The following is a 72,089-nucleotide window of genomic DNA, read 5'->3' as shown; positions in this document are numbered from 1 at the left end:
GCCCATAGGAGTGGGAGTTTTTTTCTAACTGTAGTGTACATCAAGGCAAATTAAAACAAACCAAGTGCATAAAGATGGATGATGAACATAACTCTATAAGTTGGTCTTCTATTTTCATTAAAACACCAAGAAATAAAAGATCACTAAAATACTGTCTTTCTTCTGTCATTCAAAAATTCTATACTGTTAAAAATTATAATATGTTATTAAACACTCAATTTTATTTTTTGCTTCATATCGTATGAATTCTAGGCTATTAAGAAACATGTGATTTGAGATTAAACAATATAAATTATTTTGCTTCATTAAAAAGTGATCATGTAGTACTCTGACATGGAAAAGGCTATTAAAGTGAAGTCAGGTGAAAGAAAAAAAAAATTTAAACAAATTTAGAAATTGAGAAACAATAAAAACTAATAAGATCATAAAAATGTGTTTAGATTCTGTTCATGATATTAATTTCAACTAAATTTATTCCAAATAATGAATGTACAAGCAGTTTAAAACTAAGAAATGGTTATATTTTGCCCAAACTTTGAGATAAATTTATTTGCAGTTTAGGAAGATATTTTTAGAAATTATCAACTTCAAAATCGAGCAGTATAGCGGACACTACTTGGGACTTACTTAATATCCCATTCTTCCCTGGTCCCCCTTTCTAAGTTTGCAGAAACTTGATATTACTCTGGTGTCAGTCACAGTTGAGCTTAAAAAAGATAATATTTTCCCCAGCCTCAGGGAGGAAATCACAATTAGTCTAAGACAATCATTGCAACAATGTATCCTTTGGAATGGTTGTCTGACTAATCCTCTATTTTCATGTAATGCTAAGTCTGTTGGAGAACAAGAGTTACTTGAGCTTCATTTGATCAAAATAACCATAAAGAAATATTAAATGAGCTTGCTGAGCTAGACACATTATCTACCACCTCTCAGGTTCAGTCTCTTGCTTCTTACTTCCTTCAATTGCAATTTATCCGGTTTCCCTGTACCTTCCTTATTCCAGTTAAATTCATCTTTACAGTTTTCAGAGTGAAATATTAAAAATGCAAACTTGACCACATTAATCTCCTTCTTAAATTCATTCAGTCACTACCCAATTATCTACAAGACCCAATCTTCATCTTTCAACAGCAAATCCTTCCATACCCTATCTCCTTTTCCCCAGAATGGTTAAAATATTCAGTTTTCATTATAAACATTGGTGTATGCAACTTCTCAGGACAATGTGAGTTTCTTGACTACAGTGGTAATTAATTTATTTTCCTATTACAGTGATAATTTATTTATTTACACAGGATGGTACATATAAAAGAAGCATTATAAATACTTGCCAAATAGTGGGACTAATAGGGTAGTTACAGTTATTTAAAAGGAACTATTAACTTTAGTTATTAAGGTTTAAGTAGATCTCCAATCAACAAAGAAAATAGATTTTGGGGACACATCATTTGTCACAGCATGCAGTATCATCCATGTCTGTGATATGGTACTTTAAAACCATTTCACAATCAATTGTGGAGGCAATTTGAGTATTATGCAACCTGATGCAAAACTCTGAGAGGAGATTTCAAGTTTCAGAAATTTTAACTCCCCTTAGGACATGGGAATCAGAAAGGAGATGGCTATATTGTATTATACTCTTCTAAACTCTCTTTGCTAATACAAATGTCTCATATATAAGCTTCTAAATACATTTTTAGTCAACATGTTTTGCATCTTTGAGCTATTTATACAGTACTTTATTCCATCTTGTGCACCTTAGCTGGAAATATATCTTCAATTCCAAACAATTTATAGCATCTGTACTATTCTCTCTCGCATCTCACAAGGAAAAAAAAAAAAATGATCTTCCAGTTCTAACAGCCATAGATTGAATAGACACCATTGAAAACAGAAGTGGAAAAATGCTGAAACATAGCCAGTCACTGTTTTCAGATGATATGGCTGAAGGAAAAAAGTAATCAGCTATGCTAAGAAGATTTACTTATTAAATCGCATTGACATATTCATCTTTTAGTGCCAGGTCATTACTTTTTCATGCAGTGTCACTAACTTTTTTTTTCAAGATTGCCTTCTTTTCCTTTAGTAAAATTTAATGACATTTTACTTGAATTATAAGTGCAAATTTCAGTGACTTTTAACAAAGTAAATATACTAATGAAACTGCCAATCTGGTAATATATTTTAATGTCTGCATCCTTCTAGAAGTTGCTTTTGTATATGCCATACAGAAATACTCTTTGGGCTTTTATCACCATGAATTAGTTCCCTAGTTTTTGAATTCTAAGTAAATAGAATCCTACATTATGTCATATTTTATGGCTGATTTCAATTGCATAACATTATCTTTTTAAGATTTCTACAGATAACTGAAGGTAGTGATATGTTTTCTTCTCATTTCTATATTAAACATTGTTCGATGACAACTTAATTTGTTTATTTATTTTATTTTGAATGGCTATTTCAGCTGTAACCAGACTGAGGCTAATGCGTGCGTGCTCAGTCATGTCCAATTCTCTGCAACCCCATGAACTATAGCCTGCCAGGCTCCTCTGTCCATGAAATTCTCCAAGCAAGAATACTGGAATGGGTTGCTATATCCTTCTGTTAGGGGAAGCACACTGATTGAAACCGCCCACCCTGGCCAGGCACCATGGTAACCATTTGCATGAGTTGTTTTATGACAGGAGATCCTGATAAGGAATATGGAAATAATAAGCCACCACCAACGGGAAGAGTTCGGGAAAGGTCTAAAGGAGACACTGCGTGTCCGTCCACTTTCCGGAATCCCTCTCGATAGCATTCATCTTGGCTGAGCGATGCATGTGCCACCAGGAAAGACTCTGAATTAGAATGATTGGCCAAAGACCACCTGGAAACTAATCCCATCACCATAAAACCTGAGACTGTGAGCCACACAGCAGAGCAGTTCTCCTGGGTTCCCTTACCCTACTGCTCTCCATCCGGGTGCCCTATCCCAATAAAATCTCTTGCTTTGTCAGCACATGTGTCTCCTCTGACAATTCATTTCTGAGTGTTAGACAAGAGCCCCGTTTTGGGCCCTGGAAGGGATCCCCCTTCCTGCAACACTTCTCCAAGTTAATGGGGCTAATGAAGATATCACAAGTACAACATGTACTAGAGCATGTGTGCTGGTACACAAATATATGCATTTTATTTGTATATAGAGAAGGCAATGGCACCCCACTTCAGTACTCTTGCCTGGAAAATCCCATGGGGAGAGGACCCTGGTAAGCTGCAGTCCATGGGGTCACTAAGAGTCGGACACGACTGAGCGACTTCACTTTGACTTTTCACTTTCATGTATTGGAGAAGGAAATAGCAACCTACTCCAGTATTCTTGCCTAGAGAATCCCAGGGATGGGGGAGCCTGGTGGGCTGGCGTCTATGGGGTCGCACAGAGTCAGACACGATTGAAGCGACTTAGCAAAGTTCAAATATATGCATATACATATGTTTTAAGGTTCAAATTATTGGCTCACATAAAATTCATAAATCTACTTTAACAGAAAAAAAAGGGAAGCAGTTTTCCGAAGTGATTTGTATTGATTTTAACTTATACCTGAAGTATGTAAATGTTCCATGAATTACATAGTATTGCTAAAAGTGGCAAAAATCTTCCTTTTTATATTATAGCCATTCCTTAAAAATTACAACACAAAAATGATTTAATTTGCTTTTTCTTGGTAAAGCATAAGGTTAAACACAATCAGATCAGATCAGATCAGTGGCTCAGTCGTGTCCGACAATACCACATGTTTATTGGCTATTTAAATATCATCTTTTGAAATATGAAGTGGCTATTCAACCTTTGCCCATTTTAATTAGGCTCCATTGCTTTTTCATGTTAATACATAGGGGTTTCTTATATTTCCTGTATTTGAATCATTTGTCAGATATTTATTTTGGAAATTGTTTCTGTGACTTCTTTGACTTGCATTTTCACACTTAGTGATGTGTTCTGATAAATGTAATTTTTTCTATAAATATATTTTAGTTTATAGATTTTTAATGGTCAATATAGTTTTTTCTGTTTATAAAATCTTTTCCTTTTCAAGGACATAAAGATATCCTCTTATGTTAAATTAGTAGCTTTTTTATCCTTCCCACTTTATGAATACTTTATGTTTAATATATATGTATTTATCATGTGTACTGTATGACAGTGCTGCATGATATGATAGCCACAGGCACTATGCTTATTCAAATTAAAGCTTAGAATTTAGTTTCTTTCTCTGTTACATTATTCACAAATCAAATTCTCAACAACCACATGTAGCTAATGGCTACCACATCCAGGAGATGCAGAACATTTTCATCATACAGAAATTTTTTGACTGTGCTGGTCTAGAGTCACTTTTTTCTCCCCTATATATATATATAGAGAGAGAGATAGATAGATAGATAGATAGATAGTTAATTGGCCTAAACCATTTCTGTTCTTCCCAGATCTATTTACAAAGAATATTTGTCATAAAATAACTGTCCATATATGTGTAAAGAAAAAAAAAAAAATGCTGCCTCCCATTCCAGTTCTACAAAGATCAAGCCATTAGCCGCTGCAGTCATCAAAACAACTGAGAGTGCACCCTGAAGGAAACTCAGGATGGAGAAAAACAGAAATATATCAGTGTCTATATAGTGAAGATACACATTTAAGCAAAAATTCTATGACTCTAGACTCTTTCATTTTTCCATTTACAGAAAAGCACTAAAAATCATTAACTTAAGATGTCTATTTTTTTGTGATTAGCAGTAATCTTTTTTATGCTGGACTACTCATTTCTCCCAGCAAAAAGACATTGTATATACCTTTCCCTCATCAGAGCATTTCCTCAGAGCTTTGTTGCAAACTGTCTCTCAGGTCATAGTCCTCAGTAAGGTTCCAAATAAAACTTAACTCATAAATTTTATGTTGTGGTTTTATTTTACTTCAGTTCACATATGTGTAGCATTGTCTGCATTCTCTATGCTTGCCACTGAATTAGTGTCTGCTCTGGTAACTAAACCATATTTGATGTGTTCTGCATCTTATTTTTTTTGCATTATTTCAAAGAATTCGAAATCTAAGACAGTGTTGAATATATATGTCAGTAGTAAAAATACTTTTCTTATTCCTGATCTTGAAAAAATTTTATTGTTTTTTCAACATTAAGCATTCTAATCCACAGTCCTCACCTTCACATTGTGGTCCATAAGAATCCCTACATCCAACATCTGCATCATTAATGAAAGGAGATTTTTCCCCTTGAAAATTGCCGACTAACCATTTGGCAGGATTGGAAAGGCTGGGTAATTAACACTGCAAATAAACAGTCTTTAACTACTTACTGGATCATCAGATCAGATCAGATCAGTGGCTCAATCGTGTCTGACTCTTTGCAACCCCATGAATCACAGCACGCCAGGCCTCCCTGTCCATCACAAACTCCCAGAGTTCACTCAGACTCATGTCCATCGAGTCAGTGATGCCATCCAGCCATCTCATTCTCTGTCATCCCCTTCTTCTCTTGCCTCCAATCCCTCCCAGCATCAGAGTCTTTTCCAACGAGCCAACTCTTTGCATGAGGTGGCCAAAGTACTGGAGTTTCAGCTTCAGCATCATTCCTTCCAAAGAAATCCCAGGGCTGATCTCCTTCAGAATGGACTGGTTGGATCGCCTTGCAGTCCAAGGGACTCTCAAGAGTCTTCTCCAACACCACAGTTCAAAAGCATCAATTCTTTGGCACTCAGCCTTCTTCACAGTTCAACTCTCACATCCATACATGACCACAGGAAAAACCATAGCCTTGACTAGACGAACCTTTGTTGGCAAAGTAATGTCTCTGCGTTTGGATATGCTATCTAGGTCGATCATAACTTTCCTTCCAAGGAGTAAGCGTCTTTTAATTTCATGGCTGCAGTCACCATCTGCAGTGATTTTGGAGCCCAAAAAAATAAAGTCTGACATTGTTTCCACTGTTTTCCCATCTATTTCCCATGAAGTGCTGGGACAGGATGCCATGATTTTCGTTTTCTGAATGTTGAGCTTTAAGCCAACTTTTTTACTCTCCACTTTCACCTTCATCAAGAGGCTTTTTAGTTCCTCTTCACTTTCTGCCATAAGGATGGTGTCATCTGCATATCTGAAGTTATTGGTATTCCTCCCGGCAATCTTGATTCCAGCTTGTGTTTCTTCCAGTCCAGCGTTTCTCATGATGTACTCTGCATATAAGTTAAATAAGCAGGGTGGCAATATACAGCCTTGACGTACTGCTTTTCCTATTTGGAACAAGTCTGTTGTTCCATGTCCAGTTCTAACTGTTGCTTCCTGACCTGCATACAAAATTTCTCAAGAGGCAGATCAGGTGGTCTGATATTCCCGTCTCTTTCAGAATTTTCCACAGTTTAGTGTGATCCACACAGTCAAAGGCTTTGGCATAGTCAATAAAGCAGAAGTAGATGTTTTTCTGGAACTCTCTTGCTTTTTCCATGATCCAGTGGATGTTGGCAATTTGATCTCTGGTTCCTTTGCCTTCTCTAAAACCAGCTTGAACATCAGGAAGTTCACGGTTCACATATTGCTGAAGCCTGGCTTGAAGAATTTTAAGCATTACTTTACTAGTGTGTGAGATGAGTGCAATTGTGCAGTAGTTTGAGCATTCTTTGGCATTGCCTTTCTTTGGGATTGGAATGAAAACTGACCTTTTCCAGTCCTGAGGCCACTGCTGAGTTTTCCAAATTTGCTGGCGTATTGAGTTCAGCACTTTCACAGCATCATCTTTCAGAATTTGGAATAGCTCAACTGGAATTCTATCACCTCCACTAGCTTTGTTCGTAGTAATTCTTTCTAAGGCCCACTTGACTTCACATTCCAGGATGTCTGGCTCTAGGTCAGTGATCACACCATCGTGATCATCTGTGGTATGTAAATATTCCTTTCCTTAGAAGCATGTGTTTTGAAGCATTTCCCAGAGTTTCCCCATTGAGTTAAGCTTCAATTACCTATTATGTAGCCAGCTCAAAACTTCTCTCTTTATGGATTTCCTTCTCTATATCAATTTGCCTTATTCCTACTGGTGTACCCTACAACACCCAAATAAACTATTTCCTATTTTCTCTTGGATCCTTGTCTCTGCCTTTCCTTTGGAAGGAATGAAAACTAATGGAAGTATGATTTTTTTTTTCTGCTACCTTTTGTCAGATTAAATAATTTCTTTTCCATTTTTACTTGTTAAAGTGTGTTTTTTTTTTCTTTCCCATGAATGAGTGTTAAATTTAAATATGTATTTTTCTTCTTTACTCTGTGAATGTGGTAAATTATATTGGTTGGTTTTCAAGTAAATAAGCAAATTTGCATTTTTGGAATAAATAAATTTGCTGCTGCTGCTGCTGCTGCTGTTGCTAAGTTGCTTCATTCATGTCCCACTCTGTGAGACCCCATAAAGCTGGCTATCACTTATTACTTAATAGATCAAAAATTTGTTTGCTAATAATTTCTCCAGAATTTTTGCATCAATGTTTAAAAGAGATCCATCTGTAACTTTATTTTCTTGCAATGTTTATGCTATCATCAAAGAAATATTGTACCAGAGTAAAAAATGCAAGGGAGACTTTGTTCAAGATTATTGCAAAAGGGGAAAGAGATTGAACTGATCTCCACTAAAATAAAAGGTATGAGTCTTTAATTACTGAGTGAACTAGTAGATAAGTACTGGAGGACCCTAGGGAGAGGCTGGTCAATGGTCATTAAGCCGCCTTGTTTGTTAATTAGTTCTTATTAACAAAGAGGAGACTTAAGAAATGCAAGTTCAATCCCTGGGTTAGGAAGATCCCCTGGAGAAGGGGATGGCAACCCACTCCAGTATTTTTGCCTGGATAATCCCATGGCCAGAGGACCCTGGTGGGCTACAGTTCATAGGGTTGCAAAGAGTAGGACATGACTGAAGCTAACACAGTAAAGAGACCATACTATTAACACTTTTCTCCATGATTCCATTTCAAAGAGATGCTCTTAGGTCCTTAGGAGAGAAATTCTTGGGCTGCAGACTGGCTAGAGGTTGGAGAAAATTAGCACCTCAAAGGTGAGGCAGGAGATAGGTAGTCCCTAGGATAAGCAGCTGTGGCTCATACCCTATGGACAGACACTCCAAAATAGCAGGCAAGAGAGCATAGCTAAGACCTAACCCAGGTAAAAGACCACATATTCCTCAAAGTCAAGGAGACCTTCCTGACTACATATGCCCAGAAAGTCTCCTTTGAGGGCAAAATAGAGGGGGTATCACCTCACAGTAAGTAATGTCAACCTACATATAGACCTCTTTGCTAGAATCCATCTTGGCTAAGAGATGCATGTACATACAAGGGAGGATCCTGACGTATACCAAATATGAATTCAGAACCTGGCAAAGCAAGATTGACCAAGGGAAGCCTGGAAGAAACACCCTGTATAAGTGATTCAAACTACCATGAGGATGTGATTCTCTCTGAGCCCACCTCTATGTCTATATACATGTACTCCTTTTCCTCCTAATAAACACTTAACTTGTTTCACTATTTCTCTCTGTGGAAATTCATTTCTACACAGCTGATGGGCCAGGGTCTTGTCACTGGCCACTGTCTCTGGTGGTCTAGTGGCTAGGATTCAGCACTGTATCTGCCATGGCTTGACTTCAATCTCTGACCAGGAACCAAAACCCTGCTTTAAGTTGCTGCAAGCCAAAGTCACTGGAGATCAAAGGGATGGAGCAAAGATTGATAATTACACGTTTTTAAATTAAATCCTGTTAGGAAGGTCAGAGCTAAAGACAAGAAGAATATTATTTAATATTTAGTCAAAGTGAGGGGACAATGCAAACTTTGTTTGGAAGCCTCCCAGATTCTGCCCTGTGCATCTCTTATTTCGATTGGCTCTCATTTGTATCCTTTTGCTACAATAAAACTATAATTATAACTGTAACACTTTCATCAGTTTTGTGTCGTTCTAGTCAATTACCAAATCTGATAATATCAAATCTGAGGGTAGATTTTGTCTCTCAAAGTTGCAGACTATGACAGAAGTCTTAGGTAGACTTGATAATCTAGAGAGGACTGTTGCTTAACATTGAGTTTGGCTAATTTGAGCGACTGATCTGCTCTGAATTATAAATATTCAGATTAATCAAGTACTCTTATTCCACCTACCCTTATTACTATATTCAGGTTCATTCTTTTGCTTTTCTTTTGCTATTTATCCTAGACTTTCCATGAGGTCGCAAAGAGTTGGACACGACTGAGCAACTTTCACTTTCACTTTATAATGTGCATGACTGATGCACTATCCTTTTATTTTAGGTCTGTTAACTATAGCTGTTAACAGTTATAATGATATAACTGTTTTATCTGCCTGAATTACTTCATTTTTGCTTCACATTTGAAGGATATTATCAAAGTCTTTCCCAGTGGCTCAGTGGTTAAGAATGTGTCTACAATGCAGGAGCTGTAGGTTCAATCCCTGGTTCAGGAAGATTCCCCCAGAGAAGGCATGACAACCCACTCCAGTAATCTTGCCTGGAGAGTCCCATGGACAGAGGAGCCTGGCAGGATACAGTCCATAGGATCCTATGCAGAGAGTTGGAAACAATTGAAGCAATTTAGCAAGCACTCATGAATCAGAGTGTAAAAATGTAGGTTGATCTTATTTTCTTTCAGTATTTGAAACATAGTTATACACATTGTCATTTGAATTACTTTTATTTTCCTATTGAAAAATCAGTTGTATTGTGATTATTGCTTATTTGACTGTAATGAGTTTTTATTTCTGGCTTCATTTAAATGTTTCTCTTTGTCTTTCACATTCATTGTTTTACTATGATATGTCTCAATATTATTTTCTTGTAATTTTATTGCTTGAATTTGTGTTCTTTTTTGAATCTGTAGATTGAGATGTTTATCTTCTTTGAAATATACTCAGTTTTCATATCTCCAAACACTGTTACTGACTCATTTTTCTACTGTTCTCATTCTAGAACCCCCAAATATACAAACATTCAACTTTCCTCAAATTCTGATATAGTCCTTACATTGTTTTTGATGTTTCCAATGCATTTAACCCTCTCTGATGAAATATGGAATTTTCACCTATTTTTTTTCAATCCATTGCTTTTTTTTCTGTTAAAAAGCAAAATCCATAGCCAACTAAAGAGATGGATTTAATCAAGCTCTGAGATAGAGAGACCATTCATTAATAAGAACCATCTCAAAGAAAATGAGGGAAAACAAGAGATTTAGAGACAGACTAACAGAGTCATCTATGAGTCTTGTACTTGGCATGAAGAAGGATAGAGGTGAGCCTTAACTTTGTCCATGATGAAAGATGAAATTGAGCCTTGAACTAGGAGATATGAAAATACAATGCATTTTTGTCTTTTTCATAGTGAGATTTTCAACTCTCCCTGCTTTCTGAGAACATTGGGCATAAGCAAAGTTCAACACTGTCATCTCTAGCTGTGCTTAATCTATTTGATAAACTCACACATTCTGTTGTTAATTTCATTGATTTTGTTTCAGAGTCCCAAAGCATCTATTTGCTTTTTAAAATAGATTCCACTTTTCTAGTTAAACACAAATTTTCATTTATTTCCTTGAACATTTTAATCACAGTACTTTCAAAATATCTATAGTATAATGCCTCCCATAGCTTTGTTATTTATTGCTACATTTCTTTTTCCCCCCCCAATAGTATTCTTTCTTGGTGTAGTTGCTAGTTTTTTATTGATTTTAGGTAAAGTTAAAAAGACCTTTCAAGATATTGTCATTCCTAGATTAAATTCTGTATCCTCTGTCAGGCAGCTAGTGTAGAAACACCTTTATCCCATCAGTGATGCCTACTTTGGTTATATAGTCTTAGAAGACTCAGTATAACCTTGTTTTACTTTATTATTTTAAAATGTCCCAAGCAGAAATTCATTGTTTTTAGTATGGCCCCTCTTCCTGGACCCCCTGGTCTCCTATTTTTGTCTCTTCAAAATCACAAGTTTCCTTTAATTTTTTTTCCTGTTTTTAATATACTTTTTTCTATGGTTTTAATCTCTTCTCTTTCACAGATTCTCTATTCCTGTCTTCTTTGAGCCTCCTTCTTGAAAGAAACCCACTCCTAAAGTATTGGCTGCTTTTCCATTTTTATGATTCCTTTACACCAAATCTAAGTTAATTTTTATGGTTTTTCTAGTTGTTCTTGTCAGAAGCAATGCCTATGACAAGCTACTCCATCATGGGTAGAACAGGAAATCTGCTTCCACTAATTATTTTTTTTTTTGATACTTGTCTTAAATTGAAACAAAATAGCTTTTAAAATAGTTCAGAGATATGTTGACCTATGATTTGCTTTTATTGCAGTGGCAAGTAACTCTGTTTCTTGATGATTGTGCTGAAACATATTTGTTAAACTTTCAAGTTTCATTCACTCTTAAGAAATAAACTGCAGAACCATCATAAGATTATTTTTTTTAAAGCAAACCAACTGGACTGAAAACAACAGCCAATGTCTTTTTATAGTGTATAGTTGTTTTCCTTGGGTTATTAATGCTTCCATCCATGAGTAGAACTATTATGTGCTTTGAATAATTAAAAAAAAAGATCTGTTGCTTGTTGATTTTGGATTTGTTTGCCTGAAATATTGAATTAAATATTCAGTTAGTGAATGACATACGGCATTTCTTCACCAAAACATGGCCAATATGCCTTTTTCTTAGTGCACAGACCTTGTTTTCAACCAATTTTATAAGCTGTGCAGAATAAGTGAACTCAAGAATAGATCATTCAAGATTTATACATCACATACATTCAATGATTGTCTTCTGCCACAAAGTAAATCCAGAATCATGGCTAATAAATATTTATGAAGATAAAAACCTTTTCAGAATTCTAAATTTAGAAATCATATACTGGCTAACTGCCTCATAATAACTTTCTTTTGTCTTTGCAAGTTTGTCCTGTGCTGTGCTTAGTCACTCAGTCATGTCCAACACTTTGTGACCCCATGGACTGTAGCCCACCAGGCTCCTCTGTCCAAGGGGATTCTCCAGGCAAGAATACTAGAGTGGGTTGCCATGACCTCCTCCAGGGTATCTTCTCAACCGAGGGATTGAACCTAGGTCTCCTGCATTGCAGGCAGGTTTTTAACCATCTGAGCCACCAGGGAAGCCCTTTGCTAGTTTGATATTATCTAATTCACAACATTTGTTATGGTTCCACACTAGATCAATTTTGTTTATTGCTATCAGTACAATTTGGCATATAAAATGCATACCACTGTGATATTAAATAAATTATTAACTAATCAAATTGTGTTTCTATCATATCTACATGTTCAGTGAACAAGATTTTGTGTTCTATTACTATTTTTAGAGGATTTAGCGTGACATTTTGTTATGTATCATTTGGATATTTCCCCATATAGAAGTACCTAAATAAAAATTAAAACGTAGAAGAAAAATCAATGGAATAATATTAAATATCATTTTGTATAACCATGCTAAACCTGGTTAAGACTGATAATAAATAAATTTTTTTTCTGAATTTCTTGGTATAAGTATACTAGATCATCATGATAGGCAATGCAAGAGTATAAGAATAATCTTGGATATGGATCATTGATGACATTTTAAGTTCTTTGAAGGTAAGGATACTAAGGATACTGGTCTACAGAACTTGGTCATGTAGTTTCCTTGTAACCCTATGCTTTGTGCATGTGTGTTAATGTGTTAAGTCACCCCAGTCATGTCCGACTCTTTGTGACCCCATGGACTGTAGCCTCCCAGGCTCTTCTGTTCGTGGGATTCTCCAGGCAAGAACACTGGAGTGGGTTGCCATTTCCTCCTCCAGGGAGTATGCTTTGTGCATACTAGAGCTCAAATATATGTTTTATATTTATGAAATAATATTTCATGAAATTTCCTTAAAATTTAGCTGCAACTGAGAGGCAATAAAGATAAATGGCTTTCTGGTACTCTTGATTAGAAGGAAACAATTTTGGTTACTTACTTGGTTTCTATTCTCCTCATTTACTCATGGGAGCCTTACTCCCAATGTGGTGATTTGTATGGTGTCTATTTTGCTATACTACATTTCTTAGCTTTCCCCTTCTCACAGGGTTGTGGGTAAAGTTACCATAAAGGAAATTTGAGTGATATTTGGAAACCTGATGTGAATAGAAGAATTTTTTTTTTTTTAACATTCTAAAGGTTGGAGTAGTGCTAAAACTTTTTCAGCTTACTCAGTTTTTCATCCAACTGCTCCTCTTGTTGGGGTAGAGAAGCAGCCAGGCCCTTGGGTTTTGAGACTCTTGATATATCTGTGTTTCAGTTTCTGAATGTATCAATCCACACACAAGTACAGCTTTGTCATAAAGGGTGCACAGATTATATTAATAACAGGTTACTCCCATCAATGTTGGAGGCAATGAATCACCAATGTGGGTTCTACTTTGCTCTTATTAATTCCATTTTGTCCTCATGAGGTCCTAGTTGTCTCATAGGTTCCTATTTATTCTCATGGATTCCAGTTTTCCTTTAATCTTCTCAAATTTAAATCCACTATTTCTTCTCATATCCTTGCCCTGATTTCAATTCCTACATCAGAGGCAGAAGCAAAACTGCTTAAGCAGCTGTGGTACTTATGAAAGGTCTAATATCTATAACAAATCCTCATCTATTATGACTCATTGTGGTTCTTGTTCTCTAATTAAAGCTTAAATTACACAAAATTTGGCACCACAAGTGATTTTAGGGGATCAGAACCTTAACAACAAATTTTCTGAATTGGTTTTACAGAACTATTTCTCTGGTCTAATTAGTTTTAAAGATGTTAATGACTCTGCTTCTAGTAGCAAGTGGATCAGTAGAAGTTCATGCTATAAAATGACAGAAGAAATATTTAAATTATCATCTAGAGATATCTGTAATCAGGTGTTATAGAAGGTAAGTTTTTGGATAACTATGTACTAATAGTTGCAGCCATAAAACATAGTAAAAATATGGAGTACTACGAGGTTGGTTTGGTTATTTCTAAATATGCTATTAACTTGGGAAAGAAACTGATGACTTTAGTACTTTAAAGTCTTAAGTCTGGGTCAGGTAAGGGACAAGAATGCTTCTATGACCTCCTGAAATGAAACCCTTGTATCCTCTACCCATGGAACTCAAATTTAAATATAAAACCTTATTCCACAAGTGAATGACTTATAATGCACATTTCTTCTTTTTTTAATTTTATTTTATTTTTAAACTTTACATAATTGTATTGGTTTTGCCAAATATCAAAATGAATCCGCCATAGGTATACATGTGTTCCCCACCATGAACCCTCCTCCCTCCTCCCTCCCCATACCATCCCTCTGGGTCATCCCAGTGCACTAGCCCCAAGCATCCAGTATCATGCATCGAACCTGGACTGGCAACTCGTTTCATACATGATATTTTACATGTTTCAATGCCATTCCCCCAAAGCTTCCCACCCTCTCCCTCTCCCACAGAGTCCATAAGACTGTTCTATACATCAGTGTCTCTTTTGCTGTCTCGTACACAGGGTTATTGTTACCATCTTTCTAAATTCCATATATATGTGTTAGTATACTGTATTGGTGTTTTTCTTTCTGGCTTACTTCACTCTGTATAATAGGGTCCAGTTTCATCCACCTCATTAGAACTGATTCAAATGTATTCTTTTTAATGGCTGAGTAATACTCCATTGTGTATATGTACCACTGCTTTCTTATCAATTCATCTGCTGATGGACATCTAGGTTGCTTCCATGTCCTGGCTATTATAAACAGTGCTGCAATGAACATTGGGGTACAAGTGTCTCTTTCCCTTCTGGTTTCCTCAGTGTGTATGCCCAGCAGTGGGATTGCTGGATCATAAGGCGGTTCTATTTCCAGTTTTAGACATTTCTCCAAAGAAGACGTACAGATGGCTAACAAATACATGAAAAGATGCTCAACATCACTCATTATCAGAGAAATGCAAATCAAAACCACTATAAGGTACCATTTCACACCAGTCAGAATGGCTGCGATCCAAAAGTCTACAAGTAATAAATGCTGGAGAGGGTGTGGAGAAAAGGGAACCCTCTTACACTGTTGGTGGGAATGCAAACTAGTACAGCCACTATGGAGAGCAGTGTGGAGATTCCTTATAATGCACATTTCATTTCTGACATCATGGTGGTCCTTTGATTAACTTAGAACATTGATCTAGAATAGGGATTCTCAAAATTGGTAAGAATCCTTAAGGAATATTAAGATGAAGCTGGGATTAAAATCCTATACATAACCCTGAGATGCATTTACCATTATAAGTAGGTATTCTTCCCTTAAGAAGAGGTTGGTCTCATTTTTCTTGAATAACCTATAATGGCCTTTCTGAAGCATTTGACTTACATGGAACTATTTATATTCCTTAATAACTACCCCCTTCATGTCTCATTGCTTCTGAACTCATAATCAGATTCAAATTCTGGGAGGCCACAAAGGGTAAATCTAAAAGTGTGAGACACGAGAAAGTGCAATAAGCCTCACAAAAAACGTAAGATCCAAGCTTCAGGAGTTGGTGATGGTCAGGGAAGCCTGGTGTGCTATAGTTCCTGGTGTCACAAAGAGTTGGACACTACTGAGCAACTGAACTAAACTGAATGCTAATTTGTTTTCAGCAGAAAATTTGAGAACACATTAGGAGCATCTTCTAACACTACTGGAACATAGCAGAAATATGGGTTGAATTATTTTTCATAAGTGCGCTAGTCAGAGATTCTGGATTCAATGTACTACCAAGAAGTAAAGGGCAGAGAATTATTTTAGCATTGTGCTTAGGAGACTAAAACATAGATCCAAAGATAGCCTACACCAGCAGAGTTGAAGGATGTTTTAAAGGCTAGAATGAATTTATCATCTAAGGCTTACTCATAAACACTCCAAGTCCATATTAACCACATCTACCTAGTACAAATGATGCTCCCTTCACCAAGACTGTAAGAAACACATATTGAGAGAAGCTTCAGAATTCTTAGGAGCCCTTCAGTTCCTATGCCCTGTAAGTAGAAGCTAGAGGAGCTGCAGGGTCTGCTCAGAGGATTGTGCAGAGCCAGGTGCTGCTGCACTGAACACACGTCACCCATGCTCTGTTGGCTCCCTTGTTGCCACAGAGCAGCAGCCACATTCTGGTGTGGCTATACAAGCTATGTGACCCAGATATGACTCCTGCAGTTCCTCCAGCTTCCACTGGATCATCTCATTCAATTTCTCCAAATCCTGAGCCAGGTATATATGTTACTCCATGGTGATGCATTTCCTGCAGATAGCTCATGTTATTGAGATCTGAGTTCGTCAGAGACAGGTGGAGTTTTCAGTTAGGAGGTTTTACCCTTAAGAGGTCCATATTTTTTCCTGATCTCCCTCACTTTATCTTTTCTTTCCAATTGCCAGCTTGTCTACTTCAGGCATCGTATCAGCTGCAAAAGCAACTATCTTACATAGAGCATGAAACTAGCTTCCACAACTTTGTAAGATCTAATTCCTATTAGAGATGTCTTATTTTGCATCATTCATAGGCTCTGATTCACTGATAAACTTTAGCTGATACATCTATCTATAACACTGGAATACAGGGATTATACAATTGGTTCTCTTCAACACTGTTATAACATTAAAATTTAATATTATGTAGTTATTATGCTTAAAATAATTCAATGCTTTATCTGTAGCTCTGTGAATGTGGTCTGTTAGCAAACTCCCTGTCTGCAAGTATGATAGGAGAACATGGCTGGGAAGAAACCAAAATGAGAAATATAAATGGGAGGAATTGTGCTTATTAAAGAGCAATTAATAATAATAAAATAAATAATAATACAAATAATAATAAAAGTCTTGGTCACTTTCAACTTTATGGGCAGTGACACTGAGGAGTCATCTTGAGAGATACTGTTCACATTATGGGTCAATAAATATGTCTGAGAAGTGTCATTTTTGGAAGAGCAATTTCTTAAGGATAAAGATAACATTTCTATTCTGCAAAGTCTGATGAAAGAACAGTCAAAGATATAACTAGGAGTATATTTTAATGTAGAACAATTGATTATTATGGCCCATCTTCTACCCATGTTCATGTCCCAAATGATAGCAGGCTCTAAAGTTCTTACAACTCCTGGAACTGTGAGGGTGAAAGAGGAGAGTGATAGAATGAGGATTGGAGGGCAAGGTTGGTTGGGGAAATTGCAGGAAACCTTTTATCAGGAAGCAAGGAAATGAAGTGTGGAATACTGCTTCTCAAGTATTCACCTAGTCAATTCTCCTTAGGATATACTAATAAAGTTAATGCCAACTACTTAGGAATTTCAAGAATTTGTTTCTACCATTTAGAATTTCTAATTATTCACAGGACCAAAACTGCCCCCACTAATATGAAAGCCTGATTAGGTAACTACCATTTGGTATTGTCAAAACACAACCAGGACCAGGATAGATTATTCCCCTACTCAGCTTTCAGCAAACCACCTTCATAGACTCATCCAGGTTAATTAATTAAGCTCCAATGATTTGACCCCATGTTTCTTAAATATATATTTTGCACTATGCCAATGTTTCTTTGCATTTGATTGATTTCTTCTCTTAAGCATAATAGCTGTAATACTAGGTAACCAAAGTGTTTGATCCATTAATACTTTCAGTTAATAGAAGAAAGAAAAAAAAGAGTAGATGCTGAAAGCTTTCTCTCATCCCATTTCACTCCTTTCACCAGAAGAAAAAAGAATGATATTTCCATTCATAAAAGTGAAATTGGTCTTGATTCTAAGGTATCATCATTTACTGAATAATAATAGCAATAAGTAGTTACTGAAACTTCTTCAGGTTTCCTGACCATAGAAGACCTCAGCTGTGGAGGTAAAAGGGGTTAACATTAAGTAATGTTAAACTTAAAAATCATCACAAAAGACTGAACATTTGAAATGACTGAACTGAGATAAGTTCAATTTAAAAAGCCTATAAGATTATCTTTTCCTTTAAACTTACCAGATAATCATGGACACTTACTGAGATCTTAGCTAAGAGCAGGGAAAAAATAATTTCACTGAATGAATAGTTTATAATATCCCACAACCCATGCTTACTAAAAGCTGTGCTTAAATGTTAAATACAAACAAAACTATTTTTATTAACTATGGATGAAGGTTCATGACATTGTACAGGAGACAGGAATCAAGACCATCCCCAAGACAAAGAAATGCAAAAAAAGCAAAATGGCTGTCTGAGGAGGCCCTACAAATAGCTTGGAAAAAAAGGAAAGCAAAAAGCAAAGAAGAAAAGGAAAGATATACTCATTTGAATGCAGAGTTCCAAAGAATAGCAAGGAGAGACAAGAAAGCCTTCCTCAGCAATCAATGCAAAAATAGAGTAAAACAACAGAATGGAAAAGACTAGAGATTTCTTCAAGAAAATTAGAGAAATCAAGGGAACATTTTATGCAAAGATAGGCTTAATAAAGGACAGAAATGGTAGGGACCTAACAGAAGCAGAAGGTATTAAGAAGAGGAGGCAAGAGTACACAGGAGAACAGTACAAAACAGAGCTTCATGACCAAGATAACCATGATGGCGTGATCACTCACCTAGAGCCAGACATCATGGACTGTGAGGTCAGGTGGGCCTTAGGAAGCATCACTATGAACAAAGCTAGTGGAGGTGATAGAATTCCAGCTGAGCTATTTCAAACCCTGAAAGATGATGCTGTGAAAGTGCTGCACTCAATATGCCAGCAAATTTGGAAAACTCAGCAGTGGCCACAGGATTGGAAATGGTCAGTTTTCATTCCAATCCCAAAGGAAGGCAATGCCAAAGAACACTCAAACTACCCCACAATTGCAATCCTCTCACATGCTAGTAAAGTAATGCTCAAAATTCTTCAACCCAGGCTTCAGCAACATGTGAACCGTGAACTTCCAAATGTTCAAGCTGGATTTAGAAAAGGCAGAGGAACCAGAGATCAAATTTCCAACAGCTGCTGGATCATCAAAAAATTAAGAGATTTCCAGAACAACATCCATTTCTGCTTTATTGACTCTGCCAAAGACTTTGACTGTGTGGATCACAATAAACTGTGGAAAATTCTGAGAGAGATAGGAATACCAGACCACCTGATCTGCCTCTTGAGAAATCTGTATGCAGGTCAGGAAGCAACAGTTAGAATTGGACATGGAACAACAGACTGGTTCCAAATAGGAAAAGGAGTACGTCAAGGCTGTATATTGTCACCCTACTTATTTAACTTATATGCAGAGTACATCATGAGAAATGCTGGGCTGGAAGAAGCACAAGCTAAAATCAAGATTGCCAGGAGAATTATCAATAACCTCAGATACGCAGATGATACCACCCTTATGGCAGAAAGTGAAGAGGAACTAAAAAGCCTCTTGATGAAAGTGAAAGAGGAGAGTGAAAAAGTTGGCTTAAAGCTCAACATTCAGAAAACTAAGATCATGGCATCCAGTCCCATTACTTCATGGCAAATAGATGGGGAAACAGTGGAAACAGTGGCTGACTTTATTTTTCTGGGCTCCAAAATCACTGCAGATGGTAATTACAGCCATGAAATTAAAAGTCACTTACTCCTTGGAAGAAAAGTTATGACCAACCTAGGCAGCATATTAAAAAACAGATACTTTGCCAACAAAGGTCTATCTAGTCAAGGCTATGGTTTTTCCAGTGGTCATGCATGGATGTGAGAGTTGGACTATAAAGAAGACTGAGTGCAGAAGAATTGATGCTTTTTTTTCTGTTTTTAAATTTATTTATTTTTAATTGAAGGATAATTGCTTTAAATATTGTGTTGGTTTTTGCCATACATCAACATGAATCAGCCATAGGTATACATACGTCCCCTCCCTCTTGAACCTCCCTCCCACCCCACCCCACCCCTCTAGATTGTGACAGAGCCCCAGTTTGAGTTCCCTGAGTCATACAGTAAATTCCCACTGGTTATCTATTTTACATATGGCAGTGTGTATGTTTCCATGCTACTCTCTCCATTCGCCCCATCCTCTCCATTTTGCACACCATGTACATCAGTCTAGTATATAGAGTCTCTGTGTCTAGTCTGCAGAGTCTTGATTGCCTTTGGCTCAAAGTAGTCCACAGGCCAAAGTGGCACACCTTGAGGAGGCTTGTTCCAAACACCTTCAGTTCTGTCTTTGAAAATTCTCCAACAAGTCCACAGCCCAGAAGCTGAGGGAGATCTCTCTGTCTCATTGAGTGAGTCTCTTAGTCTTGAGAATAGTTCAGTTTAGTCAAACAGTTGTGTCTCATTTCAAGAGGTGGTGATGCAGGCAGGTTCCCCAAATTAGGACCATAGTGCAAGCAATCAGGTATTTAATAAGAGGCATTTCTGTGGAAAACACTAATGATTGCAGCAACTTGTAGTCTCACTTTCTGAGTTCTGAAGGCAGTCAGTAGAGAAGATTTCTAGATGTCCAGTTCAAAGCATCTTCAGATGGAATGAGGCAGGCAGTGACATTGATAGTGAGAGGGAAACAGGTAGGAAGGCTAGGGGTCCTCAAGTGGCAGGAGGAAATAAACTGCAACTGGCAGACTTCTTTTTTTTTTTTCCCCCCTATACAAAACTAAAGGAGGCTTCTTTTACATTCTGTGTTGTCATGACAACACCTGGTTCTGCCTGGCCTGAACTTAACATTTCTCAAACCTTGAGCTAACCAATGAGTTTTTCTTATGGAAGTGTTTTTCTTAAGCTATGTTAATGAAACTACGTATTTGCTTGGAGATCTGCCTTTCTTCAAGATTCTTGTCAATTGTTTTATGGCTGGGGATAACTCACCTTGTGCCAGTGCTGTCTCAAAATGCATGCTATGTTAGGGGGGCCTGGTGCAACTCTCTCAGTTTTGAGGTGATTCTTTATCTGATTAGCAAACAGATATATAACTCCTTGCTAAAAACTAGCAAGGAGATATCATTCTGCTCCCTTCTGACCTCTAAGTCAGAAGCTTTCACTATCTCTTTTATTCTTTTTTTTTTTATTTTTAAACTTTACAATATTGTATTGGTTTTGTCAAATATCGAAATGAATCCGCCACAGGTACACATGTGTTCCCCATCCTGAACCCTCCTCCCTCCTCCCTCCCCATACCATCCCTCTGGGTCATCCCAGTGCACAAGCCCCAAGCATCCAGTATTGTGCATCAAACCTGGTCTGGTGACTCGTTCCATATATGATATTATATGTATTTCAATGCCATTCTCCCAAATCATCCCACCCTCTCCCTCTCTCACAGAGTCCAAAAGACTGTTCTATACATCAGTGTCTCTTTTGCTGTCTCGTATACACAGTTATTGTTACCATCTTTCTAAATTCCATATATATGTGTTAGTATACTGTATTGGTGTTTTTCTTTCTGGCTTACTTCACTCTGTATAATAGGCTCCAGTTTCATCCACCTCATTAAAACTGATTCAAATGTATTCTTTTTAATGGCTGAGTAATACTCCATTGTGTATATGTACCATAGCTTTCTTATCAATTCATCTGCTGATGGACATCTAGGTTGCTTCCATGTCCTGGCTATTATAAACAGTGCTGCGATGAACATTGGGGTACACGTGTCTCTTTCAATTCTGGTTTTCTCAGTGTGTATGCCCAGCAGTGGGATTGCTGGATCATAAGGCAGTTCTATTTCCAGTTTTTTAAGGAATCTCCACACTGTTCTCCATAGTGGCTGTACAAGTTTGCATTCCCACCAACAGTATAAGAGGGTTCCCTTTTCTCCATACCCTCTCCAGCATTTATTGCTTGTAGACTTTTGGATCGCAGCCATTCTGACTGGCGTGAAATGGTACCTCATAGTGGTTTTGATTTGCATTTCTCTGATAATGAGTGATGTTGAGCATCTTTTCACGTGTTTGTTAGCTTTCTGTATGTCTTCTTTGGAGAAATGTCTATTTAGTTTTTTGGCCCATTTTTTGATTGGGTCATTTATTTTTCTGGAATTGAGCTGTAGGAGTTGCTTGTATATTTTTGAGATTAGTTGTTTGTCAGTTGCTTCATTTGCTATTATTTTCTCCCATGCTGAAGGCTGTCTTTTCACCTTGCTTATAGTTTCCTGTGTTGTGCAGAAGCTTTTAAGTTTAATTAGGTCCCATTTGTTTATTTTTGCTTTTATTTCCAATATTCTGGGAGGTGGGTCATAGAGGATCCTGCTGTGATGTATGTCAGAGAGTGTTTTGCCTATGTTCTCCTCTAGGAGTTTTATAGTTTCTGGTCTTACGTTGAGATCTTTAATCCATTTTGAGTTTATTTTTGTGTATGGTGTTAGAAAGTGTTCTAGTTTCATTCTTTTACAAGTGGTTGACCAGTTTTCCCAGCACCACTTTTTAAAGAGATTGTCTTTAATCCATTGTATATTCTTGCCTCCTTTGTCAAAGATAAGGTGTCCATATGTGCATGGATTTATCTCTGGGCTTTCTATTTTGTTCCATTGATCTATATTCCTGTCTTTGTGCCAGTACCATACTGTCTTGATAACTGTGGCTTTGTAGTAGAGCCTGAAGTCAGGCAGGTTGATTCCTCCAGTTCCATTCTTCTTTCTCAAGATAGCTTTGGCTATTTGAGGTTTTTTGTATTTCCATACAAATTGTGAAATTATTTGTTCTAGCTCTGTGAAGAATACCATTGGTAGCTTGATAGGGATTGCATTGAATCTATAGATTGCTTTGGGTAGTATACTCATTTTCACTATATTGATTCTTCCAATCCATGAACATGGCATATTTCTCCATCTATTAGTGTCCTTTTTGATTTCTTTCACCAGTGTTTTATAGCTTTCTATATATAGGTCTTTAGTTTCTTTAGGTAGATATATTCCTAAGTATTTTATTCTTTCCGTTGCAATGGTGAATGGAATTGTTTCCTTAATTTCTCTTTCTGTTTTCTCATTATTCGTGTATAGGAATGCAAGGGATTTCTGTGTGTTGATTTTATATCCTGCAACTTTACTATAGTCATTGATTAGTTCTAGTAATTTTCTGGTGGAGTCTTTAGGGTTTTCTATGTAGAGGATCATGTCATCTGCAAACAGTGAGAGTTTTACTTCTTCTTTTCCAATCTGGATTCCTTTTATTTCTTTTTCTGCTCTGATTGCTGTGGCCAAAACTTCCAAAACTATGTTGAATAGTAATGGTGAAAGTGGGCACCCTTGTCTTGCTCCTGACTTTAGAGGAAATGCTTTCAATTTTTCACCATTGAGGATAATGTTTGCTGTGGGTTTGTCATATATAGCTTTTATTATGTTGAGGTATGTTCCTTCTATTCCTGCTTTCTGGAGAGTTTTGATCATAAATGGATGTTGAATTTTGTCAAAGGCTTTCTCTGCATCTATTGAGATAATCATATGGTTTTTATCTTTCAATTTGTTAATGTGGTGTATTACATTGATTGATTTGCGGATATTGAAGAATCCTTGCATCCCTGGGATAAAGCCCACTTGGTCACGGTGTATGATCTTTTTAATGTGTTGTTGGATTCTGATTGCTAAAATTTTGTTAAGGATTTTTGCATGTATGTTCATCAGTGATATTGGCCTGTAGTTTTCTTTTTTTGTGGGATCTTTGTCAGGTTTTGGTATTAGGGTGATGGTGGCCTCATAGAATGAGTTTGGAAGTTTACCTTCCTCTGCAATTTTCTGGAAGAGTTAGAGTAGGATAGGTGTTAGCTCTTCTCTAAATTTTTGGTAGAATTCAGCTGTGAAGCTGTCTGGACCTGGGCTTTTGTTTGCTGGAAGATTTTTCATTACAGTTTCAATTTCTGTGCTTGTGATGGGTCTGTTAAGATTTTCTATTTCTTCCTGGTCCATTTTTGGAAAGTTGTAGTTTTCTAAGAATTTGTCCATTTCTTCTACGTTGTCCATTTTATTGGCATATAATTGTTGATAGTAGTCTCTTATGATCCTTTGTATTTCTGTGTTGTCTGTTGTGATCTCTCCATTTTCGTTTCTAATTTTATTGATTTGATTTTTCTCCCTTTGTTTCTTGATGAGTCTGGCTAATGGTTTGTCAATTTTATTTATCCTTTCAAAGAACCAGCTTTTGGCTTTGTTGATTTTTGCTATGGTCTCTTTTGTTTCTTTTGCATTTATTTCTGCCCTAATTTTTAAGATTTCTTTCCTTCTACTAACCCTGGGGTTCTTCATTTCTTCCTTTTCTAGTTGCTTTAGGTGTAGAGTTAGGTTATTTATTTGCCTTTTCTTGTTTCTTGAGGTGTGCCTGTATTGCTATGAACTTTCCCCTTAGGACTGCTTTTACCGTGTCCCACAGGTTTTGGGTTGTTGTGTTTTCATTTTCATTCGTTTCTATGCAAATTTTTGTTTCATTTTTGATTTCTTCTGTGATTTGTTGGTATTGGAGAGGATTCTTGAGATCCCTTGGACTGCAAGGAGATCCAACCAGTCCATCCTAAAAGAGATCAGTCCTGGGTGTTCTTTGGAAGGACTGATGTTGAAGTTGAAATTCCAATACTTTGGCTACCTGATGTGAAGAGCTGACTGATTGGAAAAGACCCTGATGCTGGGAAATAATGATGGCAGGAGAAGAAGGGGACGACAGAGGATGAGATGGTTGGATGGCATCACCAACTCAATGGACATGGGTTTGGGTGGACTCCGGGAGTTGGTGATGGACAGGGAGGTCTGGCGTGCTGTGGTTCATGGGGTCACAAAGAGTCGAACATGACTGAGCAACTGAACTGAGCTAAACGGACAGTTATTAAAAAATATGTGCTAATATAAAAAGTATATATTTATATATCCATATGTATGATATAAAATTTATGTAAATTTATAAATATATATATTATTAATATAATAGCCATTATAGCTATGTCTGGATATAGATTAAAAAATATATGTGCTTCCCTGATGGCTCAGATGGTCAATAATCTGCCTGCAGTGTGGGAGATCTGAGTTTGATCCCTGGTTTGAGATGATCCCCTAGAGGAGGGCATGGCAACCCACTCCAATATTCTTACCTGGAGTTTCCCCATGGACAGAGGATCACGGTGGGCTACAGTCCATGAGGTTGCAAAGAGTAGGAGAGACTAAGCGACTAAGCACAGCACAGATATAGGTAGAAAATATATCTATATCTAGGTATATATCATGTATTAATATATAATATATATCTATATTCTGTATATATATACATCTCTACACATATTGATACCTGTATCTAGATATAGGCATATCTGTAATCTATATATGTGTGTGTGTATAATTATATAAACACATTTGTAAATAAAAAATAGATTTGCTTTTAACCAGGACTTTGCATAAGTGTGACTTGGGATATGCTAAAATATTTACCCAGGGAAAACATTTTTTCCCTATTCTTGGTTATAATCTCAGGAGTTGTCCAGGTTTATCTGGTGATTTTAAAGGAAAAGAAAGTCTTACAGCCATTTTAAGTTGAAAATACTACCTCAATTCAATTTAAAATGGGTAATCATATGTAATAGATATGTCATACCTATCTATATTATATATAATATCTATACATAAAATCTTTTAAATACAATATATCTATAAGACTATTTATACCTATATATATATATATAGCAATATAGAGATATATTGTATAGAGATATATAGATAGATCTAAATATTTATATCAATATTGATATAGATATACAAACAAATAGGTCTAGATATATATATTCTCAGTTAAATACTGGTAATAACTGGAATGAATAAAAATGAGTATTTAAAATATCCCTTAAAACTTTTTTTTAATGTATCTAAAATAGCACAGAGTTAAAAGCACAGATTCTAGAAATAGAAACGCTGAGTTTGAACCCTAAGTTTACAATATGAAATTTCTCCATGTCTCAGTTTATTTATCTCCATACTGAAGATTATAACAGTGAATGTTCCATAAGGTCATTTTGAAGTCTTCAGGAGTTCATAATAATCTTAATAATTTAACACATGTATATCTGTGGGGGATTCATTTTGATATATGGCAAAACCAATACAATATTGTAAAGTTTAAAAATAAAATTAAATAAAATAAATAAAATTAAATTAAAAAAAGATCTTAATAATTTAAGATCTGAGAGTAGTATTTAGCACATACATATTACATTCTATATGCATAACTTATTTGATCTTAACTTCAGTATTTTTCTTTCTCCTCAAAAATAACATTAGTTCATGTTTTTTAAATTAGGGGATATAGATTTAGCTCTGGAGAAGGAAATAGCAACCCACTACGGCATTCTTGCCTGAAAAAAATCCCATGGGCAGAGGAGCCTGGTTGGCTAAGGTTCATAATGTTACAAACAGTCAGACACAACTGAGCAAATAAGCACATGAATTTAGCTCTCAGAAGAATAATGCAGTGTAACTTCCTTACATGGTCTCATTTTCTCTGTATGTCTATTGCTAAATTGGCAAAAAGAAACAAAAACTCTTCTTAAAAATGTGTAGTCTCTATGTAACACTCCATTTTCCAAAATTGGCTATGATAATTATTAAATTAACCAATTATTTTTTTTTCCAGCAGACATGATGTTGAAACCAAATGTCATTTTAAAAGGAATTTGATTTTCCCCACTGATGTATATAGATGGTTATTTTGACATTGCACAAATAACCGAAGCAGAAGATATTAAGAAGAGGTGGCAAAATACAAAGGAGAACTGTACAAAACAGCTTCACGACCAAGATAATCATGATGGTGTGATCACTCACCTAGAGCCAGACATTCTGGAATGTGAAGTCAAGTGGGCCTTAGAAAGCATCACTATGAACAAAGCTAGTGGAGGTGATGGAATTCCAGCTGAGCTATTTAAAATCCTGAAATATGATGCTGTGGAAGTGCTGCACTCAATATGCCAGCAAATTTGGAAAACTCAGCAGTAGCCACAGGACTGGAAAAGGTCAGTTTTCATTCCAATCCCTAAGAAAGGCAATGCCAAAGAATGCTCAAGCTACCACACAATTGCACTCATCTCACATGCTAGTAAAGTAATGCTCAAAATTCTCCAAGCCAGGCTTCAGCAATACATGAACCATGAACTTCCAGATGTTCAAGCTGGTTTTAGAAAAGGCAGAGGAACCAAGGATCAAATTGCCAACATCTGCTGGATCATGGAAAAAGCAAGAGAGTTCCAGAAAAACATCTATTTCTGCTTTATTGACTGTGTGGATCATGATAAACTGTGGAAAATTCTGAAAGAGATGGCAAAACTAATACAGTTATGTAAAGTTTAAAAATAAAATAAAAAAAAAAAAAAAAAGAGAGATGGGAATACCAGACCACCTAACTGGCCTCTTGAGAAACCTCTATGCAGATCAGGAAGCAAGTTAGAACTGGACATGGAACAACAGACTGGTTCCAAATAGGAAAAGGAGTTCGTCAAGGCTGTATATTGTCACCCTGTTTATTTAACTTATATGCAGAGTACATCATGAGAAACGCTGGGCTGGAGGAAGCACAAGCTGGAATCAAGATTGCTGTGAGAAATATCAGTAACTTCAGATATGCAGATGACACCACCCTTATGGCAGAAAGTGAAGAGGAACCAAAAAGCCTCTTGAAAAAAGTGAAAACAGAGAGTGAAAAAGTTGGGTTAAAGCTCAACATTTTGAAAACGAAGATCATGGCATCAGTTCCAACACTTCATGGGAAATAGATGGGGAAACAGTGGAAACAGTGTCAGACTTTATTTTTTTGGGCTCCAAAGTCACTGCAAATGGTGATTGCAACCATGAAATTAAGATGCTTACTCCTTGGAAGGAAAGTTATGACCAACCTAGATAGCATACTGAAAAGCAGAGACATTACTTTGCCAGTAAAGTTCTGTCTTGTCAAGGCTATGCTTTTGCCAGTGGTCATGTATGGATGTGAGAGTTGGACTGTGAAGAAGGCTGAGCGCTGAAGAATTGATGCTTTTGAACTGTGGTGTTGGAGAAGACTCTTGAGAGTCCCTTGGACTGCAAGGAGATCCAGCCAGTCCATTCTAAGAGAGATCAGTCCTGGGTGTTCTTTGGAAGGACTGATGCTGAAGCTGAAACTGCAGTACTTTGGCCACCTCATGTGAAGAGTTGTCTCATTGGAAAAGACTCTGATGCTGGGAGGGATTGGGGGCAGGAGGAGAAGGGGACGGCAGAGGATGAGATGGCTGGATGGCATCACCTACTCAATGGACGTGAGTTTGAGTGAACTCCAGGGATTGGTGATGGACATGGAGGCCTGGCATGCTGCAATTCATGGGTTTGCAAAGAGTCGGACACGATTGAGCGACTAAACTGAACTGAAATTACAAGTGAGACAATTATATAACTCAAAAGACTAGGTGGGAAGATTTGGGAGAATGGCATTGAAACATGTAAAATATCATGTATGAAACGAGTTGCCAGTCCAGGTTCGATGCACGATACTGGATGCTTGGGGCTGGTGCACTGGGACGACCCAGAGGGATGGAATGGGGAGGGAGGAGGGAGGAGGGTTCAGGATGGGGAACACATGTATACCTGTGGCGGATTCATTTTGATATTTGGCAAAACTAATACAGTTATGTAAAGTTTAAAAATAAAATAAAATTAAGAAAAAGAAAAAAAAAAAAAAAACAAATTGCATGTGGATAAAAGAAAGCAGCTTGAAAGTTGTTTTACCCCTTGATGTATTTAACAATTAAAGGCTATTTTGCAAAGGAAAGATACATATTTTAGTTCCATTTTAATTCTTTTTACCAAGTCACATAAAATAAGATGGAAAAACAAGTGGAAAGATGTAGAAGAAACTTGTTTTTTGTTTCTTGTATCTTTGAAATTAATTACTCTTCTACCTGCTTTAATATGGGTTATCATTAGAAATAAATATGCTCCAAGAACAAAAATATGATAAGTTCAAAATATAGAGTGATAAGCATAGTTATTTTACACTTGCATATTTTTGGGTATTGTTACAGCTCTTCCTGTATAGTCAAGTAACTGAAATCCTTAAAACCACATTACAAAGTTTGATGCAGTTTATTAGAAATTCATATACACATGTAAATATATCTAATGAATCTCTATTTTATGTATATAATTAAGTTATGTCCTAAGAAAGAATGAAAAAAAATGAAGTCTTTGATATACAAGAATATTAGGGATTTTTTCCAGAATAAATATTAGAATCATGTTCTCATGTGTGTGTGTCTATTTTAGCTGCATAATCCTATACATGTCAGTTAACATTTTGTTTATGCTCCCTGTCCATAAAATAAAAAGTACACTCTCCCATCTCAAATGCAATGGGAAATCGTATTTATTTATTGGAAGGAGAAAATGTATAACAAACAGTATATCCATCAGCTGGGTGGCTCTCATTGGAAGAAGGAGTAAGTCATCTTTTCCATATGCCAGGAAAAATTAGTGTTAAACTCTTCACCCTCCAAATTATTTTTCTTAGAAAATACGATTAACAGAATTTACTCATGTTTCTGAGGAAAAGATATTTTAAATGAGATTAAAATAGCAAACCAAAATATTACAAAAAATAGTACACAAATTCTCACTGCTTAATTATGTAACACAAGGAGAACAGAAGTCAATTAAATTAAATCACAGTTTTTCTTTAAGATTAAATGAGTTCCTGACATTAATCTTTATTACCATGGCTGGTGGTAAATTACCAATTCCAAGGACTCTTTTCATTGGACATAATTATTCAGATTTATCAGGTGTCTCTAAAGAAGATGTTATCAAATAAATAACTTATTCAACTTCAGTGTTGTAAATAATTGGGACAGGATGGTTTCCAGCCAAGGTAGTTTAAAAAATAAATAGAGCATGCAGAAATGTCTGACAAGGTAATATGTCCACAGAATCTATCAGCTTTCCTGGGGCACTGAAAAATTTCTATTGTCAGCATGATATTCTGTATCATATCTATATCCGGGCATAACATTTCTTTAAGAATGAATACTTTGAAATATATCTAGGGTATGCTTTCTTAAGAGTGGAATTAGAGCTAACAGAACTGAAATATTTTTGAAAGTAGATAATCTTCAAGTGGACAACTCAATAAAAGGAGAACAGAAAAAGTGGATTATTTCCCCTTCTCTTGGTAAAAAAAAAAAAGATATTTCAACTTTTTGAAAAATTTATCTTTCAAATAAAGTTTATAGTTGAAAAGAGTTTTGCTAACAACTTGTCCTCCTGTATCTATGTGTCTCCCACAGCATAAGAAAGAATGGACCTGACTTTTTCCTACATCTACAGAAATATCACAGTTTTTAAAATAAAAACATGTACATGCAATATGAAAATTTGTTGCAAATGAAAACAAACTGACCTGAGAAAAGTTAATAGCTTGATCCAAATAATCAAATAAAAATAATTTTGAGAAGGTTAATTTTAAAGATTAGATGTTACAAAGTGCATTTTAAGAAAGTTCTGTTGATCCTCAAATCAGCCATAATGTATTGTTAACCTGCACATTTGGTAGACAAATAACTATTCAAAGTTTCCATCAGGACCCCTGTGAGATTCTGTTTTTTTAGTAAACTGGACCTCATCACTGGTTAGCCTTAATTTCTATGTCCTTTGAATTCCCTAAACACTACTTATCTCTTCCATTCACTTGTAAATTAATCATGGATAGCAGGATGACATTTATTTAAATCATGCCATACTAATTAATTTTCTTGTGTGTTTTGTTTTACCTGTAAGGTATTAGACTTCCAGATGGCAATGAGTTTTCTCTCCTTTTTTCTATTAGAGTACCATGCCACATATTTTATTGCTCTTAATATCTCTCTAGCTTATCCTTGTACATGCACATAAGCATTTTACTGCTTTTCTTCAAAGAGTAGCATAATGTAAAATGTGTAATTAAGTACTATATCACTAATATCAATAAATACTAGTTTATCTTACTCTCAATTTCATTTGAAAAAAATTCTGTCAAATGCATAATATGTATGAAAATTGTTAATTACCTCATTTATTAATTTTTTAATTGCTGTGCAGCATGTGGGATCTTATTTCCCTAACCAGGGGCAAATATGTGTCCCCTGCATTGGGAGCACAGAGTCCTAGTCACTGGACTACCAAGGAATTCCAAGTGCCTCATTTTAAAAAGGGCTTCCCCGGTGGCTCAGCTGATGAAGAACAAGCCTGCCTTTGCAGGAGATGTAAAAGATGCATGTTCAATCTTTGATTCAGGAAGATCTCATGGAGAAGGATATAGCAACTTGCTCCAGTATTCTTGCCTGGAAAATTGCATGAACAGAGGAGTCTGATAGGCTACACAGTCTGTAGTGTTGCAAAGAGTCAGACATGACAGAGTGCACACACATTTTTAAAGATAAATTGCTCATGACATTTTTCTCTCTCTCTATTTAGCATCTCCTCTGAAAGCCTATACATTTGGGAAAAGCAGATCAGATGTCACCTCCTGCAGGAAGACTGTACTAGTCCTCACTCGTTTCCCCCGTGTTCTCAGATATACTCCTATAGTTGCTGCATATCTCATTGTTCAGTCTACTCAGTCATGTTCGACTCTTTGTGACCTCATGGACTGCAGCATACCAGGCTTCCCTGTCCTTCACCATCTCCTGGAGCTTGCTCAAACTCATGTCCATTGAGTCGGTGAAGCCATCCAACCATATCGTCCTCTGTTGTCCCTTTCTTTTTCTGCTTTCAATCTTTCCCAGAATCAGGGTCTTTTCTAATGAGTTGGCTCTTTGCATCAGGTGACCAAAGTATTGTAGCTTCAGCTCCATATCTCATAGCACAAGTCATTTTGTAATATACAACCTCTTCCATGTGTTTCCACTAAGCTATCACTACTTTAAGGCAAGATTTCCACTTCACTTCATACCTGGTATGACACCCAATATCTGGAACATTAGGCACTAAGCTACCTCCAACTAAAATGTGATATGATGCAATTAATTTGTTCATCCAGGAGTCTAGCCGTATATACCTACATATGGCACTATGACTATAAAATATCATCAAATGCACATTTTTGTGTTATAATTATTTTTATATATTTCTGAACAATCCATTCTGAACTGATAGATATTTGAGGAGGTCCTGTAAATAGAACTATAAAATATAAGACAAAGGGTTAAAACTGGTTTGAAAAGCAACGATACTGCTGAGGATGCTGAAATACTGGAGAAAGGACTTATTCTGTCAGTAAATGCTACCTTGTACAAGCTATTGCAGTTAGTAGTAGGTTCATGGGACCACAGGAACTGCTAGACCAGTGAAGGCTTCTGCTGTGTGTGTGTAGCTAGGTGGGGCAGTTAAGGGTTATCTAGAAAGTAGAAATGTTTTGCTCTCTGCAGACAGACTGGCTCTACAGAGAGAAAAAGAGGAGGGAGGGAGGCAGGAAAGGGACCACATTATTCTCCCCAAATTACCAATCTGGCATAATTTTCCAACTCCTCTGATGCAGAATGAGTGACAGCATAAAGACCGATCATGCTTATTTAACTTTTTGCATATGGAAATAACAAGAGCAGAGAAGGTACGCTGAAAGACTAGAACAAGTAAACAAATGTATTTTTGTCAGATTCCTGTGTCAGGAATATTGCCACGTAATTTCACCATCTTTTCTTTTTCTCCCAAGTGAGTGATCAGTGGTGATTGAAAACAGGAAAAGACAAAAGTCGCAAAATATGTAAGTTCAGATCTGATTATAGCAAATATCAGAAAGTGAGAAAACATACTATAACCTAGACTCATGTTTCATATCTAATGGACAATGGCTATAATACAGTCAACACTTTTCGATATGGCTCCTGCCAGTAAGTATGACTGTTAAAGACATTGAACATTTTCCAGATGTAACTCACAGTTTGTAAACCATAAATTCATTCTCAGTCAGCCTCTTCTTTCCTTATATTTTCCTGCTGTCTCTTGACTCTTTTCTACTTCTATAGTTACCACATTCTGTCTTTCCATCTAGTCCCAAATCAGTTATGTTTTGACCCTCAATATTCTTTTTGAAACTATATAACTCTACCAAGTGTCTTTCTTGAAATCCCTGTTTTATCTTGAGGAAGCTGTGCATATGCCTATGTAACATATTTGGACTAAGCTTCCTTAATAGTATGTTTTTTCTTGCAGTTCACTAACATTATACTGCTCTATTTTACAGAAAGCAGAAAATTTTATGAGTTCAATTTAGTTTGCATTACAAAGCAGTAACTGAAATCATGAATTTGCTTACAAATAAGCAATTTATGGCTTGAATGAACTCTTGGTGTTTATAGGCTTCAGCAGGAAGACATGATATTTAATATCTTAAAAATAACATGCCTCCAGTAAATTTAGGGACCTATATGATGAATAATATGAGAGTAGTCTTGTTGAAAGGGCCAAAATATGTTTGCATCACATGAGAAAATTTACTATATAAAAAAAATAGTGGTGATATTATTGTGGCAATGTCCTGTCTCACCCAGATTGCTCCCTGAAATAATAAGTTCATATTTTATCTGATTGATAGGAAGTCTAAAGCATGCAATGATGATGTGAGTAAACTATATTTTGAGCTGTCTGTGAAGAAAACATTATGTAAATGAAGTATCTCAATATAATGTTCAAAAAGAGATTAACTTCTTACTTGCTTTTTGAATATAGTAACTAGTCCAGTTTTTACTTTCTGATCATTATGAGATCTGTGATTTTGGTGAACCATCAGTTCAGTTCAGTTCAGTTCAGTAGCTCAGTCGTGTCCGACTCTTTGTGACCCCATGAATTGCAGCACGCCAGGCCTCCCTGTCCATCACAAACTTCCAGAGTTCACTCAGACTCACGTCCATAGAGTCAGTGATGCCATCCAGCCATCTCATCCTCTGTCGTCCCCTTCTCCTCCTGACCCCAATCCCTCCCAGCATCAGAGTCTTTTCCAATGATACAACTCTTCACATGAGGTGGCCAAAGTACTGGAGTTTCAGCTTCAGCATCATTCCCTCCAAAGAAATCCCAGGGCTGATCTCCTTCAGAATGAACTGGTTGGATCTCCTTGCAGTCCAAAGGACTCTCAAGAGTCTTCTCCAACACCACAGTTCAAAAGCATCAGTTCTTCGGCACTCAGCCTTCTTCACAGTCCAACTCTCACATCCATACATGACCACTGGAAAAACCATTGCATAGACTAGACGGACCTTTGTTGGCAAAGTAATGTCTCTGCTTTTCAGTATGCTATCTAGGTTGGACATAACTTTCCTTCCAAGGAGTAAGCATCTTTTAATTTCATGGCTACAGTCACCATCTGCAGTGATTTTGGAGTCCAAAAAAATAAAGTCTGACACTGTTTCCACTGTATCCCCATCTACTTCCCATGAAGTGATGGGACCATATGCCATGATCTTCGTTTTCTGAATGTTGAGCTTTAAGCCAACTTTTTCACTCTCCACTTTCACTTTCATCAAGAGGCTTTAGAGTTCCTCTTCACTTTCTGCCATAAGGGTGATGCCATCTGCATATCTGAGGTTATTGATATTTCTCCTGGCAATCTTGATTCCAGCTTGTGTTTCTTCCAGTCCAGCGTTTCTCATGATGTACTCTGCATATGAGTTAAATAAGCAGGGTGACAATATTCAACCTTGACATACTACTTTTCCTATTTGAACAAGTCTGTTGTTCCATATCCAGTTCTAACTGTTGCTTCCTGACATGCATACAATTTTCTCAAGAGGCCAGTTAGTTGGTCTGGTATTCCCATCTCTTTCAGAATTTTCCACAGTTTACTGTGATCCACACAGTCAAAGGCTTTGGCATAGTCAATAAACCAGAAATAGATGTTTTTCTGGAACTTTCTTGCTTTTTCCATGATCCAAAGGATGTTGGCAATTTGAACTCTAGTTCCTCTGCCTTTTCTAAATCCAGCTTGAACATCAGGAAGTTCACGGTTCATGTATTGCTGAAGCCTGGCTTGAAGAATTTTGAGCATTACTTTACTAGCATGTGAGATGAGTGCAATTGTGTGGTAGTTTGAGCATTCTTTGGCATTGCCTTTCTTTGGGATTGGAATGGTGAACCATAGCTTGATGTAAGTTACATCTAGATGTATGAGTTTAAAAAGAAACAAATAATCCACCTCATTCATATTTTTTAACTTTAGTTTGTTTCTTTTTTTTTTTCCCTAATTACAAGTAAGTAACAAATTTAGCCTCTAAGTATGAAGTTAAAATCTTTTTAGGGAACATATTTGTTTCGCCACTAATTTAAAATATATTATACTGCTTTCTGAAATCTTGGTTCTACAAACTTCTGTTGCTGCAACATAAATTAAATAAAGTGGATAAAGTGCTTCAGAATGTATCTTAAAATGTTTAGTAATTTCAATTTAGTGTAGGATTTTAAAAGCCTCAGCATTACTATTTTATAAATTATCAAAAAAGAAGTGCAATGATCAATTGAGATTCTATAATTGAATCCCCATTAACTGGATTATTTAAAATTAAATTTAATAAATGATATGTTACTTTTATCAGTTAAATTAATTTTAATTGGGATTTAGCTGATATAATGGTGATCATAAGAATTGCCTAATACATGGGTTTTTAATTTATTTGTTAGATGTGGCCATGTCATCAGATGTCTAATAACTCAGTATATGGTATTGATTTACAGATATGGATTGATTCAATTTCCCATTTTCACCAGTCTGAGTACTTAAATGATTTTTTTTCCTATGCTATAATTCTAAAGCAATGATTTGTGAATCTGAGGTATTAGTCAAATTATTTAATTGCAAGATAATAAAGACTTTCTCATATTCCTGGAACATAATTTATTTATCCAGTCTGCCAAGTATTTATGGCTACTGATAATAGAACATTACCACTTTTTATTTAATCATGAGCATATGAAATCTAGAAATATGTTAGAGTTAAACTCAACTGCCAATTATTAACTTGAATGGCTTTACTGTCCTCAAGCAGCAACAGACGTTCACAGAACATAGGCAATTCAGCTACCTACATTTGTCACCAATAAGTTTTGCTCAACACTCAGATAGTTCACAAGACATTCCTCCTGCCAGAATATTAAACAAGATTCTCTCAAGTTAATCCTTTCCCAATATAGCATCCATTACATTTAATGGGATAGCAGAATGGGGTGAATATAAGGAGAGACTGGATAAAGCTAGTTTTCAGATGCTTTTCTCTTTTTTTCAGTCTTAAGAGAGTCTCTTATTTTATTTCCATCAGCTTTCTTAGCATTTACAATCTTAGCATTAGCAGATAAGAACTCAAGACTCTGACAAGTTGGTTCCTCTTACTAGGTCAGAAGAATGCGAGAACAGAGAGGCAAGGAAAAAGATAAACAATATTGCAAGTCAAGCGGCATTTATCATGGAGAAAGTGTGAGTTATTTGAGGAAAATTCGTTTGGAGACCATAAAATAGAATGAACAGGAATCAAAACATTGTATTTCTTGATCCCAGTTGTTTTTGTGAAACTCAAGAATGTTAATCGAATTTGAGTAAAACCACCCTGAAATTTCTTCAACTTCAAAAAACTCAAACAATAATGTGACTGACCACTCTTTTTTAGACAACTGGGAAATTAAATAACAATAATATTTGATAGAAGTTCTCAAGGAACTATTGCTTACAATTATATAAACAGAGATTAGAGATTGGTTCAAGATAGCAGAGTAGAAAGATGTGTGTTCATCTTCTCCTGCAAGAACACCAAAATTGAAACTAGCTGTTGAACAACTTTTGACCAAAGGATGCTGGAATCCACCTCCAAAAAAAAAAAAAAAAAAAAAAAATACCCCATGTCCAAGGACAAACAAGAAGCCACAACAAGACGGTAGGAGGGGTGCAACCACAATCAAATCAAATCACACACCTGCCAGGTGGGAGACTCACAAACTGGAGAACAATAAAAACAAATAATTTCTCACACTGTTATGAAGGTTCTAGACCCTACACCAGGTTTCCCAGCCTGAGGATCTTGCAGAGGGACTGGGAATCCCCAGGGAATCCTAGGCCAGTGGGATTTGACTACAGAACTTCCACAGGACAGGGGAAACAGAGAATCTACTCTTGGAGGGCACAAACAAAACCTTGATCCAGGGAAAAGGATCAGTAACCCCACAGAGACTGAGCCAGACTGCCTGTGAGTGTTTGAGGGTCTCCTGTGGAGACATGGATCAGCAGTGTCCTGCCACAGGGACAGGGGCACTGGCAGAAGCAGTCCTGGGAGGTTTTTTTAGGGTAAGTCCTCTTTGAGGTTGCCATTAGCCCTACCATTGAGCTTAGACTTCAAGACTGGGTAGCCTCAGGACAAACAACTAACAGGGAGGGAGCGCAGTTCCAATCATCAGCAGACAATTGGATTAAAGATTTACTGAACATGGCCCTACTCACTAGAGAAAGACCCAATTTTCCCCACAGCCAGTCCCTCCCATTAGGAAGCCTGCACAAACCTCTTATCCTCATCCACCAGAGGGCAGACAGAAGGAGCAAAAACTACAATCCCACAGACTCTAGAACAAAAACCACAATCACAGAAAGTTAATGAAAATGAAAAGAAATAGGATTATGTCCCAGATGAAGGAACAAGTTAACCCCTCAGAAAAACAACTAAATGAAATAGAAACAGGCAACATTCCAGAAAAATAATTCAGAATAATGATAGTGAAGATGATCCAGGATCTCAGAAAAAGAATGGAGGCAAAGACTGAGAAAATGCAAGAAATGTTTACCAAAGACCTGGAAGAACTAAAGAACAAAAAAACAGAGATGAACAGTACACTAGAAAAAATTAATAGCAGAATGATAGAGGCAGAAGAATGGATAAGTGATCTGGAAGACAGAATGTGACCTGGAAGACAAAATCACTGCCTCAAAACAGAACATAGGAAAAAGAATGAAAAGCAATGACAACAGCCTGAGAGACCTCTGGGGCAATGTTAAAAACATGAACATTCACATTATAGGGGTCCCAGAAGGAAAAGAGAGACAGAAAGGGCTTGAGAAAGCATCTAAAGACATAATAGCTGGAAACTTCCTGAACATGGAAAAGGAAATAGTCAAACAAGTTGAGGAAGCACAGAGGTTCCTAAGCAGGACAAACCCAAGAAGGAATACAGCAAGACACATAGTAATCAAACTGACAAAAAATAAAGACAAAGACAATATATTAACAGATTAAAAATGGGGGAGAAAGACAAATTAACATACAAAGGAAATCTGCTAAGGTTATCAGCTGATTTCTCAACAGAACTCTAAAAGCCAGAAGGGGACAGCATAAAATATTCCAAATGATGAAAAGGAATAAACTACAACCAAGAGTATGCTACCCAGCAAGACTCTTGATCAGATTTAGTGCAGAAAACAAAGGTTTACAGACAAGCAAGAGTTAAGATAACTAAATCAGTTTTACAACAAATGCTAAAGAAACTTCTCTAGGTAGAAAATATAAGAAAAGGAAAAGATCTGCAAAAAAAAAAAAAAAAAAAAAAAAAAATAAATAAATAAAATAAACCCAAAACATTGAATAAAAAGATAATAGGGTCTTGCATATCAATAATTACCATAAATGTAAATGGATTAAAGGGCCCAACCGAAAGACATAGACTGGCTAAGTGGATACAAAAACAAAACCCAGACATATGTTTCTACAGAAGACCCACCTCAGACATAGGGACACTTATAGACTGAAAGTAAGGGGATGGGAGAAACTTTTCCAGGAAAATAAAATTCATAAGAAAGCTGGAGTAGCAGTACTCGTATCAGGCAAAATAGACTTTAAAACAAAGACTGTTTTAAGAGACAAAGAAGTTCACTACATAATGATCAAGGGTTCAATTCAATAAGAAAATATAGCAATTACAAATATATATGCACCCAACATAGGAGCATCTCAATATGTAAGGCAAATACAAATATAAAGGGAGACATTGATAGCAACATCATAATAGTGGGGGACTTTAATACTCTACTCTCCATCAATGGACAGATCATTGGGACAGAAAATTAATAAGGAAGCACAGGCACTAACTGACACTTTAGATGAGCTGAACTTGATATTTATACATTCCACCAAAAAGCAACATGCTAAACATTCTTCTCAAAGGCCCATGGAACATTCTCCAGGATTAATCACATGATGAACCATAAGGCAAGCTGTGGTAAATTTAAGAAACTTGAAATTATATCAATCATTTTTTCTCCAATCACAATGCTATGCAAATGGAAATAAACTACAAGCAAAAACCCTAAAAAAAAAAAAAAAATACAAACATGAAGAAGCTAAATAATATGCTACTCAACAACCATTGGATCACTGAAGAAATCAAAGAGGAAATAAAAAAAATACCTAAAGACAAGTGAAAATGAAAGCACAAAGACCCAAAACTTATGGAGTGCAGCAAAAGCAGTTCTGAGAGGAAAGTTTAGAGCAATGTGATTTTACCTCAAAAAATAAGAAAAATCTCAAACAGCCTAAACTTACACCTAAAACAACTAGAGAAAGAAGAACACGCGAAACCTAAAGTAGTAGAGGGAAGGAAATCACAAAGATCAGAGCAGAAATAAATGAAATAGAGACTAAAAAAGCAATCACAAAAATCAGTTAAGCTAAAAGCTGGTTCTTTGAAAAGATAAACAGAATTGATAAAACTTTAGCCAGACTAACCAAGATAACAAAGGAGAGGACTCAAATCAATAAAATTAGAAATTCAAAAGGAGAAGTTACAGCTAAATCCATAGAAATACCAAGAATTATAAGAGACCACTGTGAATAACTGTATGCAAAAAACAAAAACACAACCTGGAAGGAATAAACAAATTCTTAGAAAGGTACAGTTTTTTTCTGGTAGCTCAGATGGTAAAGAATCCACCTGCAATGTGGGAGACCGGGGTTTGATTTCTGGGTTGGGAAGTTCCCCTGGAGAAGAGAACGATTACCACCCACTCTATTATTCTGGGCTAGAGAATCCCCATGGACAGAGGAACAAATCAACAAAATTAGAAATTAAGAAGGAAAAGCTACAGCTGACTCCACAGAAATACCAAAGATTATAGGAGACTGCTGTGAACAAATGTACGCCAATAAAATAGACAACCTGGAAGAAATGGACATATTCTAGAAAGGTACAGTCTCCCTAGACTGAACCAGGAAGAAATACAAAATATGAACAGACCAATCACAAGCACTGAAATTGAAAGTGTGATTAAAAATCTCCCAACAAACAAAAGTCCAAGACCCAATTTTATGGTCAAATTTTATCAAACATTTAGAGAAGAGTTAACATGTATCCTTCTGAAACTGTTCCAAAAAATTGCAAAGGAAGGAAAACTTTCAAAATCATTTTATTAGGCCACCATCACCTTGATACCAAAACCAGACAAAGATACTACAACAAAAAAAGAGAGAGAGAGAGAAAATTACAAACCAATATCACTGATGAACATAGAATCAAAAATCCTCAACAAAATATTAGCAATCCATATTCAACAATACATTAAAAAGATTACACACCATGATCAAGCAGGATTTATCCCAGGGATGCAAGGATTTTTCAACATCTGCAAATCAATCACTGTGATTCATCACATCAAAAAACTGAAGAATAAAAACCATAAAATCATCTCAATAGATGCAGAAAAACTTTTGACAAAACTCTGCCCCCATTTATGATTAAAAAATCTCCAGAAAGTGGGCACAGAGGGTACATGTCTCAACATAATAAAGACCATATATGACAAGCCTACAGCTAGAACAATGGTAAAAAGCTGAAAGCATTCCCTCTAAGATCAGGAACAAGACAAGGATGTCTACTCTCACCGCTTTAATTCAACAGAATTTTGGAAGTCCTAGCTATAGCAATCAGAAAAGAAAAAGAAGTAAGGGGACTCCAAATTGGAAAAAAAAAAAAAAAAAAGATTTAGAATACATCAAAATAAAAGTAATAATTAAGACATATTTATAAAGTTTAAGATGAGCACAGTAACAATAGTTCTTGCCAGTTTTAGTTTTCAGCATCATTCCTGTTTGATCTTGTTAACCCTTAATAGTTTTAATATTTGAAATATTAGAACATTCACAATAATTCCTAATAGAGTCATCTTTGATTAGCTGAAAAAATATTTACAAACATTAGTGGTAAAGTCCTAATTTATTGAATATTTATTAAACTAATTATCTAGTGTTGTGTATATGAAATTTAATTAGTTGTTGAATAGCCTGTTGAAATGACCTAGCAACTTTTGTGGGTTAGAGTGAAGGGAAGTTATGAGAGATGGATGGAATGAGTATTTATATAAACCAATGATCCATGAAACACTTGACTTAGCTATTGACTATAAATGTCGAACTCAAGAAACAGTGTGAAATACAATTGTTTCTCCATGTGTTGGTAACTACTGCTCATGAAAGCTCATCTTTTTATAGAACCTGAAATCTTACCCCTATGGAGATAGCTTCATGCCATCTATCAGCTATATGAATGTCCTAGATTCACTTAACATCCAGCTTGTCATCTTTTCCCACAATCCAGATTCTCTGCTGACATCCTCATTATTGAGGATTTCTGTCTCAACTGCAGAATGATACATTGATTCTTGTTACTTCACTCACTCCACTATACAATAATGCTTCATCTTTCATTCCACACTCCTGTGGATTATTTTGTCTTCCTTATTGCCGTAGACTTCTGTCATCATCTATGCTTAGTGTATTGGTTTATTCCTGAATCAAACTTTTCCACATCTAATTACTTAACATTATTTTTTTAAATAAATAAACTTTAAAAAATTTTTGGAACATTCAACATCTATCATTATAGCATTTTTTTCTAAAATATTATTTACTCATGTCAATCTTTGACTTAAATTCTTTCAATACTTCGTTAAAATCTCTTCTGTGATTTTTTTTAATATATTGTATTCCTTTATTTGCCTTTTTAATCTTATCTCACTCTATATTATCAAAAAATTTATTATGACAAAATTAATATTCATATTTTTCTCAGTATTTACTGGGAACAATTTGTAGATGCCTTTGTGATTTTTATCATGTCATTTTTCTCACCTGAAATACATTCTTCTTTATTTTTCCTTTCCCTAATACCTCATTCTGTAATAAAGCAAAAACAAACAAACAAACAAAAATCTCATCAGCAATATCACCTAGACTGTCAGCATCCTTGGACAGCGCATTTCTTTTTTGTTTACATTTAACATAGGCATGCTTATATGGACCATCATTTTTACTTTGTTGAATATACAATCTTTTTCTTTCAGTTTAGCTCTTTAGAGAAGAAGCAACGTTTCTCTCCATATGTCTGTTCCTAGGGCTTAAACTCAGTGTCCTACAATATGTGGTCAGGGAAAATATTTTAATCTTAGAGATGACTGGTGATAATAAATACAGGACAGTCAACTACCAAATAGTCTGTGAATTATTCTCTGAAAATATCTAGTGAATATTATCTCTCCTTGAGCATAAGTGAGTGAAACTTGGATTTAGATTATGTGTATTTTGAGATGAACATTAAATACAGCCCTGCATATGACAGCCTGGGATTTTAAGCATAGTTCTTCTACTGATAAATTCTATAACTTTAGTTAAGTCATGAAACTATTTAAATACAGCCAATGCTAAAGTATATAGATGATAATACTATATTTGCTTACTAGCTTAAGAAAAATGAGAAGAAATGTATAATATCTGAACTTGTCAAAGGACAGTGTACTCAAAATTAATTCAAAACTACAACTTATTTTAATATTTTTTTCAAGATTAAGTATACTAGAATAAAAACATTTGCATAAGCTGTCACCATAATACTAAGCATTTTTAGTTCATTTTATAATACTTTAGACGTTAAATTATAATTCACATATCTTTTATGTGAAAAAAATCTCTGCTCAAAAATGCTGCCAATATTTTTTAACAAGTTCACATTTGTTTATTAATTTTGATATAAATCTTCAATATCAATTGCCATATCTACAGATGGCATATCACGTGAACAAGCAGAAGAGTAAATGGGAATGATTTAGTGATGAGTTGTAGAATTTAATAGAGATAAATAGACATAGCTTAAAGGTTCCAATTCACTTCCTACCTGATTATATATGGGAAATAATAACTGAAAAAATAATTCTGCTTAATAATATACCTTCTAAAATTCAATGAATATCTACTGCATATAATGCATACTTCTTAACATTTCAGGTTATCTAAAGCTGAATAGAGCATCTTTAGCAAGCAGGGTAAGCCCAGGATTAGATAAATCAGACTGGAAAAGTAGAAATGAATCATCACATTCTTATTCAGCAGATTATGTGAGAATCTTTCTTACCTCTAATTCTTCCTGAATATTTGTTTAACTCCTTTCCAGAATTTACTGCAGCCATGAAATTAAAAGACGCTTACTCCTTGGAAGGAAAGCTATGACTAACCTAGATAGCATATTCAAAAGCAGAGACGTTACTTTGCCAATAAAGGTCTGTCTAGTCAAGGCTATGGTTTTGCCAGTGGTCATGTATGGATGTGAGGGTTGGACTGTGAAGAAGGCTGAGAGCTGAAGAATTGATGCTTTTGAACTGTGGTGTTGGAGAAGACTCTTGAGAGTCCATTGGACTGCAAGGAGATCCAACCAGTTCATTCTGAAGGAGATCAGCCCTGGGATTTCTTTGGAAAGAATGATGCTAAAGCTGAAACTTCAGTACTTTGGCCACCTCATGCAAAGAGTTGACTCATTTGAAAAGACTCTGATGCTGGGAGGGGTTGGGGGCAGCAGGAGAAGGGGATGACAGAGGATGAGATGGCTGGATGGCATCACTGACTCGATGGACGTGAGTCTGAGTGAACTCTGGGAGTTGGTGATGGACAGGGAGGCCTGGCGTGCTGCGATTCATGGGGTTGCAAAGAGTCAGACACGACTGAGCGACTGAACTGAACTGAACTGAACATGGTCTACAATCTCAAAATTGACCTCATTTTCTAAAACGGACATGTTTCTGGATCCTAAGAGTCTCTTCAATTTTTTCCATTCTTTATTTCAGGATTCCCCCTGTCCTGCCTGATGGACATATCAGTGAAATGGCTAATTATGTGTGCTAATGAAACTGCAAAGTAATGTAACTTAACTGATGAAAAAAGAATTATATCTTCAAGATTCTTGTATCTAATAGAGGATCAAATAAATAAGTCTGCAGCAGAGCATGAAATAAACAACTTTTAAGAGTTGTCAAAGTCTACCAGAGGACTTCCTTATAAGATATAATCATGATGTGCAAGGTTGAATATCTTCAGAAGTGAAAAAAATATATACCTAATAATTATAAATAAATGTAGGCAACATTTATATAACAGTTAATGTGCATTTAGGACTTCCCTGGTGGCTCAGACGGTAAAGCGTCTGTCTACAATGCAGGAGACCCAGGTTCAATCCCTGGGTTGGGAAGATCCCCTGGAGAAGGAAAAGGCAATCCACTCCAGTACTATTGCCTGGAAAATCCCATGGATGGAGGAGCCTGGTAGGCTACAGTCCATGGGGGTGCAGAGTCGGACACGACTGAGCGACTTCATTTTTCACTTTAATATGCATTTAGCGTTATGGAAAATTATTTACTGAGATTAATTTATGAGGGTGTAAATGTTCCAAGGTGGCTCAGTGATAAAGAATCCGCCTGCCAAGCAGACGACCTGGGTTCAATCCGTGGGTCAGGAACATTTCCCGAAGAAGGGAATGCTTACCCAATCAGGTATTCTTGCTTGAGAAATCCTATTTACAGAGTAGCCTGGAAGATTACAGCCATGATGTCACAAAGAGTTGGACAATAATTGGTGAATAAGTAGCAGCAGCAGCAGCAAAAGACAGTTACTCACGGCTAGTAGGAGGCAGAGTCAGAACTTCAACTTGGACAACACAACTTGTGAGAATATGCCCCTAATTATAATATTACATTTGAATAATTAATAAGAATTCTGGTAAAACTATGATTTTCCTCCAAATTGATTTTTTATGCCTAGTACATAAATATTTCAAGTAAAAATATTAGAAAATGCTTTAATTTATTTAAAAAACTTTTGCTATTGTTACCTGTTGCCTTCTTATGGAACCCATAGCTAGTTTACTCGCTGGATAATACATCACTATGAGAAAAGTATATAAAGTTTGCTTGCTATATAGTGTTACTTAGAAGCTGTTCATATCAAGAAAGGGATGGCTAAAAAGTCATGTAATACAGGCAGAAGAAAGAATAAGTGCATAATAGAAATACATTAAATAACAAAAATGGAAAGTGCAAATCATACAAGTGTTATCAAGTGAGAACAGCAAAAAATGAAAGAAACACTGAATAAGAATTCAATGAAAGACTTAAGAACAGCATGGTCAGAAAGATCAATGTTAGAAAGATCTCTCTGACTAAAGAATATTGTAACTAAGAATGTAAGATTAGTTGTAGGTGTACAGAGCAAAATTGAAGTAATGAGGTTTGAACTAAAACAAAGGTAGAAAGAAAATGAAAATAAATTTATGGTAGAGACTGAGGATAATAAATTACTGTTTTAAAAACTACCTAAACTGTGAAGGTAAATTAAGAGAAGTCATGCAAGACTTTCAGCTTGATTCAGTGGATAGATTATAAAAAGGAGCATCCTCAGTTGTGTTCAACTATTTGTGACCCCATGGGATGTAACAGGTTACTCTGTCCATATTATTTTCCAGGCAAGAATACTGGAGTGGGTTGCCATTTTCTATTTCAGGGGATCTTCATGACTCAGGGATCCAATGCACATTTCTTCTGTCTCCTGCATCAGCAGGTGGATTCCTTACTGCTGAGCCACCAGATTCTAAGCCATCAGGATATGAAGAAAAATAAAAGACTTGGGTTGGGAGGAAGAGTATGAATTCACTCTGTCAGCAAATATTTGCAAGCCTAAATTATTTCAGTCATTTGAATATGATTCTAGATTTATCAAAGAGTATTCTTTTTAACTTCATGAAAAATAAACTTAATGAGATCTTATACAAAAAAAGCTTAAAAATAGATACAGTCACATTACATGATTAATGCAAAAATGGAAAAAACAGAGTTTAAAGAGAAAGCGTAAAGCTGAGGGCAAGATGATTAAAACTATTGGTTAGCCAGTTCAGTTGATCAGTCGTGTCTGACTCTTTGCCACGCAGTGGAGTACAGCACACCAGGCCTCTCCGTCCATCACCAACTTCTGGAGTTTACTCAAACTAATGTCCATTGAGTCGGTGATGCCCTCCAACCATCTCATCCTCTGTCATCCCCTTCTCCTCCCGCCTTCAATCTTTCCCAGCATCAGGGTCTTTTCAAATGAATCAGTTCTTTGCATCAGGTGGCCAAAGTATTGGAGTTTCAGCTTCAGTATCAGTCCTTCCAATGAATATTTAGGAATGATTTCCTTTAGAATGGACTGGCTGGATCTCCTTGCAGTCCAAGGGACTCTCAAGAATCTTCTGCAACACCACAATTCAAAAGCATCACTTCTTGGTTCTCAGCTTTCCTTATATTCCAACTCTCACATCCATACATGACTACTGGAAAAACCATAGCTTTTATTAGACAGACCTTTGTTGGCCAAATAATGTCTCTGCTTTTTAATATGCTACCTAGGTTGGTCATAACTTTTCTTCCAAGGAGCAAGTATCTTTTAATTTCATGGCTGCAATCACCGTCTGTAGTGATTTTGGAGACCCCCAAAATGAATTCTTTAACTGTTTCCACATCTATTTTCCATGAAGTGATTGGACCAGGTGCCATGATCTTAGTTTTCTGAATACTGAGGTTTAAGCCAACTTTTCTACTCTCCTCTTTCACTTTTGTCAAGACTTTCTAGAACTAACACCCAAAAAAGATGTCTTTTTAATTATAGAGACCTGGAGTACAAAAGTAGGAAGTCAAGAAATACTGGAAGTAACAGGCAAATTTGGCCTTGGAATACAAAATGCAGAAGGGGAAAGGCTAACAGAATTTTGACAAAATAACACACTAATCACAGCAAACACCCTCTTCCAACAACACAAGAGAAGACTCTACACATGGACATCACCAGACAGTCAATACTGAAATCAGATTGATTACATTCTTTGCAGCGAAACCTGGAGAAGCTCTATACAGTCAGCCAAAATAAGACCAGGAGCTGACTGTGGCTCAGATCATGAACTCTTTATTGCCAAATTCAGACTTCAATTGAAGGAAGTAGGGAAAACTATTAGACCATTTAGGTATGACCTAAATCATATCTCTTATGATTATCCAGTGGAGGTGACAAATAGACTAAAGGAATTAGATCTGATAGACAGAGTGCATGAAGAACTATGGATGGAGGTTTGTGACGTTGTACAGGAGGCAGTGATCAAACCATCCCCAAGAAAAAGAAATGCAAAAAGGCAAAACGGTTGTCTGAGGAGGCCTTACAAATAGCTGAGAAAAGAAGAGAAGAAAATGGCAAAGGAGAAAAGGAAAGATATACCCATTTGAATACAGACTTCCCAAGAATAGCAAGGAGAGATAAGAAAGTCTGCCTCAGTGATCACTGCAAAGAAATAGAGGAAAATAATAGAATGAGAAAGACTAGGGATCTCTCCAAGGAAATTAGACATACCAACAGAACATTTCATGCAAAGATAGGCACAATAAAAACAGAAAGGGTATGGACCTAAAATAAGCAGACGATATTAAGAAGAGGAGGCAAAAATACAGAGAAGAACTATACCAAAAAGATACCCATGACCCAGATAATCATGATAGTGTGATCACTCACCTAGAGCCAGACATCTTGGAATGCAAAGTCAAGTGGGCCTTAGGAAGTATCACTATGAACAAAGCTAGTGGAGGTGATGGAATTCCAGTTGAGCTATTGCAAATCCTAAAAGTAAAACTGCTGCACTCAACATGCCAGCAAATTTGGAAAACTCAGCAGTGGTCACAGGACTGGAAAAGGTCAGTTTTCATTCCAATCCCAAAGAAAGGCAATTCCAAATAATGCTCAAATTACCACACGGTTGCACTCATCTCCCACACTAGCAAAGTAATGTTCAAAATTCTCCAAGTCAGGCTTGAACAGTACATGAACCATGAACTTCCAGATGTTTAAGCTGGATTTAGAAAAGGCAGAGGAACCAGACATCAAATTGCCAATATGTGTTGGGTCATTGGAAAAGCAAGAGAGTTCCAGAAAAACATCTCTGCTGCTTTATTGGTTATGCAAAAGCCTTTAACTGTGTGGATCACAACAAACTGCAGAAAATTCTGAAAGAGTTAGGAATACCAGAATGCCTGATCTTCCTCCTGAGAAATCTGTATGCAGGTCAAGAAACAACAGTTATAACTGGACATGGAACAAAAGACTGGTTCCTAATTGGTAAAAGAGTATGTCAAGGCTGTATAGTGTCACCCTGCTTATTCAACTTCTATGCAGAGTAGATCATGTGAAATGCCAGGCTGACGAAGCACAAGCTGGAATCAAGATTGCAAAAGAGACAGTGATGTATAGAACAGTCTTATGGACTCTGTGGGAGAGGGAGAGGGTGGGAAGATTTGGGAGAATGGCATTGAAACATGTAAAATATCATGTATGAAACGAGTTGCCAGTCCAGGTTCGATGCACGGTACTGGATGCTTGGGGCTGGTGCACTGGGATGACCCAGAGGGATGGTATGGGGAGGGAGGAGGGAGGAGGGTTCAGGATGGGGAACACATGTATACCTGTGGCGGATTCATTTTGATATTTGGCAAAACTAATACAATTATGTAAAGTTTAAAAATAAAATAAAATAAAAAAAGATTTCTGGGAGAAATATCAATAACCTCAGATATGCAGATGACACCACCCTTATAGCAGAAAGTGAAGAAGAACTAAAGAGCCTCTTGATGAAAGTGAAAGAGAATGAAAAGTTGGTTTAAGACTCACATTCAGAAAACTAAGATCGTGGCATCTGGTCCCATCACTTCCTGGCAAATAGATGGGGAAACAATGGGAACATTGACAGGCTTTATTTTTTTGAACTTCAAAATCACTGCAGACAGTGACTGCAGCCATGGAAATAAAAGATGTTGCTTCTTTGAGGGAAAGCTGTGATCAGACTTGACAGCATATTAAAACCAGAGATATTACTTTGCCAACAAAGGTCCATCTATCCCAAGCTATGATTTTTCCAGAGTCATGTGTGGATGTGAGAGTTGGACTATAAAGTAAGCTGAGCGCCGACGAATTGATGCTTTTGAACTGTGGTGTTGGAGAAGATTCTTGTGAATCCCTTGGACTGCAAGGAGATCCAGCCAGTCCATCCTAAAGGAAATAATTCCTGAATATTCATTGGAAGGACCGATGCTGAAGCTGAAACTCCAATACTTTGGCCACCTGATACGAAGAACTGACTCACTAGAAAGACCCTGATGCTGGGAAAGATTGAAGGCAGGAGGAGAAGGGGACGACAGAAAAGAGATGATTGGATGGCATCACTGACTAGATGGAGATGAGTTTGAGTAAGCTCTGGGAGTTGATGATGGACAGGGTAGCCTGGTGTGTTGCAGTTCATGGTGTCGCAGAGAGTCAGAAAAGACTGAGTGACTGAACTGAACTGAATAGTAGTCAAATTTCTATTCAAGTATCATAGGTATGGTGTATCAAAAAAGAATGTAACTCAGGTAGAAGAGGATTTATAATCACCTAGACATGGGTAAAGAATGTATATATTTTGGGGAAGCTATCTGCATGTGTTTGTTGTATTTGGGATAGTTGCATCACAATATAAGGGGTTTCCCATGTGGCTCAGATAGTAAAGAATCTGCCTTCAAAGTGGGAGACCTGGTTTCAATCATATTATATAGAAGTATAGTTTTGGTATTGTCTTTATTTGGAAGTATAGTTTTAAAAGAGTTATGAATGCCAGGTTGACAAGAAGCAGACAGTACTGTCTTTGGTATATGTTCACATTGTTGTTACTATTTATTCACTAAGCCATGTCTGACTTTTTGTGACCCCATGGATTGTAACTCTAAGACTTTTATATCCATGGGATTTGCCAGGCAAGAATACTGCAGTGAGTTGCCATTTTCTTTTTCAGGGAATCTTCCTGATCCAGATATCGAACCCATATCTTCTGATTGGCAGGTGGATTGTTTAGCTCTAAGCCATCAGGGAAGCTATGCTAACTTTGACAAATGTCAACTTCATTTTCCAAATTGTCCTTTCCTATATGACTCTAGATTGGATTTGGCAAAGTGCAGCAAGATTGATATAGATGGCAGATGCTGTTGCAATCCATGGGCATTGCTGCTAATCTGAGTTTCCCTGTGGATTGTAACAGCTGAGTCTGGAGTTCTTTTGGCTCCTGAGTCATTTCCTTCTCTAGCTCTTTGGTTTCCAGGACAGGCATAGCTCCACGAGGAGTGTCCAACTTCTATAGAATATCACCTACTTCGTCAGTGTTGTAAGTGGTGAAAGATGTCTGTTCCAGTTTTTGTTTCTGGGGCAAGGCTACCCTGGTATGTTCCAGGTAATGTCCGCCTTACCCAGAGTGTTGATTCATGGCAACTTCAGGTAGAATATCAGATGCAGTGGACAGAGTCTTACAAAAGTTTCTTCATCAGCTCTCACAATTGTGTAAGACCTGATCCTTATACCATATCCATTATTTAATATCACTATTAGTGGCTCTACTTCTCTGATTGATCCCTATCTGATAAAGTACTTCCTCCTTCTGGATTTTGAAAGAGTTTGTGTGAAAGATTTATTTTTTTTTAATGATTGATATAATTTATCCATAATACAACCTATACTAGAATATTTTATGTAAATTCTTCTTATTACAAATTCAATTTCTTTAATAAGCTTAAAGTTAGTCACATTTTATGTTTCTTTGAAAAACATGAAAATCATGTTTTTCAAAAAGCATTACATTTAATTTATGCTATAGAATTTATTTATTGGTAATAGTTTTTCCTATTTCAACATTAGCTTTTCAATATCTGTAGGATATAAAAACATATGTGCTGCTTCATTTGTGATGTTGGTAATGTGTTTCCTCTATTTTCCTTTTAATCAGGCTTATAAGGCTAGTTTGCTATTTTAATATATATTTTTAAAATTACCAACCTTACCCTTTGTTGCTGTTCTGCTTTCTGTTGGTTTTCAGATTAATCCAAATTTCTGCTTTGCATTGTCTTTCTGTATTTATTTTGTGCTTATTTTTTGTATCTTTTCCTAGTTTCTAAATAGAAACTTTGATCATTGATCTTATATCCTTGTTAATTTTTAACATGATCATTAGAATGAAAGCATTTGCTTCAATCACTGTTTCAGCTGAATGCTACACTTATGAAATATTTTATTTTTGTCATTATTATTGACATCAAAATATTTTAGAATTTCCATTGTGCTTAAGTAATTATTCCTAGGCAGTTCAGTTCAGTTCAGTGGCTCAGTTGTGTCTGACTCTTTGTGACTCCATGGACTGCAGCATGCCACCCTTTCCTGTCCATCATAAACTCCCAGAGGTTGCTCAAATCATGCCCTTCAAGTCAATGATGCCTTCCAACCACCTCATGGTGTGTAGTTCCCTATTCCTCCTGCCTTCAATCTTTCCCAACATCAGGGTCTTTTCCAAAGAGTCAGTTCTTTGAATCAGGTGGCCAAAATATTGGAGCTTCAGCACCTGTTGTTCCAATGAATATTCAGGGCTGATTTCCTTTAGGACTGGCAGGTTTGATCTCCTTGAAGTCCAAGAGACACTTAAAAGTTTTCTCCAGCACCACAGTTCAAAAGCATCCATTCTTCAGCACTCAGCTTTCTTTATGGTCCAACTCTCACATCCATACATGACTGCAGGAAAAACCATAGCTTTGACTATACAGACCTTTTTGGGTAAAGTAATGCCTCTGCTTTTTAACACGCTGTCTAGGTTTGTCATAGCTTTTCTTCCAAGGAACAAGCATCTTTTAATTTCATGGCTGCAGTCACCATCTGTGGTAATACTGAATCTTACCTCATAAGTAGCCTTTCCTCAGGAATTTTTATCTGGACCTGCCTGTTGTCCAAAGTCTGAAAATAGGGACTTGAATGGACATTGTTCAAGATTAGAGCTGTTTATGGTGGGATGACTAGTTTTATACTAGGTATCTGATGACATGAGAAAGCAATAATCCTCTGATATGTGGTTTTTCATCATGAAAAATAAAATTTATTCATAGGACAATTTGAAAAGATAGAAGAAACACTTTTAACAAGTTGAAAGAATAAACAAGTAGAAACTTCTACCAAATTGCTTACAGATATGTAGAGTATAAAACTCATTTACTAATTTTGAAAGTAGCAAACATGGTATCTTTCCGTACACAATTTTTTAAGGAATGCTGGGGAATGTACCTTCTATTTTCAGTTTGTAGAGAGTTTCCAGTAGTGTTGATCATCATTAAAAAAAATGCTATTTCAAAAACGTTTGATGACATCTGAGAAAATTTGACTGTAGATTTAATATTAGACAACATGGCACGATTGTTGACAATATGGTACATTTTTAGCATTTGGTATGTTGTTAAATTTTTAGGTTCAGCATGCAGAAAATATTGAGTGAATAGTCATATTATTCCTAGATTTCTTTCTAAAAGATTCAGATTTATGTTCATATATGTGTGTGAATGTGTTTATATATACATATATGTGTGTGTGTGTGTGTGTGTGTGTGTGTTTAAATCCACTCTGGAACAATGCTAATACATTTTTACTCAATATAGAGAATAAATGAGAACAGGTTGTCTTTACTTTGTTTTTTTTTTCAGTTCAGTTCAGTTCAGTTCAATCGCTCAGTCGTGTCCGACTCTTTGTGACCCGATGAATCGCAGCACGCCAGGCCTCCCCGTCCATCACCAACTCCCAGAGTTCACTCAAACTCACGTCCATCGAATCAGTGATGCCATCCAGCCATCTCATCCTCTGTCGTCCCCTTCTCCTCCTGCCCCCCAATCTCTCCCAGCATCAGAGTCTTTTCCAATGAGTCGACTCTTCGCATGAGGTGGCCAAAGTACTGGAATTTCAGCTTTAGCATCATTCCTTCCAAAGAACACCCAGGACTAATCTCCTGTAGAATGGACTGGTTGGATCTCCTTGCAGTCCAAGGGACTCTAAAGAGTCTTCTCCAACACCATAGTGAAAAAGCATCAATTCTTCAGCGCTCAGCTTTCTTCACAGTCCAACTTTCACATCCATACATGACTACTGGAAAAACCATAGCCTTGACTAGATGGACCTTTGTTGGCAAAGTAATGTCCATGCCTTTTAAGTCTATTACAAAAATTTCCCAATAAAATGTTGGGAAAGGACATTATGAAAAATAAACCTAAGACTTCAACATTATTTCAAATAATTCCTAATATATCCTGCTGCCTAGAATAGTGCTTGAAACAGAGTATGTGCTCAGTACATATTTGTTGAACAAAAATAATTACTGAGTTAATCTGCTATAGTCCTTTTATATGTATTTAATTATGAAAATAAAATGTATTTTACCATTGAAAAGTTAGATAATAGTAAAGCTATTATTTTAGAATATAACTGTATTACTATACATACAAAGGAACAGGAAATCGCAACCTCCTCAAATATTCTTGCCTGGAAAATCCCATGGACAGAGAAGCCTGGTAGGCTATAATCCATGGCATCACAAAGGGTCAGATATGGCTGAGCAACTGAGCACACATACCTATAAAACTGTGGTTATTTAATTTATTAAACATTTTATTATTTTTATTATAATAACTGTTACTGTGCTATCATCCTGTCCTTTGGTCTCTACAAAAATCCCCTAATATATAATACTTAGATACACTCTTTACATCTGAAGAGACAAAAGATAACTTGTCTTAATGCTGTGCAACTGTAATTTAGGGGCTTGCCTGGTGGGTCAGATGGTGAAGAATCTCTCTGCAGTGAAGGAGATCCAGATTTCATTCCTGGATTGGGATGATCCCCTGGAAAAGGGAATGGTTACCCACTTCAATATTCTTGCCACATAACTAGTAGTGGTAAATCTCAGACTCCATTTTGTCTCTTTACTATTTTACTTTTTATCACATATCGCTGCTAATTTCTAAGTCTGTGTTTATTTTATTTTAAAACCAGGCAAATTCAGCTCACAAAGAATGCTTGACTTGAAACTTACAGAAAAAAAAAAAAATAGTCGTATTTATTCTTGACAGGGGAAATGTGTTTGAGCATTTAAGATGTGAACCATTATTTAGCTGTGGCTCCTATGCTGTAGAAGTCAGTGTCAACAGAGTCTACAATTACTTTACCCGTTTGCCTCATTTGACTGACAGTAATTGAGTTTGCTAAAGCTTAGAAATATTTTATCACCATAAGGGAGTCCTCTCATTTCACTGCTTAGAATCTCCTGCTGCTCTAGATGATGGAAGTGAAAGGGACATTTTTACTGTGGTTATTTACATGTAATTTTTACTTTCAACCCACTGAGGTTTAATTTATGGAAACTAATAGCTTTTACCAGAACACTACTGTAAATGGACAATCAGCAACATAAAGATTCACTTTAAATCAGAATTGAAAAAGAATATAATTCTCCTGAAATTCTTATGTATATATTACATCACATAATGCAGATTAGAGAACTGAAACCATGAGAAAAAAACAAAAGAAACCATCTTAAAAATAAAAGGGTCTCCTCACACCAAGTGAGCATGAATTGTTGACCAACAGACGTGAGAGTATCAGTGTATAACAGTGCAGATATTATTTTCTCCTTTTGTGGACATTTTGCTGATTATTTTATGGCACAATAAATTCACTGTCCATTGGCACATTCATAATTAGATGGAAATCAAATAAACATTTTTCATTAGTCACTTTTTCCTACTGGTATTCAGTACTCACTGCTCATTTTTATGCTCATTACTCTAAAAAGAGTAACACCTAAATAGTGTCTACTCAAGAGTTAAAAGAGTCAGACTCAATTGCAAGCCTAAAGGAAGTTTAGATATACTACTTAGAAGAATTACCTAAGGGAGCTCTGTCATATTGAAATATCAAGAAGGCTGGAAGAATAAATATGAATTTAAATATGGGTACATATTTATCTTGCCTTTTATAGTTTCCCAACATGTGTGTTGTATATGTGGTATTAAATTAGATGATCAGGAAGAATGCCATTCTAATGAATTAGTGGTGGCTTAAATAAATTAATGGGCTTCCTCAAAACAATGATCATATCATATCACTCTCACTTCCTAATGCATACCATGTTATGATGTAGAAAAATCTGTGTGCATTTTCACATAACAAAATATAAATATAGTGTATAAAGTATGAAAGTTTCGTGTTTCAGATAATTCAGTTCAGTTCAGTTCAGTCGTTCAGTCGTGTCCAACTCTGAAACCCCATGAATTGCAGCACGCCAGGCCTCCCTGTTTTCTGGATGTTGAGCTTTGAGCCAACTTTTTCACTCTCCATTTTCACTTTCATCAAGAGGCTTTTGAGTTCCTCTTTACTTTCTGCCATAAGGGTGGTGTCATCTGCATATCTGAGGTTATTGATAGTTCTCCCAGCAATCTTGATTCCAGCTTGTGCTTCTTCCAGCCCAGCGTTTCTCATGATGTACTCTGCATATAAGTTAAATAAGCAGGGTGACAGTATACAGCCTTGACGTACTCCTTTTCCTATTTGGAACAAGTCTGTTGTTCCATGTCCAGTTCTAACTGTTGCTTCCTGATCTGCATAGAGGTTTCTCAAGAAGCAGATCAGGTGGTCTGGTATTCCCATCTCTTTTATTTTTTATTTTATTTTATTTTTTTTAATTTTATTTTATTTTTAAATGTTACATAATTGTATTAGTTTTGCCAAAGAATTTTGCACAGTTTATTGTGATCCACACAGTCAAAGGCTTTGGCATAGTTAATAAAGCAGAAATAGATGTTTTTCTGGTACTCTCTTGCTTTTTTGATGATCCAGCGAATGTTGGCAATTTGATCTCTGGTTTCTCTGCCTTTTCTAAAACCAGTTTGAACATCTGGAAGTTCACAGTTCACGTATTGCTGAAGCCTGGCTTGGAGAATTTTGAGCATTACTTTACTAGTGTGTGAGATGAGTGCAATTGTGTGGTAGTTTGAGCATTCTTTAGCATTGCCTTTCTATGGGATTGGAATGAAAACTGACCTTTTCCAGTCCTGTGGCCACTGCAGAGTTTTCCAAATTTGCTCGCATATTGTGTGCAGCACTTTCACAGCATCATCTTTCATGACTTAAAATAGCTCAACTGGAATTCCATCACCTCCACTAGCTTTGTTTGTAGTGATGCTTTCTAAGGCCCACTGGACTTCACATTCCAGGATGTCTGGCTCTAGGTCAGTGATCACACCATCTTAATTATCTGGGTCATGAAGCTCTTTTTTGTACAGTTCTTCCATGTATTCTTGCCTCCTCTTCTTAATATCTTCTGCTTCTGTTAGGTCCATACCATTTCTGTCCTTTATCGAGCTCATCTTTGCATGAAATGTTCCCTTGGTATCTCTAATTTTCTTGAAGAGATCTCTAGTCTTTCCCATTCTACTGTTTTCCTCTATTTCTTTGCATTGATTGCTGAGGAAGACTTTCTTATCTCTCCTTGCTATTCTTTGGAACTTTGAATTCAAATGGGAATATCTTTCCTTGTCTCCTTTGTTACTTAGTCTCATACGATTTTGTCTCCATGAACTTTTAACATGTGATATGCATTAACTGTGGCTTCTCAGGTGGTGATAGTGGTAAAGAACCTGCTTGCAAGACATAAGAGATGCAAGTTCTATCCCTGGGTCAGGATAATCCATTGAAGGATGGCATGGCAACCCATTCCAGTATCCTTGCCTGGAGAATCCCATGGACAGAGGAGCCTTGGGTGCTACAGTCCATGAGGTCACAAAGAGTCAGACATGACTGAAGTCACTTAGTATGCCCTCATGCACGTATTAACCATTTATTATTTTTTAATGTGCATTTATGTCTCCCTAGACCATAGCTCCTTGGGCTATGCACAGTTAAATCCTAATGTTTAGCACAGGGCTTATCACAAAATGAGAACTTAATAAATGTTAGATCATGACTGAGTCAATAAATAAATAAAAATCTCATCTAATTAGAAAAAGAGTAAAAATAATTTTGGGGACAATCACTAAAATCATGATTGATTTTGTTTATGCTATAAGTCTTCCCATTAATAATAAATAAAAGTTTAATTTGTTTACTGATTATCTGCAGCTGACTTCGAGTTTCAATGGCTTCAATGGTAAGTAGCTGTGACAGAAACTGTCTAGCCCTCAAAGCCTGAAATATTTATCATCTGGTCTTCATTTGCAATAAGAGTTTGTTGGCCTTTGCTAGCTGCATGTTGAGAAAATATTTAAAAGAAAGTAGCTGTAAATTTTGTGAAATTCTCTCAAGTATTTCCTAGATATGTAAATTATTAATAAATAGATTTTTAGGAATAAACACTTCCAAAATAATATTCTCAATACACTAGTCTGAATGTTAATTTATAAGGTAATATCATAAATCTAAGCAGTTTGTTAAAAAGTATGAATCATTTACAAGACACTACTACTCTATTATTGACTTTATTCTTATTTTTAAATTTATCTTAAAAACAAGACTAAAAGCTGATAATTACATATAAAAATGTTTATTACAATATCATTAATAAGTCATACACACAGGTATGTCTGCCTATAGCCAGAATGCTATTTACGCTTCTTTTACTTAACTATTGTAGAATTAAAAACATGAAAATTACATAAGAAATAACTCATAACTAAACAAAAGAAGACAAAATTGTATACAAACTATGTATGATGAGGGACAAAAATGTAAAAATTCAAAGGATAATGGGTATTTTTTTTTCCATTGTCATATAGTGTTTTGTGCTCATGTAGTTATTTTTTAATGCATTGAAATGTATCACTTTTATATTAGCATTTCTTTAAAAGGTTTTATGAAAAGAATGAAGTACAAAATAATGTTTATAGTTGAGTTTGAAGAATTACTTGTGTATGAATTATTGGAAGATCTCAACCACAGTATATAAGAGAATCTTAGAATGTTAAGGTTGGAAATAAGGGTTGATTTCACTTATATTACAGAGGAAAAAAATAAAGTATAAATATGGTTATGTGACTTGCCTGAAAGACAATTACTTGTTAGTAGCTAAAATTGATCTACATCTGAAATTTGCTATAACTCTGTCAGGTGTCCTTATAACAAATATCATTTGCTGTTGGTGTCATTTTAAGAAATACATGTAATAGGAAAGAAAATATTTTACAATTTCTTTGTTATTCATTCTTATAGAAGTGAATGTTTTGGTTTCTAATTTTAATATAAAATTTTGGATGTTTTTAGCTTTAGGCAAATCATAAAAAATAAGCACTGAAGTCTATTAATATAAACAAAGATAATATCATATTACCCCTTTATTTCATTTTCTATATATGCCTATCAATTGTTCTGATTTTGGGAAAGACAGCATTTAATTATTACCTTTACTCTCAAAAGAGTGTTTTAAAGAATTCACAGTCATATATTGAACAACATTGTCAAGAATTCATTGTTTTAGTGTATTTAAAACATTTAATTCTTTAGGACACTAATACAAAATAGATTAAGAGAAATAAAGAATTTTAGATTTTAAAATTGTAAATATTTTAAGCAATCATATTTACTTGTCATTTGACAATACTATACTGAATATATCAAATATAGGATGCATTTAAATTTTAAAATAGCCCTATTTTTATGTTCTATATATGTATTTATTCATAATATTCATTAATTCCAAAATAGTTTAAGAAAGTTCACAAGAATATATACACAAAAAGATTAATTGCAGCATAATGGAGGAAGAGATGTCCAAGGAAAATAGAAGCCAGAAATAAGATTAGAACAGAAAATATGGCTTAGAGTAATGTATGATAAATTTGAATCTAAGTTCACTAACTTCCAAGGCAAATACAGAAACAGGTCAGTTACAAAATCTGTAATATTTATAAAAGCTAAATATAAACAGTTAATGAAAAATGCAATTGTTCCTTGTATAGAAACCAGATTGATTCTCTCATGCTTTTTCCTGTGAAAAATAAAGGGGAAATAATATCCTCAATAGGTATTGCTAATATAAATATAGGAAGTAGTATATAAATATCCAAAAGTTAATTCTTAATCTATGTGCCATGGTTTAACAAAAGATGCCAAAGAAGTGAACCAGATTTTAATCTTTTTGACAGTTTGTATTATCTACTGAGAGATTTTAGAATGTCCAGAATAACAGACATTTAATTCAGAAAATTTCTTTGTGTTTATCTCACTTGAAATTTATATTATGCAAAGTAACAGTAATTTGAAATTGTACACCTGAAAGACTCCTAAAATTCACAAAATATCAGTTCCTAATAAATGTTATCACCACATGTCTTAAAAGTGAACTAAGTTGAAAAATAATCTGGCATTCACTTATAAAATTGACCTGTTGAATGAGAACCTGTGACTTAAAAGCTCACATTGCCTTTTCTAAGATGTGAATAAATAAAATAGCCATAGGAAAGTCTAAGATTATCTCAAATAATGAGATATGCAATGTAAATGCAAAAAAAAATTGTTTCAGAAAGTAAAATAAACAGACAAGAATAAATGCCCATCTTTACACTAAACTCACATATTTAAATCACAGTAAGAAAATGTCTTTTGCAAAAATAAAACTTTCTAATGATCCCCACAATGTTATTTGTTTAAAAATCTATGCCTGGTCACAGAAAAGAAATAATTACATGGCATTATTAACTACCAGCAATTAAAAGTTACAGTGAGATGGGCATGATAACCTTGAGTTAGAAAAGTTGATTATCTGTAAGAGTTGATTATGGTAACTTTTCTGTGTAAGTTTGCTAAAATTCACCCAATGTGACTTCACAAAACTTCTCATCTTGATATGATGTTTATTCTTCCCATCTTTTCAACTTGGTTGGCCTTTTGATTTACTTAAATAGGAGGCAGTAAAAGTTTCAGTTGCATTTCTGAGCATAGGCCTCAAGAGGTCCTATAGATTCTGTTTTATCTTGGTAACCTGCACTGCCATGTAAAGAAGCCCGCGCTAGACTCCTGGATGATGAAACAAGGGTGGCCTGCTTATTTCTGTTATTCCAGAAGATAGCTAGTTATACATCAGACAAGACTGAGGCCTTCCGTAACAAATCATATTCAGGCTACCTACCAGCTTACCAGTTGATCACAGACACATGAGAAATCAGTCAAGCTTCACCAAGAGCAGAAAAGTCAAGCAACTGACCTATACTATTTCGAGCAATAATATGTGTGTGTGTGAGCTCAATCACGTCTAACTCTTTGTGATCACATGTAGGGTAGCCCACCAGGCTTTTCTGTCCATTGAATTTTTCAGATAAGAGTACTAGAGTTGGTTGTCATTTCCTCCTCCAGGGTATATTCTTGACCCAGGATCGTACTCCATCTCCTGCATTGGCAAGCAGATTCTTTACCAGCTGAGCCACCTGGAAGCCCATGAGCAAGAATACATGTTTACTATTGAAATATGCTGAGTATTTGGGGATGATTTGTTACATAGCAATGGCTAACTGATACATGTTTTTTCCAACAGTGAAAAGGAAATATTTTGCATTGAATATTTTTCCATTGAGTATTAAATGATTTTGAGTAATTGATGATATAAGGCCATGCAACTATTACATAATTTAGAAGACTGTTTTCCTCTCTTGTTTTTTGTATTTTCCTTTCCTTATTTAGGAGAATATGGATTGTGGATGACATAAAATTGTTAAAAACAAAAAAAAAAAACAAACAAGGGATGTTAGAACACATTCCTGTTTTACTCAACTTGGAGTCAGGATAGAACTTTTTTGAAAATCACTTTGCTAATTTCTTGCTAACCTCATCTATATTCACTCATTCTAGATACACACCAAACAGGCATAGCCCTGTCTACAATACTCAATAACCTCTACTTGACCTCATGTCAGACCTTCAACTGTGTTGTTCCCTCAATATGAAATAGTCCAAACTTTACTTTATGTAATTTTTACCTCTCCTTTAGAATCCAGCTAAAAAAAAATTGTGCTTTTCAAAAATGTTTATGCTCAGTACTGCTTTACTAAGACCTTTTTCTTTTCTTTTTTCTTTTTTTTGCATGATAAGTATTCTTGTTCTGCTATGGAACTCTGAATATGATATCATCATGGTGTCCCTGACAATTTTTAATTGGATCTTCATATTGTGTTCTGTTTATAGACCAATGCTCTTTAAGGGTTGAGAACATATTTCAATAATATTTTACTACCAGTATTTTACTACTAGAAAAGTGTCAAATTCACAATGAGTGCTCAGTAACTATTTTTAAAATATGTGAATTAAAGATTAATTTAATATTACACATTCTTAGTGACTGTTTTAGAGTATGTTCCACATCATACTAAGTAGGAAAACATATGAATCACGTATTCTTAATGCTAGCTGGAATAAAATATAAATCCTAAAAATATCAGTGGTTTAATATAATGGATTATTTCTCATTCATAAAGGATGAAACATGTGTCCCTGGTTGGCATGTAGCCTCATGGAAGTTACAGTTCCTCAACCCTGGCTCTGTTAACATTTTTGACCTATATAAGTTTCTGTTATGGTAGACTGTTTCTATAGGTTGTATAACCACATCTACAGTCTCTACCAACTAAATTCCAACAGCACCTTCCTAGTTATGATGACCAAAAATATCTTCATAACTTGACAAATGCCCCCTAAGGAACAAAATTAGCCCCAGGAGAGAACGACTAATATAAATGATTACAAGGAACCATGTTACTTCAATCCATGACTACAGTGTCTTCAAAACATGGATTCCAGGTTATCCAAGCTCCTATGCTTCAAGATGTCAAAGGAATAGAGCAGGAGAACCCAATGTGAGAGAATTCTATGGCCAATGCATGAAGGTGGTACAACTTCCTTTCACTCACATTCCACTGGACATGCTCAGTCACATTTGCTGTTGTCCTTCAGTCACTAAGTCATGTTCGACTCTGCAACCCCATGAGCTACAGCACACCAGGCTCCCCTATCCTTCACTATCTCCCAGGGTTTTCTCAAATTCATGATCATTGAGTTGGTGATGATATCTAACCATTTCATCCTCTACTGTCCCCTTCTCCTTTTGCCTTCAATCTTTCTCAGCATCAGGGACTTTTCCAAATAGTTGGCTCTTTGCATGAGGTAACCAAGGTACTGGAGCTTCAGCTTCAGCATCTGTCCTTCCAATGAATATTCAGGACTCATTTCCTTTAGGATTGACTGGTTTGATCTTGCTGTCCAAGGGACTCCCAAGAGTCTTCTCCAAAACCTCTGTTCAAAAGAATTAATTCTTTGCTGCTCAGCCTTCTTTATAGTCCAACTCTCACATCTGTACATGACTACTAGAAAAACCTTAGCTTTGACTGTACAAACTTCTGTCAGCAAAGTGATGTCTCTGATTTTTAATATGTGGTCTAGGTTGGTTATAGATTTCCTTCCAATGAGCAAGTGTTTTTTAATTCCATGGTTGCAGTCAGTATTCTCAGGGATTTTGGAGGCCAAGAAAATAAAATCTGTTACTGTTTCCAATTTTTCCCAACCTATTTACCATGAAGTTATGGGACCAGATCTTCCCTGGTGGCTCAGATGATAAAGCCTCTACCTGCAATGTGGGAGACCTGGGTTCAATCCCTGGGTTGGGAAGATGCCCTGGAGAAGGAAATGGCAACGCACTCCAGTATTCTTGCCTGGAGGATCCCATGGACAGAGGAGCCTGGTGGGCTGCAGTCCATGGGGTCACAAAAAGTTGGACACTACTAAGCGACTTCACTTTCCTTTCCTTTTATGGGACCAGATGCCATGATCTTAGTGTTTTGAATGTTGAGTTTCAAGCCAGGTTTTTCACTCTTATCTCTCACTTTCATCAAGATGCTGTTGAGGTCCTTTTCACTTTCTGGCATTAGAGTGGTGTCATCTGTGTATCTGACATTGTTTATATTCTCTAGGCAATATTGATTCCATCTTGTGAGTCATCCAGCCTGGTGTTTTGCATGCTGTACTCTGTATATGGGGTTTCCTTGGTGGCTCAGTGATAAGGAATCTGTCTGCAATGCAGACTTCCTGCAATGCAGTAGACATGGGTTCAACCCCTGGGCTGGGAAGATCTCTGCAGAAGGAAATGGCAAGCCACTCCAGTATTCTTGCCTGGGAAATCCCATAGACAAAGGAGCCTCACCAGCTACAGTCCATGGGGTCCTATGAGTTGGGCACAACTTAGCGACTAAACCACCACTGCTACACTATATATAAGTTAAATAAGCAGGGTAACAATATGCAGCCATGTCATACTCCTTTCTCAATTTTGAATCAGTCACTTGTTTCATGTAAGGCTCTAATTGTTGCTTCTAGTTGTTGCTTCTTCACCCACATATAGGTTTCTCAGGAGATGGTTAAAGTTCAACGTTCAGTTCTAACGGTTGCTTCTTGACCTGCATACAGATTTCTCAGGAGGCAGGTCAGGTGGTCTGGTATTCCTATTTCTTGAAAAATTTTCCACAGTTTGTTGTGATCAACACAGTCAAAAGCTTTGGTGTAACCAATAAAGCAGAAATAGATGTTTTTCTGGAACTCTCTTGCTTTTCCGATAATCCAGCAGATGTTGGCAATTTGATCTCTGGTTCCTCTGCCTTTTCTAAATCTAGCTTGAATATCTGAAAGTTCATGGTTCACGTACTGTTGAAGCCTGACTTGGGGAATTTTGAGCATTACTTTGCTAGTGTGTGAGATGAGTGCAATTGTGCAGTAGTTTGAGCATTCTTTGGCATTGCCTTTCTTTGGGATTGGAATGAAAACTGACCTTTTCCAGTCCTGTGGCCACTGCTGAGTTTTCCAAATTTGTTGGCATATTGAGTGAAGCATTTTCACAGCATCATCTTTCAGGATTTGGAATAGCTCAACTGGCATTCCATCACCTCCACTAGCTTTGTTCATAGTGATACTTCCTAAGGCCCACTTGACTTCGCATTCCAGGATGTCTGGCTCTAGGTGAATAATTGCACCATCATGATTATCTGGGTCTTGAAGAACTTTTTTGTATAGTTCTTCTGTGTATTCTTGCCACTTTTTATATTTTCTGCTCTTGTTAGGTCCATATGATTTCTGTCCTTTATTGTGCCCATCTTTACATGAAATATTTCCTTGGTATCTCTAATTTTCTTGAAGAGATCTCTAGTCTTTCCCGTTCTATTGCTTTCCTCTATTTCTTTGCACTGATCACTGAGGCAGGCTTTCTTATCTCTGCTTTCTATTCTTGGGAAGTCTGTATTCAAAAGGGTATATCTTTCCTCTTCTCCTTTGCCTTTTGCTTCTCTAATTTTCTCAGCTATTTGTAAGGCCTCCTCAGACAACCACTTTGCTTTTTTGCATTTCTTTTAATTGGAAATGTTCTTGATCACTGCCTTCTGTACAATGTCAAAAACCTCTGTCCATAGTTCTTCAGGCACTCTGTCTATCAGATCTAATCCCTTGAATCTATTTGTCACTTTCACTGTATAATCCTAAAGGAATTGATTTATGTCATACCTGAATGGTTTAGTGGTTTTCACTACTTTCTTTAAGTCTGAATTTGGCAATAAGGAGTTCATGATTTGAGCCACAGTCAGCTCCTGGTCTTATTTTGGCTGACTGTATAGAGCTTCTCCATCTTTGGCTGCAAAGAACATAATCAATCTGATTTCAGTATTGACCATTTGATGATGTCATGTGTAGTGTCTTCTTTTGTGTTGTTGGAAGTGGGTGTTTGCTATGACCAGAGCATTCTCTTGGCAAAAGAGTGTTTGCATTTGCCCTGCTTCATTTTGTACTCCAAGCCAATTTGCCTGCTACTCCAGGTATCTCCTGACTTCCTACTTTGCATTGTAGTCCCCTATAATGAAAAGGACACTTTTTTTATGGGGGGCGGGGGGGGGGGATATTAGTTCTAGAAGGTGTTGTACATCTTCATAGAACCATTCAACTTCAGCTACTTTAGCATATTGGTCAGGGTATAGACTTGGATTACTGTGATAAAGAAAGGTTTTCCTTGGAAATGAACAAATCATTCTGTCATTTTTAAGATTGCATCCAAGTACTGCATTTCGGACTCTTCTGTTGACTATGAGGGTTACTCCATTTCTTCTTTCTACTCTTGCCCACAGTAGTAAATATAATGGTCATCTGATTTAAATTCACCCATTCCAGTCCATTTTAATTTGCTGATTCCTACAATGTCGATGTTCACTCTTGCCATCTCCTGTTTGATCATTTCCAATTTTCCTTGATTCATGGACTTAATATTCCAGGTTCCTATACAATATTGCTCTTTACAGCTTTGGAATTTACTCCATCATCAGTCACATCCACAGCTGAGTGTTGTTTTTGCTTTGGCTCTGTCTCTTCATTCTTTCTGGAGTTATTTCTCCACCCTTCTCTAGTAGCATATCGGGCACCTACTGACCTAGGGAGTTCATCTTTCAGTATCCTATCTTTTTGTCTTTTCATACTATTCATGGGGTTCTCAAGGCATGAATACTGAAGTGTTTTTCCATTCTCTTTTCCAGTGGATCATGTTTTGTCAGTGATCATATTTAGGAGAAACAAAGGAATCCATAGTCAGCCCTCCAAATCCACAGGTTGCATATCCACAAATTCAACTAACTGTGGATCAAAAATATTTGAAAAAGTTTCCAGAAAGTTTTAAAAAGCAAAACTTGATCGGGTGATGTAGCGGTGGGGAAAATCTTATGAAGGCAGTCAAAAGGTACAAACTTCCAGTTATAAGGTAAATAAGTACTGAAATTTACAATGTGATAAGTATAATTAATTAACCCTGTCATATATTATATATGAAATCTTTGACAGAGCAGCACTTAAGGTTTGTCATCATAAGAATAGCATTCTTTTCTCTTTGTTGAATATTGTACCTAAGAAATGATTAATATTCTATAAACTTATTGTGATAATAACTTCATGAAGTAAATCAAATCATTAACACCCTTATGGCAGAAAGTGAAGAGGAACTGAATAGCCTCTTGATGAAAGTGAGAGAGGAAGTATGAAAATGCTGGCTTAAAACTCAACTTTCAAAAAACTAAGATCATGGCATCTGGTCTTATCACTTCATGGCAAATAGATGGGGAAACAGTGGAAACAGTGACAGACTTTATTTTCTTGGTCTCCAAAATCTCTGCAGATTGTGACTGCAACCATAAAATTAAAAGACATTTGCTCCTTGAAAGAAAAGCTATGACCATCTAAGACAACATATTAAAAAGCAGAGACATTACTTTGCTGACAAAGGTCCGTCTAGTCAAAGCTATGGTTTTTCCAGTAGTCATGTATGGATGTGAGAGTTGGACTATAAAGAAAGCAAAGCGTCAAATAATTGATGCTTTTGAACTGTGGTGTTGGAGAAGACTCTTGAGAGTCCCTTGGACTGCAAGGAGATCCAACCAGTCCATCCTAAAGGAAATCGGCCTTGAATATTCATTGGAAGGACTGATGCTGAAGTTGAAACTCCAGTACTTTGGCCACCTGGTGTGAAAAACTGACTCACTGGAAAAGACCCTGATTCTGGAAATGATTGAAGGCAGGAGGAAAAGGTGACCTCTCATTCAGAGGATGAGATGGTTTGATAGCATCACCAACCCAATGGATTTGAGTTTGAGCAAGCTCCGGGAGTTGTTGGTACACAGGGAAGCCTGACTTGCTGCAGTATACGAGGGTCACAAAGAGTCAGACACAACCAAGCAACTGAACTGAACTGAACCTTATATAACATATGTCAGCTATATCTCACTATATTGGTGGAAAAAAGCAAAATTTGAATTTTCCATGTATTGGCGACTGTTTACATAATATTTACATTATATTTGCAATGATTTTCAAAATATGTACATTTTATTAGACATAAGTAATATAGAGATAATTTGAAGCCTATGTGAGGATACGAGCAAGCTATATACAAATACTGTAGCATTTTAGATAAATGACTTGATTGCCCACAGATTTTGGTATCCCTGAAGTGGATGGGGTGCTGTAACCAATCCCCCGTGGATACAAAGGAACAACTGTAGCTGACAGAAACCAAGCTAGTAAATGTTATGCTCTTATATTTGTCTTCCTTAAATTCACGTGTCACCAAACAAGAGTGTCTTTGTTTAATTAACACTGAAATTTAGGGATCATAAAGGAACTGAGTAATAGAAATAAGCCTTCATTTCAACAATGCATTACCAATGTGACTAAAAAAATTTGGTGTTGACTGTTAACAACAGCAGAAAAAAAGTAACAGCAATTTTTTTCGTAATAAATAATTCAAAAATAATAAAATAGCCCCTGGAAGCATCAGAATAATTCTCAGATGTTTAAGTTATTACATCTTAAAACAGATGTCCAAGGAAATAATGAATCAATCAACAGATTTTTTTTAATTTTATAAATTTCATTCACCAAAGATTCTTTTTTAAAGTATAACACAATACCCACAAAATGAAAAACACTTTTTCTGGGCCTCAGTATTTATGTTACAGAGCAACTTTCCCTTCTTATTGCTGGATTTCTCAAAATTGCAAGAATCTTCTTGTTTGAAATTTCTCCAGTACTTAGTAGAAATATAAATTTTTCAAATTCAACACAGAGATAGTTTTATAAATTCCTTAATATTAGAAAGTAGGTTCAGAGCAGAAAAATATCTTTTCTAGAAACTGATAAGTTTTTCCTTGATTTGAAAGCTAAATTATAAACTATATATGACTGAAGATACATTTTAAAAGTTATTACTTAAATGTATTTTTTTAGATTTAAAAACATCATTAATGTAATAAAGCTTCCTTTTACAGATTCAAATCATTGTGCACACCTATTCACAAGCTCCTTCATGTTGAAATTCAAAAAGAGGGACTCTGAATGAAATCTTAATGAGTGCTGAGTAGGTTCCATTATTGAGAACATAATTACTATATACAGTGCCTTGCCCAGTTAATAATGCAAGAAAACTAAATGACAGGGCTGCAGTGAGAGGTGGTCACAGTTTTAATGACTGTATTCAAGAGGTTTCATAAATCTCCACTAAAATAAAAGACTAACTCCTAGAAGGAAGTGGCATTATAGGTGAGAAGAGCTGGCAGAACTGATTATAAATAAATTGAACCATAATATTCACATTCATCCACTCCAAGTACTTTTTCTCTTAGTATTTAGAGAGATATCTATTATTTGGTCCTTAACTAAGAAAATGAAGGATATATAGAAATAAAATATAGAGATATACATACACTTATATTACTATATGTGTACACATTCCCAATTCATGTTTATGTATTAATTTTTTGATTTTTCCCTTTCTATAAACAGAATTATATTTGAATGACACTTGAAATGAGTTTGAAAAATTACTGTTTTTCATTTAATATATGTTTTAGAATGATGGTTGGCATATGTATAATCTTTGCCACTGAAATGAATGCATATATACATTCAAATTCTTGGAAAAATATATTTATGAATTTAGAGATGCAGATATTTTATAATTAAGGTGCTATAATTGCCTTTCAATTAATTCTCCATTTAATAACAGAAAATACATCAAATTTTTCCACAAACAGCACAGCAATTTCTTATGGATAATGTATTTTTATATTTCCAGAATGGACTTTTCTACCACAGTTCAAAGCAGGAAACAGAAACCACCATAGGCATTCTTAAACATGAGGAAATTTCGTACAGGAAATTCTGTGCTTACAAAAACATTGCCAAGACTGAAGCAACAGTTTCTAAGCTGAGTCTCCTGGAATAACTCCTGGTCCTGTACAGAACTGACTTACTAAAAGAGCACTACCTCTGAGGTCACAGCTGGGAATATGCCAGAAACAAGATTCTCTGACTTTGCCAACACAGCCCAACACTCAGGAGGCTGCAAAATGTGCTCATGTTGCTGCAGCCTGCTACACCAGGCCAAGGTGCTATACCCTTCGCTTGTCAACATCTAGGAAGCTGGAGTTGGGACCCTTCAGAATCACTGTTGGAAATCATCATATCTCCTGAGCATTGTTTGACATTAGAGGTCAAACCACAGGAAGATGGTTTCTGATTAATTTGTCCCTTTCAGATCTTGCCATAATACATACTTGGTAACCAAATGGTGGAAATTAATTTGCATTCAGGACCTCAGCTGAAAGGGGTTCTGGGAAATGTACATTTTGTAGTAAATAAAGGTTTAGAGAAGACAATGAGTTGGATGCCTAATGTGAGTTACACATACCGGCATAATCTCTACATGTGAATATGTTTCAAATATACTGTAACATCCTATTATACTAATATTTGCTCCATGAATATTTAAGATATATCTAAAATTGCAGAGCATTCTGTTCTGGCAAGAAAAACTATTCCAGTAGAAAAATAAAAATTTATTTCTCAAATAAAGAAATGGAATAAATTTAGCTAAGAGAAGTTAAAATAGAAGACAACACAAGAATATCCAAAAAGATTCTCATAGAGTTTGATAGAGATAAAGTCAGTGTATTTTGAGATCAGTGGCAACTGGTGATTATGTGAAAATCAAAAGTCAAACTCAGACCACTCAGGATTAAAGATAATTTCCTAAATGTTCACCTACTCAAATGTAGAAGGTAGTGGACATATATGGAGGTGGAGGAGGGCACATTTTAACTAGATATTGACTATTTGATAGTAACGTTGTTGTTCATTCATTAAGTCCTGTCCAACTCTTTACGGATCCATGAACTGTAGTCTGCCAGACTACTCTGTCCATGGGATCTCCCAGGCAAGAACACTGGAGTGAGTTGCCATTTCTTTTTCTAAGGGATCTTCCTGGATCAGGGAAGGAACCCGTGTCTCCTGCATTGGCAGGCAGTTTCATTACCGCTGAGTCACAAGAGAAGCACATTCAGTTCAGTTCAGTTCAGTGGCTCAGTCGTGTCCGAATCTTTGCGACCCCATGAATCTCAGCATGCCAGGCCTTCCTGTCCATCACCAACTCCCAGAGTTCACTCAGACTCACGTCCATCGATTCAGTGAAGCACATTAGACACCATTAATTAAGCTCAAAATGCATAAACTTGTTTTTTTTTTTATATTTTCAATCTTATATGTATTTTCTATAAGATTGCATACATGCATTCTCAGTCACTCATTCATGTCTGGTTCTTTGTGACTCCATGGATTGTAGCCCATCAGGTTCCTCTGTCCTTGGAATTTTCCACGCAAGAATACTAGAGTGGGCTGCCATTTCCTATTCTAGGGATAATAACATACACTGAGCCTTTAAAAAATAAATTTTTCAGTGGAAATAATTGTATCTGCTATATTAGTTTTCTATTGCCTCTGTTATAAATTATCAAAAACTTAGTGACTTCAGTCAGTTCAGTTCAGTTACTCAGTCATGACCCCATGGACTGCAGCATGCCATATTTCCCTGTTTTTCACTATCTCCCAGAGTTTGCACAAACTCATGTCAATTGAGTTGGTGGTATCATCCAACCATCTCATCACCTGTCGTCCCCTTCTCCTCCTGCCTACAATCTTTCCCAGCATCAGAGTATTTTCTAATGTGTAAGTCCTTCGTATCAGGTGGCCAAATACTTGAGCTTCAGCTTCAGCATCAGTCCTTCCAATAACTATTCAGGATTGATTTCCTTTAGGATTGACTGGTTTGATCTCCTTGCAGTCCAAAGGGACTCTCAAGAGCTTTCTCCAACACCACAGTTCAAAAGCATTAATTCTGTACTCAACTTTCTTTATGGTCCAAATTAACACAATACAAATCTATTGTCTTACAGTTTGATAGGCTAGAAGTCTGACACAGGTCTCAGTGAGATAAACTGAAGGTGAAACCAGGCCTGCATTGCCTTCTCCCCAGAAGCTCTAAAAGAGAATCTGTTTCTTGTGGCTTCCAACTTCTCAAGGTTTCCAAAGTTCTTTGGGCCACTTCCTCTTCTATCAAAGACAATAATTTTTAAGTTCTCTGTGACTGCTTTTCTCTAGTTACATGTCTGTCTATTCTGCCTTTCTCTTCCATTTTAATAACAATCATGGTAATATTGGTCCCACCTGGAGAACCCAGGAGAACGTCCACATTATAAAGTCCAGATCCATAATTATAGTTGCAAAGTTAAGTAAAGAAGCATAATCATAGGTTCTTAAAATTAGGACATGAGCATTTGGGGGCACTCATTATCTGTCCACCACATCTGCTAAGAGTAATAACAGCAAAAATGAAATTTCTTATGCAAAGAGAAGCTCTTCATTGTGATATCTAACTTAGTCTCATTTTATATATCTCATTACACATTTGATAAAAGGGATATATTTTAATATATCCTTTGAAAATATCTGAAAGGCCATATCCCTTTTGTTTGTTTTTTTTTTAATCAAATATGTGCAGTTTAGATCAATCTAGTTGGAACATGCAAAAAGAAAATTCACTTCATAGTAATAACTCCATGTGAAAAAATATTTTACTTTTAAATGATTTTATTAATAAAGATCAGTTTGCTTATATGCTATGAAAACTGTTTCAGGGAACTGAATGCCTAAACTATTTTCTATCATTCAACTGAAATTAACCTAAGACTTGGATCTACTTATTCACTACCTCTAATATAGAATATCACTGTTACAAATTATTTAGAAATGTGCCTATTATCTGTGTTAGTAATATTCTGTCTCTTTGAAAATACTGATTTAGAAGAAACTAATCTTCAGGTAAAGGCAATGCCAAAGAATGCTCAAACTACCACAAAATTGCACTCATCTCACACGCTAGTAAAGTAATGCTCAAAATTCTCCAAGCCAGGCTTCAGCCATACTTGACCATGAACTTCCTGATGTTCAAGCTGGTTTTAGAAAAGGCAGAGGAACCAGAGATCAAATTGCCAACATCCGCTGGATCATGGAAAAAGCAAGAGAGTTCCAG

General features: G+C 36.1%; 1 non-coding gene across 1 annotated transcript; it reads left to right on the top strand.

Moving 5' to 3' along the window:
• Positions 1 to 44,402: 44,402 nt before the first annotated feature.
• On the top strand, positions 44,403 to 44,474 carry TRNAC-ACA. The gene has a single exon. It is a non-coding gene; the product is annotated as a tRNA-Cys (tRNA).
• Positions 44,475 to 72,089: the final 27,615 nt, after the last annotated feature.

This window comes from Bubalus bubalis, chromosome 7 (assembly GCF_019923935.1).
Source record: "Bubalus bubalis isolate 160015118507 breed Murrah chromosome 7, NDDB_SH_1, whole genome shotgun sequence".
Lineage (NCBI taxonomy): Eukaryota > Metazoa > Chordata > Mammalia > Artiodactyla > Bovidae > Bubalus > Bubalus bubalis.
Note: the sequence above shows the minus strand (reverse complement) of the source record. Positions and strands in the feature narration are given on the sequence as shown.